We start from the raw sequence: 72,089 nt of genomic DNA, 5'->3' as shown, positions 1-72,089 counted from the left end.
GCTTTTAATACTTGCACAGCAATGTTGTGCCCATGTACACATTGTGTTCCAGGGTGAGGCCAATCACTGAATAACAACACACATGCATCAAAGCCATGTATACTGTTATTAACAAGGGCTGTCTACACTCGCACTGCATGGTCTTGAGCAACAAATTTTCTGCATGCTGACATGTGTGATATGACTGTTTGCCTTGTGATACTGTAACCCACCTTCAACCACTATTGAGTATGTTTTGGATTGCTGGTGGTGTGTGTGTGGGTATCTGCTGTAGTGAGGAGTGTATTTGTGTGCATGTGTTCATGTGTGCATGTGTTCATGTGTGCATGTGTGCATATGTTCATGTGTGCATGTGTGCATGTGTGCATGTGTGCCGACATCATGTACAGGTCGTAAAGTGTGTTTCCTGTCTTCCTCCCACAGGTGCTGTGTTAGGGCTGGTTCACTGCAGCAGGAAAATTGATGTCACTGATCCACATAGTGATAATGAAGATAGGTGTGTTGAGGCACAGACGTGTTTGCTAGGGTCTGTCGTTGGGCCACCAATCGACAGTACACAGCTGTCCACCCCATCCATGCATACAGTCATACTGCCAATACATCCATCACCATGCCCATAGCTGAGGGACAGCGGACAGTTGGCATTGGCCAGGATAGTGTGGTGTCCATGGCACATGCATCCCAACACAGCAGCCCTACCCAGATGTCTGGAAGGGTACCACATAGGCAGATGTCCAGGGGTTCTCGTAGGAGCACTGCTGCTCATCATGCCACTGGCAGACGTGCCACAGGTCTGACAACATCACGCATGTTCCAGGCTGTCATGGAGGTACAGGCACGTATGGAACGGTACACCAGACAGGGACTAAGGGCACAGAGGGCACATAACACCTCCGTCATTGACAGTATCCGTGACCTAGCAGGTGCCATCCGTCATTACACCGAAGTCACTAATAGACGTTGGGGAGAGACATTAGATATCCTCCGCAATGTCGTGTCCATGTGTCAGGACAGTGCGGGATGGTTGAGACGTTGATGTGGACATATGCCAGCAACATCAGCAGCAGGCAGTTGCAGGGGACGTCCCTCAAGCCACAGCCACTCCCGTAGTGCCAATACGAGCCCCAGAAATGTTGGGGGTGGACTGCCCATAGAATGTCCTAGAAGACCATGTGCACGTGGCTCTGGACAGTCCCAGCAGGGAACTGTGTCCAGTGTACATCCATCCACCTCTGGGGATAGTACCCAGTCTGGCTTAGTACCTGATAGTGTCAGTAGCACCCCTGCCAGGCACAGGTACCGTATCTGTGGCAGAGATGGTGATCTGTAAAGCCTCGCAGGTACAGTCTGTGGCTGTCCCACAAATACCCGTATATGGCAGCCACATGGTGGAACTGTGTGCATGCAGACACACACACATACTCCAGACACCTAGGGCTAACACATACCCATGCACATTACAACAACATTGGCCCATTCCAGTATTCTTGCCCCTCACACACACACACACACACACACACACACACACACACACACACACACACACACACACACACACACACACACACAAACATGTCAATTGGATGGCTCACTGTAGACCTCTGGCAAACCAACAACACACCCTGTGCATATGATGAAACCTGTGCCACCTCCTGTCATCTGTAACATTGATGCAGGAACAGGCTACCATGGTGCTGATGCACAAGGTGTCTATATAGCAGTATAGCAATGTTAGCAGGTTGTCAGCAGTAGAGTGTAATGATATGCTTGAAGGTGTAGCTGAGCAGGCATGATGCATTAAAGCTATGATTGTCATTGTAGTGTTGTTTACATCAGTGTTGGTACCAGTTGTGTATTGTCCGGCCACGTGCCACTTGGCTGATGTGTGTAGTATTGGCAGCATGTGTTAGAGAGTGGGCAGTATGTGTGGGATGTGTGTAGCACAGATTTGCAGGTGTACAGTTGTGAACATGGTGGAGGTGCACTGTCTGCATGTACATGCATAGTGGACACATGGCCAGGGTGACATGCTCTGTATTACACAGTAACACTCCATAGTTTCTATTGGTGGCCAGTATGCATTGTACTACACACATTCCAGAACCTGACTACACATGTGTGTATGACATGGTTTGACACTGTGCTGTGGGTAATACTGTTACTATCTGTCATTGTTTTGCATTCTGGTAGTATACATCACTTCAACAGCCTGACCATAACCAATCATTAGATGATGTCTTGACAACCGACACACAAATGTAGGACACACAGCAACATTTGGATCCTTCAGGTACTATACAATGCCAGTAACCACTGGTATTCACCTGCACCCATTACTGAGACCACTCCTGTTTGGCATATAGCTCTCTTAGGTACAAGCAATCACAGTAGGGATATGTCCGTCTACATCTGGTAATGGATACTGTGGCCTATAATGCATTCTCTAGATGACACACACATCCTCCACAAGGGTATCATACAGACAGATGCCTGTTGTTAAACCCATGCTGTAAAGCTATAAGCCAAACTAAGCATAGTCATCCACCTTTATGGAACATATTATCCCCACAGTACCACATAGGTAGTAGCCACCAACATGATGAACAGGTACCGATGTGTACATGCAACCAAGTGTTATGTCATCTCTCCTTTGTTAATCACATTTCCAAAGGTATTTTGGAATCCCTTGGTGGATCACATATGCAATAAGGGGTCTGCATGCATATCCACATAGGTTGTTCTACACCTGTTATGAATAGTCATCATTGACAGACTTTGCTGCGTTTGAACAGGTCTGACATATACCTCGGCCCTAGACCCTCACTCACACATTCCAATAGGAACCGTAATGACTTTGTGTGACACAGATGACCTAGGCCAGGGATCACTGCAGTGGCTGGGCTTGTCACAAGCATACAGATGTGACCTGAGGTCGGGGAAGCAGCAACACAGTCTGGCAAATATGACAGCTGTGTTCTTGAATAAAGCAGGCTTCCCACACATGCAATCATTGAGGTAACATGTACGTATATGTATTTGCCACACAGCTAGCTCACATGTGCAATGCATACTGATATGTTATACAGTGGTAAAAGCAAAACCCACAGCACATTGACCAACAGTGTCACACACATACAGCACACACACTCACCAAGTGCAGGATTCAAACCCTACCTAACTACTTCATGATACTAGAGGAGTACACATTAACATGACACGCTATGCACATTAGTGGGAGCTCTTTTTTCCACAGGTATATTTGTGTGCTGGTTACATCATCAGACTTGACAAAGGTTAGTTTACCGCTTTTGAGGCCTATTACTACTCTCCTAAAATATTGCTTTTTCCCAAGGAGAACACACACAAACACACACTTATTCAGTGCAGGAGTCAAACTCCGACCAAGTTACTTCATAATATTAGAGGAGCATGCATTAACACGATGCACTATACACATTACTGGGAGCTTTCTTTTCCACAGGTATATTTGTAGGATGGTGACATCATCAGACTTGACAAAGGTTAGTTTAACACTTTTGAGGTCTCTTACTACTCTCCTAAAAGGTTGCTCTTTCCCAAGGAGGCCACACACAAACACGCACAGTTACCCAGTGAAGGTTTCAAACCCCTACCTAATTACTTCATGATACTACAGGAGTACACATTAACATGACATGCTATACACATTGTTGAGACTTATACTTTCCACAGGTATATTTGTAGGATGGTGACTTCATCAGACTATACAAAGTGGGTTACATTAGGTGACATTAGATGGGTTACATTGAAGGAATGTCTAAACACTTTGGCCATGTGATCATCAATTTTTTATTTTTATTTTATTTTACATTTGTTGATCAGGCTAGTCTAACTGGATTTATGTCCATTTGCAGTAAAGGCCCGGGGAGAAAAGCTCCAGGAAATAACATACAATTTAACAAAAATTGCATAGAGACAGTCTTATGCAGCAATAATTCTAACATAAAAAAAGTTTTAAACGGCTGTACTTATAACAGAAAGCTAATGAAATTGGTAAAGAAAATTATAAAATATAGAAGAATAAAACATTTTTTTAATAAGCCCAGCAACTTGTAGTTTATTTGCCATTTTGGGTCAATTCCTGGCTCTTTTCAACCCCCTGCTATAAAGCCCGCTTTTGCGCGCTTTAGCGCATTTTAGCATGAAGTTGCTCATAGAGCAGCATAGGGCAGCGCCGGTTAATCAAGTTTAAACTATTTCTGGCTCCGTAAAGTCTGCTCTTCAATGTTTCCCTTAGAACTGTTCTACTTGCAATCTAAACTGCCTATACTCTATCTGAAAAGCTCAGCACTTGCTCCTAAAGCATTTTTTATACAGGTAAAGCACTCTTAAACAAAAGAAAGTACTTCATTCACCTAAATTTCCTTGAGTACCCATTTCCCTATAGGTCCTTTCTGACTCAGTTACACAGCAATCTTTTTCACTATTTCTAGCATGTTGAAGGGTCAGTTGCTGGCGTCCTCTCCTGTTCAGCTGGTGAATCTGGGAATCTTGAGGCAATGTTACAATTGCCTCATGTACACAGACAACCCTCTCCTCCTCCCAACAAATACAAATATATGCGAGAGATGCAACTATATAGCCAAACTGGAGGCTGAGCTCTCTCAATTCAGTACTGGCAAGACCAGTCAGGAGGAGAAGGTAACCACGCATACCACAAACCCGGTCTCACATAGAACTATCACAACTGCAAACCAAACACATAAACATACAAAAACATACTCGGAGGCACTGATTAAAAATCTACCAAAACAACAGAGGCCTCCAAAGCAGACACCCAAGCAACCGCCACCTCAAGACATAGCACATGCAATACATAGCTCACAAAGTCAGTGTGCTAAACAGTCACAGCCCTTAAGGCCAAACAACATGCCAGACACACTTGTAATAGGTGACTCCATAGTCAGATACACTGACGTCCCGCTCACCAGACTGAACAAGGAAAAGGTCACAGTAAGCTGCCTGTCGCGAGCTAGAATCCGCCACATAACACAAGCACTCAAGTCACTCCACAGCAAGTACAAATATGACTCAGTCATTGTACATGCTGGTGTGAACGACCTGAGACGTACCTCCCTGGACTACATGAAAAGAGACATAGAGGAGCTATCTGATTATGTAGCCCAGGCCGGTATGACCCTGACCCTGAGCAGCATCTTATCTTCACCAAGAATGATGCCACAGTACAAAGACAAAATGATCAGTTTTAACAATTGGCTTAATTACTGGTGTCATTCTAAGGGGATCCAATGTCTGTCTGCTTGGGATGACATGCTTGACAAGCCACGCTGCTTCGCAAGGGATGGCTTGCACCTGTCACCCTGGGCTTCGGATATTGGCCAAGGCTCTTGCCATCCCCATAGTGCCTTTTTTAGGCAAGGCTCAAATGACAAACCTACCTCCCTAGAAAGCATAAGTGGAAAAAAACTAAGGGTAATGCTGCTCAATGCCAGAAGTCTAAACCTCAAGATGCACGCCTCAAGCCCTCCTCAGTATGGAGAACATCGATGTCTGTGCAGTGACTGAAACCTGGTTCAAGGCTCCTGAGAGCACCCCAGCACTATCAGGTTTTACCTCATATCATGCTTTCCGGCCCCAAAACTTGGACTGAACCACAAAAGGAGGGGGAGTATCCATATTCATCAAAGATACCCACACCTCCAGGTTAGTGGCAATGCACGAAGCATCGGAGACCATCCAGGTGCAACTAACCATAGGCAAAACTGCCTTACAGTTTGTAGCATGCTACAGACCACCCTCTCAAACTCAGGAACCCCACACAGCCTTCCTGAAGACACTGGAGAGTATGAATGTCTCTCCAAATACCATCATATTGGGAGACTTCAACTACCCAAACATAGACTGGGAACATTACTCAAGCCCCAACACCCTAGCCCAAATGTTCCTAGAATTCATAAACTCAAATGCAATTGAACAACTAGTCACCATTCCCACGAGAGGAGACAATATACTAGACCTGATCATCACAAACATGGGGACTAAATGCTCCACACCAGAAGTATATCCCTCTTTGGTAAGATCAGACCATAAATTAATCTCACTGGAAATCCACATCCCGCCCCCACCCCCTGCACAAAAGACCACAGTGAAGAACTTCTCAAAGCAAACTTCACACTTCTTAAGACTGAAGTGGTATCCTTCAAGGCCCCTGGGCCAGTGGAAACCACAACCCACACTGCTGAATCCTTTGCAAATGCCTTCTACGGGCACCTTCAAGAATTCATGGATCATGCAATCCCAAATAAAACCAAGACCCATTCCCCCAAAGGCAGGCGCCCGGTCTGGTGGACCCCAGCCATAAACAAATTTTACAACAGGAGGAGGAAGCTACTGCATGACAGAGCAAAATCCCTAAAAGGGAAGGCATCTCTGATCAGTACTAGCAAAAAACTACGATCACTCATAAAATCATCCAAGGCCAACTTTGAGAGAAAAATCACAAAAGACACAAAAGACAATCACAGGGCCTTCTTTAGCTATGTTAGAAACCTGGGTGGAAACTCCCAGATATGCACAGAGTTAGTCCAAAATGACACAAAATACACTGAACCCACTGACATTGCCAACATTCTGGCACACAGGTTCAGTGCAAATTTCTCCTCCCTCCCCAAAAGGAGAAATAACTATCCCAGCAGAGTGTAGCCTCCCTAACATCTCAGATGCCCAGGTGAGAGCCGCCTCTAAATCTAAAACACAGCATCAATGGGACCGGATGGTGTCCCGGCTGTGTGCTACATGAACTCAAGAGGAACTAAACCCACACATAAGGCTGCTGTTTAATCTTAGCCTTACTACAGGATACATACCCAAAGAGTGGCGACGGCAACAGTGGTCCCACTTCACAAAGGCGGTGCTTCTACGGACCCTGGAAATTACCCCATAAGCTTGATGAGCCTGGTCTGCAAAGCTATGGAGAGGATCATTATGGAACTCATAAACAAAGACATTGGGGACCTACAGACATTGGATCCTACCCAATTTGGCTTTGTCAAGGGCAGATCCTGCCTTTTGAACTTGGTTGACTTTTTTGAAACAGTCACTAAGGCCATTGATGAGGGTAAGGCAGTCCACACAGCCTACCTTGACCTTGCAAAAGCCTTTGACACAATACCCCACTCGGGCATCATAGACAAACTCACCAGCTTAAATGTAAACCCATATGTCACAAGATGGGTTGCAAACTGGCTCAAGGACAGAACCCACAGGGTCAGAGTTGCTGGAGCTATGTCCGACTCTAAGCCAGTCACAAGCGGTGTCCCACAGGGCTCAGTCCTGGGACCCCTCTTGTTCGGCATTTATTTTTCCGAGGTACAGGCAAACATAGGAGGATTGTGGCTGACAAAGTTTGCAGATGACTGCAAACTGGGCCATAATTGATACTCCAGCGACACAAACATCCTTCAGAGAGGCCTCATAGAAATGGATAATTGGTGCCAGAGCCATGGCCTTAAGCTGAACGCCAAAAATGTATAGTCATACCCTTTGGGAAAAACAAGGTACCCACAAATTACCACATAGGTGGTAATCCATTACACGGAAGAGGTAATCAGGGACCTAGGGACCCAGGTTGACAGTAACCTCTCATTTGACACTCACATTGCCAAAGTGGTTAGGAAGACCTTCTATATTGCCCACCTTATCATGAAGGGTTTCACATCTAGATCAAGAGAGGTCATTGTGCCCCTGTACTCGTCTCTTATCATGCCAATGATTGAGTACAATGCCCCATTTGGGATGTATCTTACCCGACACCTGCAGCAGTTGGAAAGACCCCAAAAGTTCCTCACCAAGAGGATAAAGGGTCTTAAACATATGTCATATGCTGCCCGACTGAAAAACTCCAGCTCTATTCAGTGCATACCGCCTACTCAGAGGTGACCTGTGCCTGACATACAAGGCCATGTCCAATCCGAATTAATGGACATGCTCCACCTCAGAAAATCCAAATCCATCAGAGCCACGAGAGCAAGAGACTTAAACCTCAACACAGAAATAAATAGGACGTGCTGGAGGGACAGATTCATAACCCAGAGGCTCCCTACACTCTGGAACAGAATCCCAATCCATGTTAGGCAGAGCCCCTCACTAACTCTATTCAAGAGAAATCTTGACGAGTGGATGGGAGATCATAGGTTTACCCCGGGGGTCATCTCTGTGTCACTACTAGACAGAGGCACAGTAAACTAAACCCTAAAAGGGCGTAGTATTCTCATCCTAAGGGGTGGTGAAAGCCACACACTCTGGCTAGGCTTATAAATGCCCTAGGGCAGATAGCCTAGTATGAACCTATGAACCCATGAACCTATTAGGAACAAATCTTAGTAGGTCATAGTTTACTAGTATACATGTATAATTTATATGAGAGAAAAGGATATAGAAGTATTTTAAGAAGTTTTGTAATTGGAGAAGGTAGAAGATCAGAGACAACAAAATGTTAGTCAGGGTTACAACAGAAGCATAACCAGTGGTTTTTGAAGTAGTGTTTTAGATTTCTTTTAAAAAGTGGGAGAGAGGTCTGAGATGTAAGGTCAGGTGGTAATTCATTCCATACTTTTCCAACAGAGTTAGAGAACAAGGAATCACCTGCTAAGTTTTTAGATTTAGTAATATTCATAAGCATTTTGTTTGAGGATCGTAAATTTTTGAGATTACTATATGGTGTAATAAAGCTAGAGAGTATGGGAGTATTGTTGAGCTGATTAAGGGCCTTGTGAGTTATTGAAAGTTGATGAAATTGTATCAGATTTGGAAGTTCTAGCCAGCCTAGTTGTTTTAGATTTAGACAGTGATGAGTTCTATAAGGGGAGCTAGTAGCAAACCTGGCAATGTTATTATAGGATATAGCTAGTTTTTAAGGTTCTTTTTGAAGAGGTTAGTGTAGATGGGAGATGCATAATGAAGGGTTGAGAGTAAATGAGTTCTAGCTATAGTGGACTTAGCTAATGGTGTTAGATATGGTTTTATTCTATAGAGGGATCCTCATTTTCTGTTGACTAGTTTTACTGTGGTATTTGTGTGGATCAAAGTTGAGGTTATTGTCTATTGTGATTCCTAAGAGTTTAGTGGTCAGATCAGGGGAAATAAGGGTGCCATTATTAGATGTGAGAGTGAAGTGTAGAGGGGTAGTCTTTTGGGTAGGTGTGAAGAGTAAAAGTTTAGTTTTTCTGGCGTTTAGTAAGAGGCAGCGGTTGGAGAACCAGTTTTCTACTATATTGAAAGCTTTTTGTGTATAGGACTGAAGTTCATCCTGAGAGGAGGCTGATCAGACAATAGTAGAATCATCTGCATATTGAATACATGTGGAGAGTGGAATGGCTGAGTGGAGGTCATTGATGTAAATGGAAAACAAGAGAGGGCCTAATATGGAGCCTTGTGGGACACCTAATGAGATAGGTAGATGATTGGATAGAGTTTTTTGCCAGAGTACAGCCTGCTGTCTGTTTTCTAGGTAGGATGTGAACCAGTTCATGGATAGTGGATTTAGTGAGTGGGACTTTAGGATATGTAGAAGGATTTGGTGATTAACCATGCCAAAAGCTTTTGATAAGTCAACAAAGTCTGCAGAGGAGAGGATATTTTTATTGCGGTTTTCGTTGATACATTTTGTGAAGGAAAGCAAGGCAGTACAGGTGCTGTGAAAAGGTCTAAATCCATGTTGACAGTTTGCCAGTAGGTTGTGATGGAGAAGATGGTTCATTAGCTGTTTGTGGACACATTTTTCCATTATTTTTGCAATTGGGGAGAGCAGTGCTATGGGACAAAAGTTGGACATTTCGTTGGAGCTTCCACCTTTGTGTAATGGGATAATGTGAGAAATTTTCCAGATGGATGGGATTATACTTTCATTTATGGTTCTATTTATCAGTATGGAGATGGGGTAAGCTATGGCTTTAGATGCTATTTGCAGGAATTCTGATGGGAGTTTATCAGCTGAGGGGGTAGTTCGTTTTAGCTTTTGGAGAACTGAGCAAATGTATGATGTGGGTACTGGTTCTAACTTGAATACTGGGGGAACCTTGGAGGTGGGAGTTTGTAGTTTAGTGATATCAGGGGATAGGTGGCTGGCTAGAGTTTGGATAGTATTGATAAAGAAAGAGTTAAAGGCATTGGCTATTTCAGTTAAATTGTCAGGGTTAATGCCTAAGGGGTTAGGGGTAATAGTCTCTCCTGGATGAATAAGTTTATTAATAGTAGACCAAAACATTTGAGGTTCCTTGAGGGAGGATTGTTGTAGGTGAAGGTAGTAATTCCTTTTGTCTAGTAGGATGGCTTTTTTTGTAATATTTCTATATTTCTTTCCTGTCTAAAGGTTAGATGGTCAGTAGAGTTCTTAGTAGTTCGCCATTTAGCCCAGGATTTGTGTCTTTGGATGATTAGTTGCCTAGTTTTGTTTGAGAGCCAAGGAGCAGGTTTAGCTTTCATTCTAATACAGCGCACAGGGGCATGGTGGTCCAGGATTGTTAGGAATGTAGAGTTAAAGTATTCAACTGCTTTGTTAATTGGGAGGGATCTTAGAGATGACCAATTACATTGTTTAAGATCTGTTTGGAATTGTTCAGGGTTAAAATGCTTTTTGCTGCGAACTGTTCTAATAGTGTTAGGGAAGGTCGGGTTGGTTTTATGTCTGATTATGTATGTTAGCAGGTGGTCACTAAGGTCATCTGGGAGGGTTCCTGCAGTATAAATTTGGTGAGGGCTATTAGTTATAATCCAATCCAAGGTGCTTTCTTTTTTATTTAGTTTGTTGATTCTGGTATGTGAATTAATAGCTTGTGAGAAACCATAAAGGGTAATGTGGTTGGAGGGGTTTGTATTGTTACATGAGTTCCAATCAATGTTAATGTCTCCTAGGACTATGGTTTCTTGTGGGGGTTGAGAGGAAAGCCCATTAAGTATTTGTTCAAGTATACTAATGTTGTTACCTGGGGGAAGATAGATGCAGATAATATTTATAGCTTTATGTCTGTTGAGCTGGAGTTTTGAGATAATTATTTCACTGTTGAAGTCTAAAGGTAGGCTACGATTTATGGTAATAAGTTGTATGTGTGCTTTATAGAGAATTGCTATTCCTCCACCTTTTTTCAATGTGCAGTCAACACGAATAATACTATAGCCTGGAGGTGTGATTTTGTTATCTTTTATTGTGGGTTTTAGCCATGTTTCTGATAAGCAGAGGATATCAAATTGGTGGACATCAAGGAGGGCATGAACATGAGGGATTTTATTGCATATGCTATGTATGTTAAGATGAGCAATGGAGAGTGAATTGGGTGGGTTGATAGGAGGTAAAGTGTTATATTTGGTTTGGGAATTATTTATAGTGACAGGGATAGATGTTGGGCTGGGATTAGGATGAATGTCCCCATCTTTTAAGGTGTGGAGAAATATAAAGTATTTTGGTTGGAGAGGTTTACAGTAAAAGTTTATTGTTTGTTTAGTTTTTAGCTTGTTATATTTGATGTGTACCAGTCTATGAAATTTAGCAATTAGGTAGGTAGGTTTAGACATACTAGTTTGAAAGTTAGGTTGTTTTGTTATTGTAGGTGTTAAAGTGTGTTTGGATGGGATGTGGAGGGTGTAGCTGAGAGGTTCTTCATAGGAAGACAAGAGATAAGTAGTAGATAGAGTTGTTAGGAGTGTGATAAGTAATGGTATTTGTAGTAGGTAGGGCATGATTGGGTGGGATTTGAACTAGTGTTAGAGGTAAGTGTTTAGGTTGGAGGGAGGTATAGAGGGGTATGTTAGGAGGTGTTTTTGTAGGAGGGACTAATTCGACAGGTAGGAGAGAGGTGAGTTATTGGTGGTAGAGTTATAAGGTGTGAATGGGTGTGGAAATGAAGGGAGGAATATGATAGGAGTAATTTATGGTGTGGGTGTGTCTATTGGAGGGATAAATGTAGGAACAGTGGGGGTGGGTGGGAATTGGGGGTAGGGTAGGGGAGCGGAGTGAGCCTGCAGGGCGAACGGAGCGGGTAGAGACAAAAGAGTGGACTTTCAAGGAGAACAATCTGTTAAGTAGGTGAGTTCAACAGGTAAGTCACAAGTGAGAAAAGGTGGGAGTAAGATTGTGAGACTAGCAGGAGGTGAGAAAGGGTAGCAATAGAGCAAAAGTGTAGAAGACAGTATGAGAGGGAGAAAGAGTGAGTTAAGGAGAAGCAATGACTAAGAGAGTGGGAAGTAGAGGAATGGTACACCAGATGAGTGTAGGAATAGAATTGCAGATAGTTAGACGAGAGTCGCCAGTTAGTGTCTAGTCACTAAACAGCTTCAAAGATGCACTTGCAGGGAGTCTGGTAATGGAGAGAGGGGGTAAACTACTACCTGTGAGGGAGAGAGAGGTTGGATGTAGGAGGTGGTGGATGAAGAGGATGGAGGTGCCAGTTAGTGTCTAGTCACTAAACAGCTTCAAAGATACACTTGCAGGGAGTCTGGTAATGGAGAGAGGGGGTATACTACTACCTGTGAGGGAGAGAGAGGTTGGATGTAGGGGAATGTTTAAGAGACCATAGAATAAGTGGTTTGGTAGATTGGCTACTGGCAGTCCTGCTAGGGAAATTTGTCTAACCTAGCAATGTCATTAAACATTAGGATAAGCTCAAAGTTCTAGGATCTGTTGTAACACATACTTTCACTGTCTTGTAGTGGGCTGGTTTCTCAGGGAGCTGATAGATGAGGTTCCAGCTCGGACAAATATGTTGAGGCTTCCAGTTGGGTGAGGTCTAGTGATTTAGTACAGGGATGTACTGGGTCACAGGCTGGTAAATGAAGAAAAAGAAAGGGTAGTGAGGTAGCAGCTTAGTAATGAAGAGGAAAGCGAGACACATAAATTATACACAGTTATTTGAGTTAGCCATATTAATCAATAGAAACCCTTGGTGTATATAGAAAGATCTAGAAAGTACAAAAATGCAGGTACCTAAGGATTCAGAGGACAATATTCAAATGCAATCAGGAAGCAACAATATACAAATGCAATCAGGAAGCAAGTATGTAAAGAACTACATTCAATATATATTCAATTATATTCAACAATGGAAATTAGAATAAAATATATCAACAAGCAATCTATTTAGAAAAATACAATTATGTAGCTAGGATGGAAACAGCTTCATATACAACATCTATACAATTGTAAACCACAGCAGTTCTAAAAAAGTGTATTAACAACAGTCTATAAGGACTCAGACACAGTGTTGTTTAAGCAGTTAATATACGTTGGTATTCAGAATACGTGACATGTAGACAATCTGCTTATCATCTCAGAGCAATTTAATAAGAAAAGACCAGGCTATGTCCAGTAGCTTTACTGATAGCTTTTAATGGGTAAATAACAATCTCTGTAGAAGCAAGTAAGAATATTCAGCTATAATCTATAGCTATAATCAAAACTGAGTTTACTATCTACATATGTCCCCAGGGCCTTAATGATTTTCTCTGTACATGCTGGATTACCACCTATGTGGTAATTTGGGTGCACTTTGTTTTACCCAAAGGGGATGACTATGCATTCTTTGCCATTCAGCTTGAGGGCATTATTTTGACACCAGGTATCTGTCTCTGTAAGACACTTCTGGAGGATGTCTGTGTCAGCTGTACAGTCGATTATGGAGCACAGTTACCAATCATCTGCAAACGTGTTCAGTCATACACCTGCCATGCTTCCCTGTACCTCTGAGCGGTATCTACTGAACAGGTGGAATCCCAGGACCAAGACCTGTGTGATGCCATTTGTGACTGGCTTAGAGTTGGACATGGCACCTGCAACTATGAACATGTGTGTTTGATCTGTGAGCCACTTGGCCACCCATCCTGTGACATAGCTGTTAATGTTCAAGCTGGTACACTTGTCCATGATGATAGAGTGGGGAATGGTGTAGTAAGCCCTTAGTGAGGTCCAGGTGGGCTGTGTGGACTACTTTCACCTCCATCTATGTTCATGGTAACTGTTTTAAATAAGTCAACTAGGTTTGGGAGCCAGGCTCTGCCTTTAACAAGGTGAAGTTGTGTAGAGTCCAGTGTCTGGAGATCTCCAATGTCTCAGTGTATGGGTTGCATGACAATTGGCTCAATAACTCTGTAGACCCGGCTGAGTAGACATATTGGGCAATGGTTTCCAGGTTTTGTTTTGGCACACCCTTTGTGGAGCTGGATGACTGTTAGTGTATGCCATTCTTCGGGTACATAGCCTGTAGTACGGTTGAGTCTGGACAGTGAATGTAGGTGAGTGTGTAGTTCTTTATGGGCCTAGTGTAAGATGCAGCCTGGGACAACATACAGTCACATTGATGCTATGTTCTTAGCTTTGGTGAGAGCTGTCTTTATCTGCATGTCCATGACGTCTGGGTCTCTGCATCCTTCTGTGCTGGACACAGGCCCTTTTGGGGGTGATGGGGGGAGTTTACACTCAACTTGTCCCCCTGGATGTGGGCAATGAAAGTTGGTTTGGTGTATTTCATTCCTTCTTTCAGTAGCTGACAGCATATTTGGAAGTTGACACCTACATGTCTGGTATAACTACCGAAGGCTTTGTGGTTGCTATTCTTACATTCCTTGGCTATTTGTCTTTAGAAACCATCCTTGGATTATTTTATGAGCAATCATTGTTTCTTCCTGATAATGATCAGTGATGCCTTTCCTTTAGTGAAGTTGGATCTATCATGTGTTCATTTCCTCCTTCTCTTGTCTAGCTTATTTATGGACAACAAACACCTGCTTGTTGTCCTATTTTTGGAGGAGTGCATCTTGGTTTTATTTGTGATGTCTCATTCCATGCATCCCTGTAGATGCTCATAGGATGCACTTGTAAATGTTTCTGCAGATTTCATACCATTATCCTATAGCAAGAGGTCTTCGGAACGTTCCACTTTGGTCTTGGGAAGTGTGCAGTTTGCTTTTGCAAATGTATTCACAGTGGTTTCATTGACTGGGTGTGGGGGCGGGATGTGGATGTCCAGTGTGATTACTTCATGATCTGATATTCCCAGTGAGGGGCTTATCCCTGTTGTGGAACACTGGTACCCCATGTTGGTGATGATCATGTCCAGTATGTTGTCACCTCTAGTGGCCGTGCTGACCAGCTGTTCCAGGGTATTAGAGTTTCTTAACTGTAGGATACATTGGGCAAAGTACGTTGTATACGAGTAATTCACCCACTCAATGTTTGGGTAGTTGTAATCTCCTCATATAATGGTATTTGATAGGACCTTTATATTTGCCATTGTTCTCCGGAATACTGAGTGAGGTTCCTGAGACAAGGTACGTGATCTGTAGCAGGCTACAATCTGATGGGCAGCTTTGCCCAATGTTAGTTGCACTTGCATGGTCTCCAAGGCCTCATGCTGTGCCAGTAACCTGAAGGTGTGGATATCCATAAGGTAAATGGTTACACCCCTTCCTTTTGTATATCACTGGTAGTTTTGGGTCCAAAGGTCAGAGTGATTGCGAATGTTTTATGTGGATCATATCCAGCAGCTCTATGTTTGACATAGCTTTGTATGTTAGGCAGTGAACACCTCTGAGTAGGCGATATGCAAGGGAGTACGGATGGAGGATTTTGCAATGGTTTGTGTATGGCATGTATTTCAGGCCACTAATGCTCTTTGTGAGGTATTGCTGCTGGCTTTCCAGTTGTTGTAGTTGTCTTGTGAGGTATGTAGCAACAGTGGTGTTGTACTTTTTTATAGTTCTCGTGAGTGGTGAGTAGAGGGGAACAATGTCCTCTTCTATTCTGCATGAGACACATTTTGTGATGAGGTGTGTCACATAAGAGGGTTTCCTGACTACTGTGGGAATGTGCTTATCACAGTTGTATCCACTGTCCACCTGTGATCCAGGGTCTCTTGTCACACTTACAGTTTGAAGTATACTACCACCTATGTTTTAGTCCTTGGCTACAGAGATTTTAACAAAGGTGATGATAATGCACCTTTTGGCATTGAGCTACAGCCCATGGCTTGGACAACAGCCATCTGTCTTAGTGAGGCCCTTTTGTAGGATGTCCACATCTTTAGTGTTTACAATGATGGCTCCTTGTTTGCAGTCCTCTGGAAACTTCAGTAGCCACAGACCTTCCATGTTAATGTTTACTTCAGGGAAGTAGATACTACACAGCCTGGGAAGTTATCTAGCCCCATGGCTGCTGTGATACTGGCTTCAGAGAGTGTTTTTACCTGTGCAGCCATGATGACAGCAACTTTGCAGTCTTCCATTATAGACATGTGCTCTTTCATGGGTGAGAGGGGGGTAAAGTTAACACTGATCCTATCTGCCAGGCTGTTGGCAATATCAGTTGGCTCTGCACATTTAGTGCCATTGAGCTGTAACTCAGAACAGATCTGAGTGTAACCATGACATGGACCTGTCTGTTGAGCAGAGATCTCCTGCATAGACAGTATGCAACAGAGTACAGCTTGGGTTACTTTCATTCTTGTTGCATGGGGCAACTATTTGAGGCCAGTAATCGTCTTGTTAAGGTACTTCATTGGTCGTTCTAGCTGCTGATGGTGCCTAGTCAGATTCATCGCAAGTGTGTTGTGGTACTCTCTGACAGGTCTGATGACTGCTGAATAGTGGCAACCTCCTTTGACCTACATGCACAGACCTTGGCAGTTTGTGTGAACACATAGCAGGATTTTCAGACCACTTTGTAAATGTGTTTCTGGAAGTAGAGATGACTATACACATTTGTCCATAGATCCCTTATTATCACATCCATATTTAGCCTAAGTGTGTGAGCATGCCCAGTATGACCTTTCAGTATCTTCCTGCCTGACATTTGCTTCGTTTCTTTAAGTGTGTGAGCATGCTCAGTATGACCTTTCAGTGTGATGCTGAATGAAATCCACTACATTTGTTGGAGAGTATGAGCATGCACAGTATACACATTTATACTATATGTGTATGGTAAATCAAGTTGTATTTTTACAGCAGGGCTCACCTTTGCATCATAGATCAACAGGGATCATGCTGTGCCTGCAGGGCTTCCATGAGACACTTTGCATGGACTTATCAACATTTCTACATACAGGGGGGGACAGCTATTCTTTGTACAGTTCTACCCGTGGGCACACCGGATTGTTACTATGGGTGTACATAGGATGTGGGTTTCACCTGACAGTTATACACATTTGCTGTGCCTGCACTGCTATGTACAGGACACCATTACAGTCTGTACTGTTGCCTATCGTATTGGCTTGAGGCATACTACTGTACTACAGATCTTAGCATCCATTGTCACATATATTAGCTTGCGACTTCATAACCTACACAACCCACATCACAACGCCTGGCCTGATATTCTCTGTCTGCATAGGCTTGTGGGTGAGGTTACCCATTTGCCTCTTTAGGGGCATGATACAGCATTGCTTTGTGTTTGCATTAGTGTACAATTGTCCTGCTGTGTCTGTGTCACTGTAATGTTATCATGGCTTAGTGGTTCAGTACTGTGACTATAGTGTTCTGGGTTCAAGCCCTGCCACTGCTTTTTATTTTCATGCTGGCCAGACCAGACTGCTTAAGGAACAGTAAAGCAGATATGAGCATGTTTAACTGACTTTGCTCAACTTTCCCTGACCTTGCCCAACATTGCACGAGCAATTTTGTTTGCATATACTAGATACTGGTGAAAGCTGCTTAGCACTGCTTTATATTGTGTAAAATATGGCAATCATGCCTCAGGTGGTGGTGCTGCAGGGCTGCCTATGTCAGATGCACATACTACACTGCCTATACATGTTTGGAAACAGGTAGTGTCAAGTTAGGCATCCCTTTTATTTTATGTGCGAGTCAGAGAGAGATATTATTTCCAGGGTTCCTACTGAGCCAGTGTATGTGCTATGTGTTGCCTGTTTGCCAAGGCCAAGACATGCTGGGCACGCCTCCTTCTGCCTACTGGGGCAGGCACAGGTTGTTCCTTCTCCAAGTCACGCTGCACCTGTGCAGGCAATGGTGGGGGGCTGTTTGACCCTGCCCCATGCTGTTCCTGCTGCAGCTGTTTTCGCAGGATCATACTGTGTAGCATGGCACATACCATGACAATTTGGGTATATGTAGTTGGTGAGTACTGCAAGGCTCCACCAGATGTGTCCAGGCACCTGAACAGTGACTTGAGCATCCCAAACACATGCTCGATTACATTTTGTGTTTGTGCATGTGCCTCATTATGACGTTTGTGCCTCATTATGAAGTTCTTGTTCAGATGTGTGCGCATTTCTGATGGGTGTCATCAGCCATGGCTCCAGTGCGTATCCAGCATCCCCCACTAGGTGACCATCAGGGATGTCCCCATTTGCAAATGTCTGGTACAGCTGTGACAGATGCCAGATATGGGCACCTTGGTAGCTTCCAGGGCGGCCAGAACACACATTCAGTATCATGCCCTGGGCATCACACATGACCTGGCAGTTGGAGTGGAAGCCCTTGCTGTTGATGTAGGCCCTACCCCACTCACCAGCTGGTGCTTTGATGTGTATGTGCGTGCAGTCAATTGCACCCACTACCTCAGGGTATTCCGCTATTTGCTGGAAGAGATCCATATTGTTGGCCAATACCTCACGGGAATTGGGGAAATATCCATGATCACCGACATGTGCTGACATGGCATTCAGGAACTGGTGCAGTACCCTTGATGCTGATGCCTGTGAAATCCCCATCATATCACCAGTTGGTCTCTGGAAGCTACCTGTTGCTAATATTCTTAGGCCAACACATACCTTGGTTTCCACTGGGATGGGTTCCCCTCTGTTGGTTCTGTGTGTGAGGCGTGGCCTGCACAGCTCAACAATTTGCTGCAGGAGCGCTCTGTCCACTCTTTAGCGCTCCACTATCTCCAGCTCATGTATCTCTTGGTAGGTTACCCTGGGTCTGTACACTCTTCTCCATCTCCTCACTGTGGGTTGCTCAGCAGCATTCACAATGGCACCACCCTCAGCATCTTGCACATGTTGCCTTATAGCAGCAATGGCAGCCCCTAACATTTTTATGTCTCAATTTAAGCTTTTTAAGTTTTCACTTCTCTTTGTTGACTGCAGTGTTGCAGTTTTTCTGAGAAAAACATGGGGGAATGTTGTTTGCAGAGTTTTAAGTGCTGGTCTGGGCTGAGCTACTGTACTGCCTGTGTAATTGGCTGATTCTGATTGATTTCACCTGGCAGCTCTGCTAGTTCTCCTTGGTTAACTTCCTACTACTTCTTTTCCTTCCTTTTCCCTTTCTGTTTCCACAGGGGGCAGTGCCACGCAAACAAGCGCAAACACGTGCACATGAGCGCACACCCATGCACACAGGCTTACACAGGCTTACCCAAGCTTACACAGGCTTAGGCGGGTGAACATTCATGTATACAGGCTTAGACGGCCTTACACAGACTTACACGGGTGCACACACGTGCACACAGGCTTAGATGGGTTTACATTTACACGCGCACACACAATATAAGCAGCTTTGCAAGAAACTTTAGTGATAGCCACGGCGTACACCTTCGGTTTCTGGGTTTCAGTTTAGACAACTGTAGACACACCTCTTTTAGTCCTGAGTAACTCACAGCAAACACATGCCACTCTGCTCCAATGAGCTTACAGTCTTTTTGATACATACCCCCTCATGATGTCACCCATCTTCTACTCTTTTACTCCCCTTGTCCTACTCTTACACTCTAGGGACATGGTTCACGTAGCAGGAAAAATTGGGATTCACTATCCTTATCCTCATTTGCATGGGATTGCCTACTAATGCTTGGTTACATCTCTCAGACTGAGCTTCCCCCCTTAGCAACCACTACTCAGTAGCCATGTTGTCTTCAGCCTGCCATTCATTTGCATGACAGATGAATATTTTGAATTAAATCCATATTTGTGGCTTTTAAATTGTGATTTTCTGATTTTTAGTGCGCCGCACGTTTGCGCGGTGCTGCGCTACGCTTAAACATCGGAGATCGAGGGAAAAAAAATATTTTATATTATTTTGCAACACATAAAAATGCCAATGGTCATATATTTGACCATCGGCATGCTTCATCAACTGGATGCATCCTTTATTTGGAGCTGTCATGGCTCTATTTTGCTATTTGCAGAATGGTACTCAGTTGCCAACTGAGTACATTTCTGCAAATAATACTTCTCTTACTCGGACAGGTTAGTGTTTCCTGGATCGCAAATTTACCTCATTTGCATAGCTTTCAGCAGCAAATGAGGTAATTTGTATAAACTAACATTGTCCATGCAAGAGTCGTTTTAGGAGCTCTCTTGCACACCCCTGCTGGCTGTTCCTGGATCGGTCGGCTGACATGTTGGCTGCATGGAGTCTTACTGTACTCTTAGACTCCGTGCAAGCCGTCATGAATCCGGTCCATTATCTATCAGTTAACCAGATTCTCATGTCCTCAGGCAAAGTGCTAAGGGCTTGTTCCCTCACCAAAAGGTCTGCCAGCCCTTCAAAAATTGTGACCTGACATCCACTCACCCACCTATGAATATAAGTGCTAAGTTTAACAACATATTCACACACACATTCATCTGCCTTGTGTCTGTGCTCATGAAACTTTTTCCTATAAGCTTCAGGTGTTAACTTAAAACATTCTAGTAAACAGTTTTTTACAACATTATAATTTAAGCAGTCATTATCAGACAGTTTGGAAAGAACAGTTACTGCTTTACCATGGAGTAAGGGGGTCAGGATCCATACCCAGAGCCCTTGGTCAACATCATACTTTTTAATTACCCTCTCAAACATATGAATGAAACTATCAAAATTATCCCCCTCTGTAAATTGTGGAAGACATTTACTAACATTTGTAGCTTCTGGGGTTCAGTTACTCCCTTCTCCATTACCTCCATGACTCTGGTGAAGAGTCAGCATCTCTTTTTCATACTGCATCTGCATCTCCCTTTCCTCAGCTTCCCGGCATAGCAGATTCTCATTTACTCAGTCTCTAGATACCTCAGTCTCTCTGCTGTCTCTATTTCCAAATGTTTGGCCTCTAGCTCAAGTCTCTTTAACTCCAGACAGATTTTTAAGTCCTCTGTGGAAAAGTTGAGCTGTCCATTCTCTGAGTGTTGCACATCCCCATGGCCAGTCTGATCATCCTTCTGGTTGCTATTCTCTGATGCAGTTGAGACTAAAGCTGCAATCATGTCTGCTTTAGTCAGGCTGACATGCACCAGTCCTTTAGCTTGGCACATCTCCGCCAAATGGTTCCTTGTCAGCTTGCCATATCCCTCTGCTGACATGCTTGCCTGCTCTCCATGACTAACTAAGCTAACAAAAAAATAATAAAACAATTGTGATATGAACTCTGAATGTTCACTGCATGGCTGATTATGAGTACAAGCACCTTCAGTAATGACTGTACACAAGCTGCAGGAATTCAATATCCACACCACTACAAGCCAATTAATATGTGATGTGGCTAACTCACCACTATCACCCAATTAATATGTGATGTGGCTATCCCCCCACTGTCAAGCAATTAATATGTGATGCCCCTGCACTGGCCCAGTAATCAAGAAACCTCAATCCTCACCACTAACACCAGTGAAGAATGTGTACATTGGGGGGATGACAAGTAAACACACAGTAAAGTACAATTTCCCTAAAGAGCACACAGAGATCACAATCAGTCTGGGGGTGATTTCTCCCTCTCTCTCCAGATCCCCAATAAGACTCCCAACTGGCGCAGCCATAGCTTTAAGATCTCAGCTGAGTGGTCAAGCCAAAACCTCAAGCACCCTATCTGTCCAACTAGTGCTTCATGTCCCTGCTCAAGTAGCTCACACACACACACACACACACACACACACACACACACACACACACACACACACACACACACACACACACTTTGAGGTTTGATTTATATACAAACACACCAACACTCCTGAGGAAGGTTGGCACAGGATCACTAGCAATGCCCCCTTCTGCTCAGACTATAAGGTAGCCATCACTGCCACCAACCACCCTTATTTATCAGCCACTATAAGGCCCTTACAAAAAGTGACCAATTCTACTGTGTAATGTTACTATTATCCAAAATGGTAAGTGTGTCCAAGACTTTTAAGGCTATTTAAGAGTAGCTTATACAGTGCCACCAAATACATATGCAAGTAATCTCAAAACAAACCAGCCACAATTAAAAGTTTTAAAATATATTTAATAAGAAATAACAAAAGAACAAGACAATACTCAATAACTCAATACAGTGCCAACAAAGTTCAGAATCACAGGAAATATTTAAAACAATATTGCAGGACAGTTTCACATAAATACAGAAAGCATCTAAACTAATCTTACTAAGTTCCTATCTATCTCTAAGATAAATCACTGTAATCTAAGTCTTACTTACAGAGCCAGACAAGTGCTGATGAGAGGATGTTGTCAGATCCAAAGACAAATACAAAATGCACAGACTCACTCTCTGAGATAGTTCTTAAGTTACTATCAAACATTTCTGCTGGGTTGTCTCAGATTAAATCATTCTTTGTCACCTCTGTGTCAAAAATACTTATTTTTCAGAACTGGAAGTCGTAAAAAAGTTTAACACTTTTACCTTTGAAACCTGTAATTATTTCTGTTTCCAAACAATAGAAAGAATTTCTAGCTGCAGACATTCTGTCTCCTAGCTGAGATAAACACGATAATAAACAATTCACTTAATTTCTTAGAGTTTGCAAGATAACTCTGTTCTTTTCCAGTAGGGTACACTGTGGTTACATTCTTGAAGCTCAACACATGACATGCAGTTTAACACACACTTCTGCACCAGCAGTTTAATACACACATAACATATAGTTTTCTTACATTTGTAAGACAAGCATACAAATCATATTACTATTCACAAACAACAGAATTATTTACAAAATTCCAGCTAGCTGGGCTGGCAGCCTTCACAACTTTTTTAGAATAATTATTAATACAAACACTTGATCACCTTTGATTGACCACTCAAGACATTTGTTTAATAGACTAACATGGACACCAAATACCTCTAGTAGAAATGCATGTAGGTATCTGAGAGGCTACTATACAGGGAGAAATCTGCTATTCACTCTTGTTTTGTAAAGACATTTTCAAAGGCTTTGGAGGTTACAGTAGTCATCTTTTAAGCTTTGATGAAAAACATATGGCTACAGCAATACCAAACCAATACTCTCCCACCAAAGGATGTGGATTACACCGAATCCTGGTTGAGAGAGGGAGTCTAAATCTATTATCCACCCACATCTCCATAATAAATACCAGGTTGACTAAATGGAACAAGTAGGAAACGTTTGCTTTATTCTGAATCAACCTGGCATTCAACAACACAGCCATAGGCGGGGTTTAAGGAGATAGGTCCTGTTTAGAAACCAGAGATGACAATTCAAGTGTATATAGAGAGTAGATGGTAGAGGACTGAACTGTGGAAATGTGGAAAATAAAGAGGAGACCTTTAAAATAAATTGGTATAATTATAAATATATTTTTACATAAACACCTGCACATATATAAATATATGGACATATATATAGTTAATGAATGTGTGTGTGTGTGTGTGTGTGTGTGTGTGTGTGTGTGTGTGTGTGTGTGTGTGTGTGTGTGTGTGCGTGTGTGTGTGCATTTATGAGCATGAGCATGTGTTTGAGCATGTTTGTGGGGATGGGATGTCTGGGCTGAACTATTCAAGAGATGAGCTGGAGGGCTGAAGTGAAGTGATGAAGCTGAATAATGTCTGCTAATGGGATGGACAAAGGGTTGTAGCTCAGTTTCTGTCTGATTATCAGACTTAGATCATTTGCAGGGGAAAGGGTATGCATGTGAGGTAGACACAAATTAATTTAGGTTACATGGATACCCAAGTATAAAGGGCATTTTTCAAAGTCTTTAAGGTCTGATTTTTTTTTTTTGGAAAAGATGCTTCATGTATTTGAGCCTTGGAAGGTGAAGGTCCTTGTTCCTCTAGTAAGGTTTATTATATGTCCTCTGAAGAGAACAACAGTGTTGCACAGAGATATTATTTTCAATTGAAAGTGAAAACATATGCAAAAAAAAAAAAGTGGAATGGGTAAGCTAACTTGCAGTTAGACATAGTGCTGCAACTAGACTGACACAGTTTAGGTGACAGCTAAGGAAGTATGGTGTATGTTGTAAAACTAGGAGCTATCTATCATGCATTGTCTAAGTACAGTGACCTTCTTAAGAGGGTGTCTGAGTTGTAGAGTGGCAGGACACAGAGTAAGAACATCAATTTCACTTTCCCTTCTCTTCTCTTTTTATTGTTATTATCCATGCATGAGGTTTGATGTATTTTTGAATTCCTGAACAGATAATATGAGCAGACAGGGAGACAGTTTTGTTTTGGGGAATGGTATATATGTTTTTAATATGTGCATGTATCTTCACTGTATTTGGCCTATAACTTGGTAGCAGATCTCAGTGTTTATACAGCATCACTATTATGTATTTGTTGTGGTAGGTGAAGAGCAATGCAGGGTCAATGGAGAATACCCTAAGTAATCGAATAAGGGTACTGTAATCTGTAGCCAGATGGAGCCTTAATCATTATGTCCTGAGGGTTTTTTTGTTTTGTTTTATTGAATTCTGTTTTTGGCTCAGCAGCATGGATATTTTGTGAAATATTTTCTTGCAGATTTTTGTTGGTGAAGTACCTAAAGACACTTAAAAATCAGAGAAATTGCTTTGGGATAAGCTGGAGATTTCTTTAACTTTTCAGAATTACTAGATCATCGATATATAGAAGCTTTTTCAGATTTTACAGCTTGATTGTTTGGGTATTAATAAAGATGGAAAGAAATGATATGTTGATGGACAGCTGAAACTGGTGTCCTTTTACCTGACACAGTTTGTTCAACTAGGCTCATCTCTTTTTATAAGTCTTTCCTGCCATTTTTAAAGAAGTAGCTACAAAAACAACTACAACACTTATTTAAGATGCTGCAAGAGTTTGGTGTACTGAACAGGAGAGAGTTATTGACATTATCAAAAATAGTTCAAAACAGCACGTGAGTTATGCAGCACAATTCCTTGGTAAAGAGGGCAGTGTCTGTCCTGACTGAAGTCAAGATGCTAAAGTCATGACTGAATCCATGATGGAAGTGACGATGTGCAATACTTATAAATATACCTTATCAGTGGAATTTGAATGATGTGATCAATTCAGTGCCATGGTCAGTTTTACAAAATATCTTCAGTAAATGTATGCTTAAGAAATTTCACTGATGCTACACATTTACTTAATTTGTTTGTTAGGCAAGCATAGGGCAGCCATGGTGGTGCAGCGGTTAGCGTTGCTGTCTCACAACAAGAAGTTCTCTGGTTCACCCCTTGGCTGGGGAACCTTCTGTGCAGAGTCTGTATGTCCTCCCTGTGGTCATGTGGGTTTCCTCTGGGTGCTCCGGTTTCCTCCCACATCCCAAAGACATGCTGTAGGTGGATTGGACACTCTAAATTGGCCCTAGGTGTGAGTGTGTGCATGTGTGTGCCTTCTGTAGAAGGTTGGGTATCAGGCTGGCACCTTGACACTGAAAAACTCCACTGCCAATCATGAGCAGGCATGTGATCAGCTGTGGTGACCCCAAACCAGGAAAGAAGACAAAGTTTGTTAGGCAAGCATGCCCACTTGGCAAAATTGCATCTTTTTCTTTTCACCCATATTCACGTTCTGTTAATTGCTTTGTTCCAACACAGTCACTTTATGAGTGTAGTTTAATAAAATGAACACACACACACACACACACACACACACACACACACACACACACACACACACACACACACACACACACACACACATAGTAGTCTATACAATGAAGCTTGTTAGCAGATTGTGGATTTAACCTTCTTAGCAACACTGCCACACAACTTATTTGCACTTTACACTATAGTACACACTACAAGGATATACATTTCACTTTGCCTTTTTTTCTGTTATTATTGTTGTTATCCATATGAGATATTCAACATAAAATTTAAAAAATTCACTTGCCACTGACCTTGTTATGTTATATTCTTAGGAACTGTTAATGCTGCATACCTGGCCCAGTTTTGAAGACTATGGAAACGTAACCAAACCTACAGCAGGCTGATTCACAAAATTCAACAGAAATTCCCTGCTTGTTAACAGAAAATCATTTTCTACTGAACAGTAACTTCAGGAGGCTGTTAAATACTTTACCTTCTATTTCAGGAAAAATACAACAATTTCTTGTTCATGATGGCCAGTCAGTACAAAATTATACCATGCAACAATAGTCATCAAAACCAGCAAAAGTAATAAACAAGACTTTACAAGGATATCTAACAGGTTAACAAGATGATAAATCTGGCATCCACCGTGTGACATTATTGATACACTGTTGCAGTATGGTAGCTTAAGTAACTGTACAATACCTCAACCCAAAATAAACTTTGTAGCAATCTACATCAAGCAGAATCTAGTTTATGTTTGCTGCTGAGAGTAGCCCCACTATGAGATAGTGTCAATGATTGTCAAAGCTGTACATTTTTTTTTTTTTTGGGGGGGAGGTTCAGCTTGCTGCTGATATCAGATATAATGTCTTCCTTTATAGCATCCCAGTATCACTACCATCAGGGAATCACCACATATTCCTTTGTCGGGCAGGCCCTGTCCCTACAGATGGAAAGGACATCTATACCATATGAGCTATGCAATCCTCCTGCATGCAAAAGAGAAACAAAGAAGCTGGGATCACCATACTGCTGCCAGGCTAGGTTTTTCCATAAGTGCTAAGTCCCTTTTCATGTGCCAATGTCATGTCAGGTTGGATGAGCAAAAGGAAGTAGCTTCAGCATATGGCCCACCCGGGTCCTATGTGTAGACATGTCTACCTTGCTCCTTCCCTCCAACACAGAATCATTAGATCTAGCCTCCACCAGAATCAGCTAGAGAGCTGCCAAGCGAGGTCCTTCCTCAAGGACAGGCAGGACCATCCTATCTACTAGCACTGTCTGATGCCCAAGTTGCCAGTCAAACATTGGTCATAGTTATGCTGGCAGCAAAGCTGTGCTCTTAATATTTGTCAGCATAATATAAAGTAGCACACATTAGCACGAGTGTCTCACACATCCATATATACAAATACTAACTGGAAAATATGTAATCAATAATAGCAAGATTTCGCATTCACTCCATGACTAGCATTTTGCAAATGTAGTTATTTATAAATAACTTTGCACTGGTATATGCATGCAAATACTCAAATTAATCAGAGAATTAAAACAGTGGTTCAGCTATGAGGACAAATGGGTATCTGGTAGCAGCATTTTTACTGAGATCAAGTTAAAGAATTATAGATTTGTTAATGTACCTATGTACAAATAAAGCTAACTTTTGACTCCTGGGGTTTTATTTCTCAGTTTTGTATGAATATCTTGCACATAATTAGACATACGCACACTCACATATGAACATGCACATGCACTCACAAATGCACATATACCTCACATGCACACTCCTGCATGTTGATGTGCACACGCATGCACACACAAATGCACACACTCTCTCACACACACACACACACACACACACACACACACACACACACACACACACACACACACACACCTTTGCATGAGTCTACATTACATATTAACCAGATTGTTAGGACTCATTTCGTTATATTATACGAAATGTCTTCTGAGGAAGATCTCTGTTCCTCACCCTTATGACACCAGCAATGCTATGACATCACATAGTATGAAATTGTTAACAACTCAAACAGTAAAGTATCTAGATAGTGAAGATTAAAAATAATATTTCCATTTGTTAGCCTAACTATTTCATGCATACAGAGTGATAATAGAACTGCTGCAATCAGAAAAAAATGAAAGTGAAAATAATGTTTCATATACATATATATAAAATATCCCACATTTTCTTTTTATAATTTGCACTTCTAATACTCCAGTTTTATTTATGTATTCATTTATTTATTTATTTTAAGTTCTTTGAATCCTGGTATGGTTGTGAAGATTTAAATTAATCAGTAAATGGCATGATTTATAGTCTATCTCAAAGGAACAGAGAACTTTGTGTTCCATTAAACTATCGCTATTATGAATACCAGACAAGGGACTGCATACAAATCCATTCAGTTTTTATTAAGCCCATTCATCAATGCCAAATATGTTTGGATTTAAGCTACTGAAATCATGTACTATCTAACATATTTTATGCTCAATGAAATTTGGGGTTACGCATTTTAAACTATATTTATAAAATGCAAATAAATGATGCATTATTTTATGTACTGTCTCCAACATTGCTTTGCTTACAGCAAGAAAGGTGTGCTTCCCTCATCTGGAGATACTCATCAGGTGGTATAATGAAACGTTTTACTAGTGTGCGTGCTATTAATCTCTCATTTTTGCATGGTTGCTGTGTAGGAAAAGCCCTGCTGAAAAATGATGATCTGAAATAAAAGGAAAGAATAAATTATATCATGTTGTAATATACACAGAAATAAGAACTCCTGCCAATCACATCTCTTAATCCAGGATTGTCAATAACTACAAATACAACATAGCAGAAACAACATGTTTAAATCATGTCTGCTAATATTATAGAAATCTGAACTGGGTGAACCACAGAAACCATGTCACAACTGTTTCAGAAATGATAAAGAAATTGGACAGCCTTCAAGTTTATACGTTCAAGTTTATACTTTTACAAACCTTTCCAAAGAAGAATCTTAAGATGTTTTACCTAGGTTCATCCATATTTATTTGTTTAAATATTTAAAGTGTGGGTGGCAAATCCAAGTATTAGACTTGGACTTGTATAATTTTCAGTTTGAATTTTGGTTTATGCTTTTAAAATATTTCTGCTCCTGAAACACTCATGTTGTAACATATGGAAATGTGTACATGCATATGGTATCATTCACTGAGTTTGTCTTCTGTGATGAATTGTTCTTAGAGATTCATAAAGAAAAAACTTATATTATGAGCTCTGTGTGAAATTGGAAGCAAGCCACTCACATTTCCATACAGGGTGAGAACCATCTTATTTAACAAACTCAGAGTAAGTTTGCAAATTTCAAGAAAGTAATCCATTGCTGAGGACAGATTTGATGAATCACTAGAAAATGGCATCCTTATTCTATATCAGCATGAAAAGTAACACATTGCTTTCAGTCTACTAGAGGACAAATAACACAAAAGATTCCATGCAAAGAAACATCATGTTTCATCATCAGCGCAATACGTAATATTACATCGCTCCCATCTATATAATTTTCAGATGCATATAATACAGATGATGTTTCAAAGTGTTCGCCTTTCCTCTAACATGTGACATTCATATGTTTCAAAGGGCTGCAAAACATATTTTCATGATCTTTTCTGAGAAATGTACACACATTGGCACCATGATAGTTTATAGACATATTTTGTCTCTAGTTGTCTTGCACTGTATCCTGAACTATGAAAATCAAAAATGAGGTTTGGAAACAAACCAATTTGTCACAGGACATCTTCATTGTTGGAGGGCAGGTGAGCAAGTGGGGGGGGGTTGGCTGGGGTTGGGGAAGGGATTAGGCAGGGATTACAATCTGGGTGTGGGTTAAGGCATGGTAGGAAAGGGTTAATTCTTTGTCGGAAGAAGGGAGGACGTGAGGTAGGTCTAGTGTGGGACTTGCAGCAGTTTTATGTGTTGATAGCTGGTTAGGGAGCACATTTTGGCATGTTCTTGTTAACCACCCAGCCCTCTCTCTTGTTTTGGGAAGGCTTGTCCCTCTTCTGTTCCCCCTCTGGTGTTTGTTTTGGTGTAAGAAAGTTTGGGGATGAAATTGAGTGTTTGGATGCTGCTTCCCTATGTGGGTTTAGAGCGATGTAAGGATTTTGGGCTGAAGGTGAGCAGTTGGACACTACCTGATGTTTAAGAAAAAGTGAGTGGAGGGGAGGACACTGCTTATTTGGGTAGGGTGAGCAGAAACATGCTGCCCTGATGGATGGTTAATGGATGTTCTCTTGTGATTAGCAAACTGAAATGAAGTAATAAATAATAAAGTTATGATGCAATAAGTTTTGTTTATGAATTCAATAAAGGTGGTCAGAGGTCTGGTGACCTGGTGTGTGGAGCAAGACAAAACATTTTTTATGTAATGAAATGTGTTATCATCAATTTCCTGGCATGACCATGGGGGAGACAACGGCTCCTACCTTATCTTGACATAGTGGAGACAAGATATTTTATGAAAGATGAGTAAATATTAAAGGATTTTATTTTACACCTGTTTTATTGATATATTTTTGATATGGAGTACTCAGAAAAAATTGAGACTTGGGGATTCCAGTACAACTCGTACATAAAAAAAGCAAACCTGGGCAAATAAATAAAGACTTTTTAAACACAAATCAAATAATCCAGGTAAAAGAATAGCCACTCAACATGGCAGAATCCAATGAAGTCACAGTTCCAAAATCTAATAAAACTGCATAAAAAATGTTAAAAACAAGCAGGAAAGAGACAAGCATTTTCACACCTATCCAAGTGTTTCTTCAGATCTAATGAAACAGGCACAGAATGCTACTTAAATACACAAAGTTTCAGAACTACCTCTTAAAGTCATATGACCTAAGCAATGGTCTTAAATGAACATAGTCATTTAATCTCTTCCCTCTGTCACTTTGTAGTTCTAAGATCCATTTAGTCCAAATACAGTCTGTTTTCATTTTAACATCACCACGTCTAATGCTGATTTTAAGAAGTTGTAGCACAAGAAACTTAAACTTATGATTGCCTGCAATGGCCAGAATATGTTTTGACAGTGCATTCCTTTCATCCTTTCTAGACACATCATAAATGTGTTCACATATATGGGGCAGGATTCACGAAGCCTCCGTATAAGAGTTACAAGGCTTACACGGAGGCTGCAGTTAAACGGTGTGACGTCAGCATGTCATGCATATGCATGAGGGCATGCTGATACTCACCTAAGGCTTACACGGTCTGTGGAAGACAGTAGGGGGCGTGTCCGTAGGCCGAGCCCTGCAAACGGACACACCCCCAGAAGAGTAAAAGTCCCGAAAGTAAACCCCCACGACAGAGCCCGTGTAAATGTGAATAAACACAACACAACACATACCCCCACAGACTACGAACATAAAATGTACAAATGAACATCTTATAATTTTTTTTTTTAATTGTAAAGATGTTTGCCCGTGAGTGCACTCGTTTGCGCGGGCATGCCGTAACCCACAGTTAGCAGTCAGTGGAAAAGCATATAAGAACTAAATATGCAAAGTAAGCCAAGAAGCAATAGCGTAGCAGTAGAGACGTCGCCTGAAGAGCAGGCAGTCATGGTTCGAGCCCCCACAACATCAATTTTTTTTTGTGAAATAAGCACGAAACAAGTCCTTGACATATATGTACACATATAAAATTAGATTTTATGTAAAATGTAATGAAATGGGCCATATATTTTGAAGAAATGTGAGATAATAAAAAAACAAAAAATGTCAGATGTGCCTATAGCTGAGCTACAGTCTAACAAGTTGAGTACATCTGCCTGTAGGTGAGCAGTGGTTTAACAGGTGTAAAATGAGTGCCCGGGGTTGAGCAGCATTTTAACACGCTGAAACTGAGTGCCCGTAGCTGAGCTGAGCGTAATATGCGTGCTGACAGCCAAACCACGCATAAACCAGCATAACCCATTTGCGCGGAACTGCGCACCGTGCCAACAAGCTAACCAACGGGCAACATTGAGCAAGCTGTAACAAAACCTCCTAGCCTGTGTAGATAGTCATAAAATATAAAAAGCAGTGGCCAGGTTTGAACCCAGGATACCATGCACCATAGTCAAGGTACTGAACCACTAAGTCATGACAGTTGCACTTAAAATTGCAGTAATAGCATATATATAGGAATGAATAGAAAGAGGAGCATGACAAAGCAGGTTTTGTGAAATGATACAATTCCAAATTGGCCAATCACAGATAAGTGCGGGAAAAACGGCATATATAAACCCCATAGGCAGGAATAAACAGCATAACCGATTGTAGAACCAACTTGCAGCCAGAATGTCAGGTGTAGGTGAGGGTAGTTGCTTTCGAGCACAGAGGTGGGGCATTGAGGAGTCCAAATATATGGTTTGGCTTCTTGTCCACAATCATGAGGCCCCACTCATGCAGGGCCAGGTCCTGTGGGGAGCATATAGGGCTGAGGCGTGGGACCGGTTGGCTCATGATCTCACCAGTGCCACAGGGATACCAAAGAATGGTGAGCAGGTCCGTCACCACCATGCGGACCTGAAGAGACGGAAGCAGGACCAACTGAACCGTTGGATCCAGGAGGCCCGGCAAATGCCCAACGCCCCACTACTGAGTAAGTTACATCTAATTATTTATGTAAGAAATTAACCTAGCTGATATTATGGAGATGTGTATTCCAATATTACTTTATTTATATTACAGCTGCAGGTGTCCGTTCTGCGAACTGTAGAGCCTATGGCAATAGGCTGGCGCGGTTGCACCACCAGGCAGGTCAGTAATCCTCTCCCTGTAACTGTAAATAAATATATAAGTATGACAGTTAGCAAAAGAGTGCAGTGTAGTCACTAAGTAATAAAATGTGCAAGTAACAGTGTAAGAGGGTTTGCAAGTATTGCTTGATTACAAAAGTGTGATGCAGTCTGTAATCCAAACAGAAAAATGAAACAAGTCTGAAATAAAGTCTGAAATAAAGATGTCCCACCTGTAATATAATAGCACATAATCTGCAGCAGGCTGAAAAGTACAGCTGCAGAAGCTGAGTAAAACACATGTGTGAAATAGATCCCTGTTGAAATACAGAAACATGAAAGAAGTGAGACTGTTGGAAAGGATTGTTATAACTACAGGTAAAACATGTCAATAAAGCCTAGAATTAAGTACCATCCTGAATTGTAAAAATAAAACAAGGGAGAGAGTGTGAGAAAGAGTTATGAAGCCACCAATAAAGTAGTAATAACTTCTGAATAAAGTATACTGCAGTCAGTACAGAATGAAATGAATGTGACAAGCAGAATCAAACAGTAAAATGTCTTGAAAATGTGACTGCAGCTGGAATGTGTATCCCAAAATCTGGATATATTGCTCTCAGTCTGCAATATGCAGATAGTATGGTTGTCTGAAATACCAAACATCCACAGTTGTCTATAGCTATATAAAGCAAATGTAGCAGGATGATGTAGCTGAACAGAGCCAGATATGAATGTGTATGAATAAAAATGAAAATGTATATTGATGTAGCAGTAACATTCCTATCACCAACTTGAAGTAGTTATCACATAGGAAACTGTAGGCAGAACTGTAGTATGTATATATCTGCAGCTATTAGAAATGTACAGCATATGTATTGGTATTTGAAGTTGTTAATTACATTTTCTTCACCCTACCCTATAACCACATATAATCCATTCCACGTGAAATTGGTATGTGCAATCACAATTAACAACCCTGGACATTTGTCCTGTTGGTTCATACATATTTGCATGTATGTTGATGCATCTGCCCTGTTCATACATCCAAACCTGATGGCCTGTTGCCATCAATCAACCCTGCATGTTGTTGGACTGTGTATTGCTGTTCAAAATATGCATGTGTTATGCTTGCTGTTCAATGGTTTGAATATCTGGGTGTTTGGTTAATGGGAATACTAATGCATGCTGTTACAACTAATTGTGAATGGTATTGTACGTTACTAACCCAAACTGTCATGACATAATGCAAAACATAGGACAACAGGGATGGCGGGTTCCAGCGGACCCACCTCTCCCTCCTCAGCTGGCGAATGCACCTGGCAGTAGTGCCCAGGCCGGACCCTCCTCCGGTGGCCCTGTGCCACCTGCGGGTGGAAGCACTGCAGGGGATGGGGCTTGTCCCCCTCTACAAGTGTGGCCGGAGGAGAACAACCACTCACCCTCCATAGTGTACGGACTGTGGTGCATAGGGAGATCCAGGAAACTGTTCTTGGGCCCCTACGCCAGCTTGAGGCACAGGTGGCACAACTAATGGGCGTGCCTGCTGCCCGGCCTATACAGCCCCCAGCACAGCCCCGTCCTGGGCCGTGAAGGCACAGTGGCAACTGCCCATGGGTGGGGATATCAGTTTCACTGTTGCTATCTGTGGGCTCATGGGCTCTAGATATCCAAACATCCGTCCCCGTCAATTGTGTAACCCCCACACATGTGTCATACACTGCCCCTGTATGCATCTTGTTTTTCTTGTCTGTTAACCTACCCAACCTACCTCCCCAGCTATACTGACTTCCTGTACCTGACATACCACTCTCACCTGAAAAAAAAAAAGGGCACTCTGTACCCACAAAAAAATTACGCCCCATACATAGCTGCCCATTTTGCACACATGTCTGCTGGACATGGAAACTGTCAATTACAATTGGCTGTACAGGTATTATTGTTGTCCTCACACCTCTCTCAGGGGTGGAAGGTTTCAAATGTCACACCAAATTACAAACATATGCACAGCTGTTGCTGATGAAGAAATGGGCAGCTATGGGCCTTACCTACATCCCTCCTGCAAAACCCGAGCTTGTTTCCCTACTGTCTTACCCTCTTTGTGACCCCTTTTTCACCACTTTCCTGTCTCCCCATTTTCATTTCTTTCAAAGAAAATAGCGGTGTGCAAGAGTATGCACTTTTAAGCAGTTGTAAGCGGGTGTGCGCGGAGCTGAATGCCAGTGCACATGCGTGAGCTCCACGCAAACCAGCGCTAATCCGGTTACAACTGCTTAAAAGTGCCTTATTCACTCTGAATGACAAGTCCTGTAGTCTGCTCAAAAGCAAAATAAAATCCCACTGTCAGTCCCGAACCCAGGACCTTGGAAACAGTAGTCTGCATGACTTACCACTAAGCCATGACTGTTCTATAAGAGCATTGTGCTACAATAAATATATCATGTAATAGTAGGAATGAATGTAAAGGGAATATAGGATGTGTAGTACACAAAGCATGTCATGTATATTTACTGTCAAATGTAGTGGATTTCTAGAATAGTAGTGTGTGAACAGAAACAGCCATGCTAGTTGGTAGCTAGTAGGTAATAATGTCACTGTAGCACCTTGCAAGCCACACACATACTCACAGCAGGATAATCACTGCCCATATCCCACAACCTCTTACAGGAACACATCAGGACTAAGTAATAAAAAATGTGGAGCAAATGGCCAAAAACAGGGACACATTCCAAATAATGCTACAACAAACTTAGACAGTTGAGAGAGTAACAGGTTCTGCATTTTGTTGGATGTTTGGAAGGGTATGAAGTCTGAAACTGAAATGTTTATCACTATAGTCTGACTTGAGCCCACAGTGATTTGCCAGAAAAAGCTGTTTATGAGATATTGACCAAAATATGAGGCAAAAATGTGGACAACCTGCAAATATCTGTACACTTGAGAGGTCTGACACTGCCATATTTGAATAGTTAAGAGCTTAGACATAGCAACAGTGACTGAGTTGCAGGGATGCCCCACAGACTCCCTGTGAAATGTACAAACAGTAGGCAGAAAGGTGTTACAACACATGCAATGGTAACTATGAAGTACTGAAAGTATGCACCACTTGCACGGCAGAAATAGTGTAGTAATACATATGCTTATGCTATCCCACAGTCACAACTGCAGAATACCAGACAATTTAATGGGTGTACCCCACTGATATGTACCATTCCATGAGGCAGATAAAAGATGCACCTGAGAGTCTCTGGGGCCTGCTCAGCAGCATACTCAAATACCCTAATAGATGTCAAGGCCCACACCATGGCCAGACCACACTGCATGCAGTAACACCCTAGCAGATATAGCAAGCATTCCAAGGTGTGAATGTACATGGAAATTAGGAAAGCCACAGCAACACACTACAGTCAAGACACCTAGCAGGCATACAAGTAGTGAATGTAAAGGGCAAATATTGAAGTCATAGCAACAAAGTGCAAGAGCCACTGCTATATACCAGTTACACCACATGTCCCACAGGAAAGCACACACACCCACATTAACAGTAGTAGTAGTCTCAGGTGTCAGTGTACATACACAGTACAGGAAACTGGAGAAATGAATGGAGAAATGTTAATCTACAACACAGCCAGAAATTTGAGAGGGATACTAACCTTTACACTCACAGAACAGTGTCCACAGCATACCAGCATGGTCCCTGCCCTTAAACTCTGAAAGGGCTACGCCTACCTCACATACCTTTTTATAGCACTGTCCTGGAATCACAGTGAGAACTGCAATCAGTACACAACTGGCTGCATGCAATTAGCAAATGCTGGCTAACAATTGGTGCAGAGGCCATCACATGGACATATGCAGATACCTACAAAAGCATGCTGTACTCCCAGTCCACACATGCAATACTTTCATTGCACCCTGTGGAGGTAGGGAGAGACAGAGAGAGAGAGAGAGAGAGAGAGAGAGAGAGAGAGAAAACATACACAAACAAAACCAGTCATCAACAACCACTCGAAAGCTGACAACTGGTAACTGGAGCAGCAGGACACCAAACCAGACAGCAACGCAAGCAGCTGTGACAAACACAGGTAATGTAAAGTAATACTTTAAAAGTCTACATACTGTGAACCCTCCATATGTGTCATTGGTCTGTATCCATATGTATATGAAGATGTGCATAGGGCAGGGGACATACAGCAACTATCAGTGAAGGCTGTACATACATATGTATGTGAGGGCATCTATGTGCACATATCAATGTAGGTTGAATGTAGGGTGTAGTGCAATGTACAAAGTAGGTTTCACAGTTATGTATGTTTAGCAGTATGTTAGTGTGTGTATACAGTTTTTTAAACAAACATGTTGATATACCTATCTATCATATAGATACGTATGTATGTCAATATATGTATGTATGTATATATACATATATATATATAATATGTATATATGTATACATACATAGAGAGGGATGTAGGAATACATAGACAGATGTAGATAGATGGAATTTGTACAAACATATATATGTAATACACATATACAGATATAGATATATGTAGATACATATACATAAACAGACAGATCTATCTAAAGATATGACTGTATATGACGATCTCACACTCCCCCTGTCCCACCCCCTCTGTCACTCTCACCCCCTCTCTGTCACACACCCCCCTCTCTCCATATCTATAGCAATATATGTACATCGATATATATATGTGTATATGTATACAGGCATATATATATATATATATATATATATATATATATATATATATATATAGATATATATATATATATATATATATATATATATATATATATACATATATATATATATACATATATATATATATATATATAGAGAGAGAGAGAGATGTATATATATATTCTGAGTGAGGCACATGTGTACAGATGTATTGCAACAGGTGCCTGGTGACAAAGGCATGGAGTGAACACCAGTGTCAAAACTGGAGTACCATACCCCATTTCAAATCACCTACACCAGTAACCACCAGATATGTGATTGGCTGCCCACTACTGCATGTGTCAGGGGTGAACAGGGTCATAAATGTGTACAATAGTCCCCCCAATGATATTCACAGTGGCACACTATTCCTGGAATACCTGCACATGGTATGTGTCAGCAGACATGGTGTGTCAGCTTTGGACATGTAGGTCAGTGTACCCCTCCACACCACACAATGGCTGCCACGGTATGTACCTCACATGACAGCTACAGATATGGAGAAGGACACATTGACATGTACATGACAATGCTGTTTGGGATGCTGTTTGTGGATATTTAATAAATCGAGTGATTTTCGCATACTGGTCGGAGTGCCCCTCTTTTGCCTACTGCGCTCTTTTGGATTTTGTAGTTGCTTTCTGAGTGCATTTTTTCGCAGTGTTCTGATTACACAGTGACATGTACAACACTGTGACAATGCACTCAAACACATTACCAATGCACAGTGACTGACAACACCACAGAGTACACACATACTACCCACATAGAGGTTACCACTCCTGGATTTACATACTTAAGTCACACCCATGACAGATGTCCAACAACCATAGTAACACCTCACACCATCCACAACCTAAATGACTGCTGTGTGTCGTCCGTGACACCGCAGTAGAGAGCACATGGTGGAGGTACAGGTTCCTACCCACAGATAAGACATACCCTGCAATAAACCACACAGCATTAAGAAGCAAGACTCCCCATGAGTGCATGTCACACATACCCCTGCTGAATATTAGTCAGATAGGTAATATGCCATATGAGTCACCCTGTGTAACTGTTTGACAGGAGCAGGTACCATCACATCACATGTGTCACAATGGTCAGGGTAGCAGAACAGTATGCTGCTGTAGTCCCAGGGGCAATAGCATATTGTATTGTATTGTATTGTAATGTATTGTATTGTGTTGTATTGTATTGGTATGTAGAGGTGCCTCCTTCGTGGAGTGGAACCACTGCTTCTGTACGCCAGTGTACAGGTACATGTTCTGTAGTTAGGCTAGTGTTACAAAGCACTTCTATATGTGTGTTTAGCTCCTCTTGGAGTTCATGTAGCATGCAACCGGGGATACCATCAGGTCCCATTCATGTTGTGTTTTCTGCTTTTCTGAGGGCGGCTCTCACCTGGACATCTGTGATGACAGGGAGGTTACAGTCAGCTGGGATAAGTATGTCTTAGTTTGGGGGAGAGGGAGGGGGGAAACTTGCACTGAACCTGTCTGCCACAATGTTGCCAATATCTGTGGGTTCAGTGAATTATTTATTGTTGTGTACTAACTATGAGCATATTGGAGGGTTTCTGACCAGGTTGCTAACATAACTGAAGAAGGCCTTGTGGTTATCTGTAGTGTCCCCGTTGATTTCCCTCTCAAAGTTGCCCATGGATGTTTGTATGAGAGAAAATAGCTCTTTACTAGTGCTGATCAGACATGCCTTCCCTTTATGAAAATATGCTCTGTCTTGCAGTAGCTTCCATCTTTTGTTATACAATCTGTCTATGGCTGGGGTCCACCAGACAGGATGCTTTCCCTTTGTGGAGAGTGTCTTGGTCTTATATGGGATTGCATGATCCATGCATTCTCGGAGATGTCCTTAGAAATCATTTGTGAAGGGGTCAGCATTGTGGGTTGTGTCTTCCAATGGCCCAGTGGGCTTAAAGGATACCATGTCAGTGTTACAAAGTGTAAAGTTTGCATTTGAAATGTTATTCACTGTAGTCGTTTGTGCTGGTGGTGGAGGTGGGATATGTATATCCAGGGCAATTAGTTTGTGGTCAGCTCACAGTAGTTGAATATGTACCCCATACAGTACCTCAATACAAACTCCTAGAGGGAGGAGGTGCTTTGGATCTGAATCAGTGTTCTGACTGCTGGGGTTTGGTAGTATGTTGTATGGAGTGTGCCAGGTACTGTTGCACAGTTGTTGGCTGAGCACTGATACCTGGCCATTTACATGTGTATCCACCAATAGACAGACAGATGCTATATATGTGAGATATGTTGTATCACAACAGTCGAGTAGCATGTGTAGTATGTGTGCCAAATTCTGCTGACATATTTTGCTGATATCATGTTATTTCCTTTTTCAGGACCATGGCTCACCAGTGCAATCCAGCGCACTCTGCAGCTGAGGATGAGGAAATACACCAGAGCCTGGTGCGGGATTATGCAATACTCTTTTCCCGCACCAGCCAGAATCAGCAGGAGAGGGCTGCACTGTGGCAAGACCTGGGCCGTCGGGTAAATGACATAGGCACGCATAATAGGACATATGAGCAGGTACGACATCACTGCAGTGATTTAATCAGAAATGTCCATCAGTGTGCGTCGGATATCCACAGGCAACAGGTTGCCACAGGTGGTGGGGTGACTACACGTCCCTCACTCACCAGACTGGAGGGACTACTCATAAGTGTTGTGGCACCAGCCCGCCAACAGCAACAACAGCAGCAGACCTGCATTATGATGGAGGCTGCAGCCACACAGCAGCAAGACTACGAGTGTGCAGGTAATATGCCATATGTATAGTTGACTGTTGTGTACACTGGTAGTTAATGCATGTGTGAGGTGTGTCCTTGGTTTGTAGCTGTCATCATAGTATTTAATGTGCAAGTGTGATATTCTCAATATCAGCAGCTGACCTGTGAAAGGCGACTGTTGTACTACTGACCTGTATCATACTCAGTAGCGATGGCACAATTGTGCCCACTGACATTAATTTCCTCACTTCTGCAGGTCCCTCCGGTGTAACAGCAATGCAGCCTATCCATGCTGGTGAGTGTGTATTAACAGTACCTTTAATAGTCTTGATAGTAATAGTAATATAAGGCTCACTGAGTAATGCTCTGTGTATGCATGCAGGTGTGTCTGTGTCTGTGTGTTGATATCTCGCATACTGAGTAGTGTGTAAGTGTGCAACTGTGTGCAAGTGTGCAACTGTGTGCAACTGTGTGCAAGTGTGTGCAAGTGTGTGCAAGTGTGCATGTGTGCATGTGTGCATGTATGCACCTGTGTATGTGTGCATGTGTGCATGTGTGCATGTGTGCATGTGTGCACCTGTGCATGTGTGCACTTGTGCATGTGTGCATGTGTGCATGTGCATGTGTGCATGTGTGCATGTGTGCATGTGTGCACCTGTGCATGTGTGCATGTGTGCATGTGTGCATCACTGGTAACATTGTGTAGACATTGTAAACTGTGTTTCCTGTTTCCCTCCTACAGGTTCTGGTGCTGCTCTTGTGTCATGCAGCAGAGAACCTGAATCAGGTGCCATGGGTACTGATAATGATGACATCTGTGTAATTGCACAGGAAGGTATGCCAGGGTCCATCATTGGTCAGCCAATTTACAGTACACAGCCGTCAACCCCATCAATGCGCACAGTCATCCTGCCAATACACCCTTTGTCACCAATGTCCCTAGGTGATGGACAGGATACAGTGGGCATTGACCAGGGTAATGTGGTATCTGTGGCACATGCTTCCCTACACAGCAGCCATGGGCATGGCCCTGAGATGGTACCACACAGACAGATGTCCAGGGGTTCTCGTGGGAGCATCCGTGGGTGTACTGCCCCTGTCAGACGTGCCCACAGAGGTCTTACAACCTCAGCTATGTTTCGGGCTGTCATGCAGGCACAGTCATGTATGGAACGGTACACCAGACAGGGTCTGAGGGAGCTGACAGCATGTCGCACAGCCATGACTGACAGTATGCGTGACATTGCGGCTGCCATCCATAATTTCACCGATGTCATAGACAGACATTGTGGGGACATATTAGATCGGTTCCACAACTACATGTCCATGAGCCAGGGCAATGGTGGATGGTTGAGGTGTCGACGTGGGCGTATGCCAGCAACAGCAGCAGCTGGCAGTCGTCGCGGACAACAACAGGGCCGCGGCCGCCCTCATAGCGCCAGCAGCAGTCCCAGCAATGCTGGGTCTGTGCTGTCATCAGACCGCCCCAGGAGACCACGTGCACGTGGCTCTGGACAGGCCCGACAGGGATCTGTGTCCAGTCAATGAACACCTGCTTCTGATGACAGTACCCAGTCTGGATTGGTACCGGATACGGTCCTTAGCACCCCTGCAAGGCACAGGTACTGTGTCCGTGGCCAGAAACACTGATCTGTATGATCTGGCAGGTACAGTCTGTGGCTGTCCATAAACACCAGTATATGGCAGCCATGAGGTGGAACTGTGTGCATCTATACACACATGCGAATTGACACCTAGGGCTACCGCATACACGCACACACTGCATCAACATTTCCCCACCTTGTACTGTTGTCCCTCACCAACACACATACACATACATGTCAATTGGTGGTATCAGTGGCAGACTCAGGCATACCAAGTTCACACCCTGTGCATATGATGAAACTGTGCCACCTCCTGCAATCTGTAACATCAGTGCAGGTACAGGTTAACATGTTGCTGATGCACAGGGTGACTACATAGACGTGTAGTAATAGTATCATGTTGTTAACAGTACTGTGTGCTGATATAATTGTGGGTATATCCCAGCATGCCTGATGCAGTAAGGGTATGATTGTGTTGTACTGTTGTCTACACCCATGGTAAGTACCATAGTGTATCATCTGCACATGTTGGCATACTCGTGGTAAGGATGTCAACAGAAGGCTACATACATAGGTAGCACAGGGGATAAGGTAATGAAAGTATTGATATGCAATGATGGACATGTAAACTGCAAGTGGCATGTTGCCCACACTGGACTCTGCAATACGGATGTTTGAAGATGTTGATATGTGTGCAGTACTACACGACTGGTACAGGACACACAGGAGCACCCTAGCACTGCAAGCTCACATCTCATACCATGCTAGACAGCCCCAACACACAAAACTAACTTTCACAGGAGGGAGATTCCCCATAAATGTCAGGGATACTGTGGTGGCAGGACAGGTAGCATACATCCTACTAAGTATGGAACCACTGAGTGAAGGCTCAGTGTCTGTTATTTGACATGTGTATTACTGCAGGTATGAGCACCTGGGTTTCCATCCGGTTATTGTACATCCTGACAGTACATGGTCTGTACACTTGTGTGCGCTGAGACTGGACCCTGGCCATCTGACCTGTGTATTTCCATGTACATGTGTATATTGCCTCTATATTTGCACTGTGACCTACTGGAAGTGGTACAGCTTGTTTGTTGTACAATGGACTACATGCAGCCCTGCTTACTGTAGCTTTGTTTGCATGCATGTTTGTTGCAGTTACCCTGGAACACTGATCCCACCTGCAATGCAGATTTACAGAGCTTCTGTGGACTCCTAGTGATATCTTCATAGCTTACTATATGTATGTCCATGTCTCACTTGACAGAACGTCACTGTTTGTCCTGTTCGCATGTACGTTGCCTGTGACACATTGCATATGACTTTCCTGGCATTTGACCACGTGTGCAGTCATATATGCCAGTGCTAACTAATCACAAGCACTACAGCCTCACATACTCACTTTCTGTACCTTGTTTCCCATTGGCCCTATGTGCTGTTAATCACCATGACAATCACAATACGATGGTAGCATCTGCAAAGGTCACTTGTCAGTCATCTCTATGGTACAGTTGTGGAATATGTGAGTCATGTGGCAATGTCACAGCTGCCACATGTACACAGTCAACCCTCTCCCCTACACATGGACGTACAACACATGTATGAGATGCAACCACATAGCCAAACTGGGAACTAAGCACTCTGAACCCAGTACTGGCATAACCTGTCAGGTGGCATGAAATACTACAGTGACTGCAATACCAGTCTGATGTAGACCTACACTGACAGCAATCCAAACACATGAACACACTGGGGCATTTGTGGAGCCTCAGAATAGCATCCTGCCTGAGCAGCACACACCTCTGCAGCTGGCACACAGGCATACTTTAAGCCGGAACACAGCATGTGCAAAACATAGCACACAAATCCTGTGTGCCAAACAGTCACAGCCTGTACGGCTAGACAACACACCTGCTACAGTTGTGTTAGGTACCTTTATTGTTCGGTACAGTGAGGTCCAGTTCACCAGGCTGGACGAGGTGAAGGTCACAGTTATATGCCCGTGGGGCACTATGGTCCACCACATAACACAAGCATACAGGTCAGTCAGAGGCATGGACACATATGACTCAGTCATTGTCCATGCCACTATGGCTGACCTGTGATGTACCTCCCTGGACTACATGATAGGGAACATAGAAGGGCTCTCTGAGCATGTGGCACAGGCTGGTATGACCCTGACCTTGGTTGGCATCATACCCTCACCAAGAATGCTGAAGTATTACTGAATGCTGATGAATTACTGTAGCTACAACACCCTAGCTGAAAGGTTCCTAGCATGTAGTCAATGCATTGCTATGGAACAACTTGTTACCACTCCCAAAACATGCAGCACCTGTTCATCAACAACATGTAGACTATATGCCCCAGACCAGATGTGTATCCCTCGCTGCTAGGATGATACCATATACAACTCACACTGTATATACACATACCACATGCAGCACCCGCACAGAAGACCACAGTCATAATGTTATCCAGTGCAAATACCATGTATTCACATGTGGCAGGCATCAGACATGGGAACTATTGAAGGTCACAGGTACATATGTGTATTTGGCACATACATACATCATCTGTGTCCATTGCCATTACTGGTTTAATCGATATCATGCATTATTGTGAACAACAACCCACACACATGGGCATTCTGTGTGACAAAACACACGTGGCATGTGTGGAATTCAAAGCCATAACTAACTGTGCTATGACAGTAGTGAGAGACGCAGTAGCAGAGCGTGCTATTTGCATTACTGGGAGATTTGCCCTCTTCTGCTGTACTTGTAGGGTGCTGACATCATCTCTGTGTAGAGATTGGAATATGCAGCAGCTGGTGTGTTGTACTGGTTGCCAAAAGGGTCAGTTCTCTCACACATGTAATTGCACACACCCTACTTCCACCCCCCTCTTAATCGATGTCATGCATTATTGTGAACAACAACCCACACACATGGGCATTCTGTGTGACAAAAACACACGTGGCATGTGTGGAATTCAAAGCCATAACTAACTGTGCTATGACAGTAGTGAGAGATGCAGTAGCAGAGCGTGCTATTTGCATTACTGGGAGATTTGCCCTCTTCTGCTGTACTTGTAGGGTGCTGACATCATCTCTGTATAGAGATTGGATTATGCAGCAGCTGGTGTGTTGTACTGGTTGCCAAAAGGGTCAGTTCTCTCACACATGTAATTGCACACACCCTACTTCCACCCCCCTCCACGCACACAATTGCCATTTGCAGGATTCCAACCCCTACCAAACTATGTTATGAAACTCAAAACGAACACATTAGCAGAGCGCGCTATTCGCATTACTAGGAGGTTTCCTTTCTCCTGCTGTACTTATAGGGTGCTGACGTCATCAGTGTTTAGAAAGGGGAATGTGCATCCTGTAGTGTGTTCTCCTAGTTGCCAAAAGGGACATTTCCCTCACACAGAATTGCACACACACTAAACTCCCCTCACCCAAACACACACACTTGTCATTTGCAGGATTTAAACCCCTACCTAACTATGTTATCATAATCAAGATGGATACATTAGCAGAGCGCGCTATTTGCATTACTGGGAAGTTTTCCTTCTCCTGCTGTACTTATAGGGTGCTGACATCATCAGTGTTTAGAAAGGGGAATGTGCATCCTGTAGTGTGTTCTCCTAGTTGCCAAAAGGGACATTTCTCTCACACCGAATTGTACACACACTAACCCCCCTCACCCAAACACACACACTTGCCATTTACAGGATTCAAACACCTACCTAACTGCTATGACACTCGAAACGGACGCATCAGCGGAGCGTGTTATTCGCATTACTGGAAGGTTTCCCTTCTCCTGCTGTACTTATAGGGTGCTGACATCAACAGTGTTTAGAAAGGGGAATGTGTATCCTTTAGTGTGTTCTCCTAGTTGCCAAAAGGGCCATTTCCCTCACACAGAATTGCACACACACTAAACCTTCGCTCTTAAACACACACACTTGCAGGATTCAAACTGCTGCCTAACTACGTTATAACACTCAAGAAAGACACATTAGCGGAGCGCGCTATTCGCATTATTAGGAGGTTTTTCTTCTCCTGCTGTACTTATAGGGTGCTGACATCATCAGTGTTTAGAAAGAGGAATGTGCATCCTGTAGTGTGTTCTCCTAGTTGCCAAAAGGGACATTTCGCTGACACAGAATTGCACACACACTAACCCCCCTCCACACACACTGAGTATTTGCAGGATTCAAACCCCTACCTAAATATTTTATGACACTCGAGATGGACGCATTAGCAGAGCGCACTATTCGGAGGTTTTCCTTCTCCTGCTGTACTTATAGGATGCTGACATCATCAGTGTTTAGAAAGGGGAAGCTGCATCCTGTAGTGTGTTCTCCTAGTTGCCAAAAGGAGACATTTCTTTCATACAGAATTGCACGCACACTAACCCCCCTCCACACACACTGAGCATTTGCAGGATTCACACCCCTACCTAACTATGTTTTGACACTTGAGACGTACGCATTAGCGGAGCATGCTATTCACATTACTAGGAGGTTTTCTTCTCCTGCTGTACTTATAGGGTGCTGACATCATCAGTGTTTAGAAAGGGGAATGTGCATCCTGTAGTGTGTTGTCCTAGTTGCCAAAATGGACATTCCTCTCACACAGAATTGCACACACACCAACCCCGTTCACCCACACTGAGCATTTGCAGAATTCAAACCCCTACCTAACTATATTATGATTCTTGAGAGAGACGCATTAGCAGACCGCACTATCCAAATTACTGGGCATCTGCTCTGCACCTGCAGTATTTATAGGCTGCTGACATCATTATTTATACAGAGGTATGTACATCTATTACTACCTCTCAGGTGGGGGATAGCATATATATGCATTTGCAGCCATCTACTTCAGGGTCAGATATGCACATCAGCACTGGCAGGTTATGTTTTATACCATGCTTCGTGACCACAGGACCTGTAACACACAACACAACCAGTTCAGACCACCCCTCCCACATCCGGGACACACACTTTGCTTCCCTGGGAACAGTGCCAAGATATGAAGGTGTTCACATACACCATTCCAGATGTTAACGTCAGGTACAGGTATATTGTGTGTGGGAACTACTCAGGACTCTACAACATTACCCTACAGCCACTACAACTTGTGAGTCCATGTGCTATGGCATGACCACTCACCACAGCCACAGGGGGGAATACATATTGCACCTGACCATCTGCAACATGGGTACTCACTGTTCCACACCAGAGGTAGACCACCATTGTTGTTATCTGACCATACCCACCTTTCCCTGGACATGCATATCCCATCTCCACCCCCAGGCAAGGTTGTCACTGCAAACAAAGTGTATTTATCAAAAGCAGACTTTGTGCTTGTGAAGACTGGGGTGGAAGACTTCAAAGGACCCATACTGAGGGAGTATACAGGCCACTCTGCATAATCCTTGACAATTGCATTCTGAGCATGTGGAAGGTTTGCATTGATCATGCTATCCCAAATATACCCATGACTCCTCCAAAACAGGACACCCTGTCAGGTGTACACCAGCCATATATGAGCTGTCCAACAGATGGAGTGAGCTAATACATTGCAGAGCAGTAGCCCACAGAGGGAGGACATCTCTGAACAGTACTGGCACGACACTTCAATCCCTCTTAATCATCACGACAACGTGTTGACAGTGAAATTGTCCAGACACTGCAGATAAGGCTCCCCTCAGTCTGTTATTGATGCCCACTTACTGTTAGAGGTCCTCACCAACCCTCTTCCAGCACACACCAACAACATGGATGTGGCATAGCAAACTCAACCCCTGGGATCTCCACTGTGTCCCTGCTTGATGGAGGCACAGCACACTAGCCTCAAACGGTGCCTTATGTGACCTACTTTACAGTGGCACAGTAGCCTACTGTACTGGGGATGCAGACGCCAAGCACACTCTGGCTAAGCTTTCATTCCCTAGGACAAACAGCCTAGTATTGACCTCTACACCAATATGTTTAATTGTCAGATGCACAATATTTGTTGCTGATAGGCTGTTTGCAGGTCTTTATTGCCATAGCATTCCCTGTTTCTATGAACAACTTGTGTATCTGTGGAAGATGTTTGAATATGAGGGGAATCCACTATATCACTTATGTCTCTGTAGTCATTTAACTGTGTGCACTGGGCAGATTGCTGTAATGTGGTTGGTTCCTGGAATGACACGTACAAATACCAGATATGTGTGGCCAACTGCTAAACTGAGATATGGCCTAAGTGTGTGAGCATGCCCAGTTCAGCCTTTCCATGGCATGTTGTCTGACATATGTCTCATTTATCAAAGTGTGCGAGCATGCCCAGTGTGAGCTTTCCATATGTTGAACTCTGCAGTCCACCACATGTGTGGATGAGTGTGAACTTCAACAATATCTCACGTTTATGGTTGTGTGTTGGGTGTCATGTTGTGTACTTACTGGCCAACTGCTTTGTGTCTGAACACAACAGGGATTATACTGTGCCTGCAGGGTTTGCATGGGATACTTTGCATACAGTTGTCAACATCCTTTCATACTGACCTAACACTGTAGTACCATATAGTGTACTGGTTCAGTACTTTCACTGTGGTGAACAGTATCCTGGGCTTTAGTCCTATCACTGCTTTAAATTTTCATAGTGAGCACAACAGACTGTTTAGGGGCCAGTTGTGCACATATGACCATGTTGCATTATGTTCAGATATGGACTACTTAAACCAGGCTTGTCCAACATTGGTAGTGTATTCCACAACATAGGTGGACATTGGCAAACACTAGCGATGTGCCCTAGGCCATTTCTAATGCTAGTCAGAGAGTGTGTTTGTCCTTCGACACACATTGTAACTGGAGTTTGCCATGACATATGTCATGGTTAGTATACTGTGCCTCTGTCTACCTGTGACATAACAGTGATACCCAGGGTAAACCTACCATCTCCCATCCACTCATCAAGATTCCTCTTGAGGAGAGTCGATGGGTGACTCTCTGGCTAACCTGTACTTGGAGTTTACTCAAGAGTGGGGGTGGCTTCTGTGTTATGGATCATTCAGTACAGCTTGTCCTATGTATGTCAGTGCTGGGGTTCAGGTCTCTCATGTGCATAGCTCACTGCCATTCAGATTGTACAAGGTGCAGCATGTTCATTGATTCCAGCTTGGACATGGCTTTATACATCAGGCACAGCTTGCCTTTGGGCGGGCAGTATGGCAGTGTGCGGAGCTGCAGTTTGTTTAATCAGGCAGCACATGGCATCTGTTCAAGCTCTTTGATACTCCTGGTGAGGTACTTTTGGGGTCTTTCCAGTTGATGGAGGTGTCTGCTGAGGTACATACCACAGGGGCCATTGTAGTAAATTGTGATGCTGATGAAGGATGACTGCAGAGCCACAATGACCTCCTCTGATCTAGCTCTCACTACCTTCATGATTTGGTGGGTATATGGTATGTTTCTGTAACCACTACAGCCACATGCTTGTCCAATGCAAGATATCTATCAACTTGTGTCCCCAGGTCTCTTATTACATCTTAAGTACTTAATGGGTTAACACCTATGTGGTAATTGGTGGGAACTTACTGCATATCCAGAGGGGTTGACTATAAACTTTTCTGCAATTAGCTTGCTGACATGGCTATGGTACCAGTTGTCTGTTTCTATGTGGCCCTTTTGTGGGATGCTTGTGTCAGCTGGAGGGTCAGATATGGTGTCCAGTTTGTAGTCCTCTGCAAACTTGTTGAGACACAGTCCTTCCATGTTGGCCTGTACCTATGGGACATATATACCAAACAAGGGAGGTCCCATGACCAAGCCTTGTGGGATGCCAGTTGTATCTGGTTTGTAGTCTGACATGGCTGCAGCATTTCTGACCATGTAAGTTCTGTCCTTGGTCTGGTTTGCAACCCCTCTACTGACATAGGGGTTTATATTTAAGCTGGTGAGCTTATCTATAATGAACATGTGGGGTATTGTATGGAAGCCTTTTGCAAGGTCCAGCTAGGCTGTGTGGACCACATTCCCCTCATCAATGACCTTAATGACTGTTTCAAATGAGTCAAACATGTTTAAGGGGCAGGATCTGCACTTATGAAAGCCACACTGGGTAGGGTCCAGTGTCAGTAGGTCCCCAATGTCTTTATGTCTGAGGTACATGCTGATCCTTTCCATAGCTTTGCAGACCAAGCTTGTCAGCATTCTGGGGTGGTAGTTTGCAATATCCATTCAGGCAACACCTTTGTGGAGAAGGACCACTGTTGTTGTACACTGCTCTTTGTGTACATATCCTGTGGTAAGGCTGACATTGAGCAGTAGTGTTATTTGGCATTCCATTCTTCTTGGAGTCCATGTTGGACTCAGCCCAGGACACCATCTCATACCACTGCTGCTGTGTATTTTGCTTTGTAGATGCTGGCTGTTACCTCAGCATCTGCAATGTGAGGGGGCCAGCACTCTGCTGGGATAGATATTTTGCATTTTGGGGGGGTGGGGTTGCACTGCACCTGTCAGGCTGGATGTTGGCAATATGTGTGTGTGTTTGGTATGTTGTTTGTAATATTTGAGTGATTCAGAGCATATCTGTGAATTCCCAACAAGGTTCCTTCCATCAGTTAAGAAAGCCTTGTGATTATCCTTAGTGTCCTGTACAATTTGTATCTTCATAGGTTCATAGGTTCATACCAGGCTATCCACCCTAGGGCATTTCTAAGCCTAGCCAGAGTGTGTGTGGCTTTCGCCACCCCTTGCTATGTGAATATTATGGCCATTTATGATTTACTTTACTGTGCCTCTGTCTGGATGTGACACAGAGAAGACCCCAGGTGTACATCTACGATCATCCATCCACTTGGCAAGATTCCTGTTGAAGAGAGTCAGTGAGGGGCTCTGCCTAACATGGAGTGGGATTCCGTTCCAGGGTGTAGGGAGCCTCTGGGTTATGTATCTGTCCCTCCAGCACATCCTATTTCATTATGTGTTGAGGTTGACATCTCTTACTCTCACAGCTCCGATGGAATTGGGTTTTCTGGGATGGAGCATGTCCATTACTCCTGTGTTGGACATGGCCTTCTACAACAGGCATGCAACGCCTCTGCATAGGCAGTATGTGACTGCATACAGATGGGGTATCTACAGCCAGGCAGCATATGACAAATATTTGAGACCCTTTATCCTCTTGGTGAGGTACCTTTGAGGTCTTTCTAACTGCTGCAGGTGTCGGGTAAGGTACATCCCAAATGAAGCATTGTACTAGATTATGGGTCTGATAAGAGAACAGTATAGGGGCACAATGACCTCTGTTGGCGTAGATGTGAATCCTTTCATGATACGGTGTCCAATATAGACAGTCTTCCTAGCCACGTTGGCAATGTGAGTATCACATGACAGGTTACTGTCCACTTGTGTCCCTATGTCCCTGATTACTCCTTCCATACATAATGGATTACCACCTATGTGGTAATTTGTGAGTACCTTGTTTGGTATTTGGTGAGACATTCATACTGTCCAGTGTCTTCAGGACAGCTGAGTGGGGTTCCTGTGTGTGAAAGTGTGGTCTGTAGCATGCTACAGACTGTACAGCAGTTTTGCTTACGGTTAGTTGCACATGGGTGGTCTCCGATGCTTCGTGCAATGTCAGTTACCTGGAAGTGTGGGTGTCTGTGCTGAATATGGATACTCCCCCTGCTTTTATGTTTTGGTCCAGGTTTTGGGGCCATAATGCATGATATGAGGTATAACCTGGTAGTGCTGGTGTGCTGTCAGGAGCCTTGCTGCAGGTTTCTGTCACTGCATGGACATCGATGTTCTCCATACTGGGGAGGGCCTCGGGAGCATGCATGTTGAGGTTTGCACATCTGGCATTGGGCAGCATTACCCTTCTGTTTTTTTCCACTTATGTTTTCTAGGGAGGTGGGTTAGTCTTTTCAGCCTTGCCTACAAAAGGCTCTATGGAGGTGGCAAGAGCCTTATCCAATATCCAGACACCCAGGGGTAACAGGTGCAAGCCATCCCTGGCACAGCAGTTTGGCTTGTCAAACATGACATCCCAAGCAGACAGACATTGGATCCCCTTAGAATAACACCAGTAATTGTGCCACTTGTTAAAGCTGATCATTTTGTGTTTGTACCGTGGCATCATTCTTGGTGAGGGTAGGATGCTGCACACAGTCAGTGTCATACCAGCCTGGACTACTTAATCGGAGAGCTCATCTATGTCTCTTTTCATGTAGTCTGGCGGAGGTACATCTCAGGTCATTCACACCAGCATGGACAATGACTGCATCATATTTCTACTTGCTTTGGGATGACCTGCGTACTTGTGTTATGTGGTGTATTGTAGCAGCCTACAGGCAGCTTACTGTACCCTTTCCCTTGTTCAGTCTGGTGAGTGGGACAGCAGTGTGTCTGACTATGGACTCACCTATTACAACTGTATCAGGCATGTTGTTTCTCCTTCTGGCCTGTGACTGTTTGGCACACCAGCTTTGTGTACTATGTGTTGCATGTGCTATGTTTGGAGGTAGTGTTTGCTTGGGTGTCTGCTTTGGAGGCCTCTGTTGATGTGGTGTGTTTGTAATTAGGGCCACCATGAATGTTTTTCTGTGTTTATGTCTTTGGTTTGCAGTTGTGATAGGTCTATGTGAGACTGGGTTTGTGGTGTGTGTGGTTACCTTCTCCTCCTTTCTAGTTTTGACAGTACTGAGTTGAGAGAGCTCAGCCTCTGGTTTGGATAAATGGTTGCATCTCTCACATATATTTGTATTTCTTGGGGGGAGGTGAGGGTTGTCTGTGTACATGGGGCAGGTGTAACATTGCCTCAAGATTCACAGATTTAACTTGTTGTAGCTGGCCTTAGTGGATTGTATGAGTGGACATATTTTATTGCCATACTACTGATCAGTGATTACTTCCCTTTTTATGTTTGCTCTATAGTAGCTTCCTCATTCTCTTGCATGGTTTGGTAATGGCTGGAGTCCACCATGCCAGATGCCTGCGTGTATGGCATTGTGTCTTGGTTTTATTTGGGATTGCATAATCCATGCATTCCTGGCAGTGTTCATGGAATGCCTGTATAACAGGTTCTGAGGTGTGGCCCATATTTTGCACCTGCACAGGACCTTTAATGGATTCCACATCAGTTTGGAGGAGTGCAACTTTTGCTTTACACATGTTTTTCACTGTGGTTTTCTGGCCAGGGACTGTGGTCAGGATGTGTATATCCGGTGTGATTACTCTATGGTCTGGTCTTACCAGTGAGGGATACACTTCTCATCTTGCCATCCAGTACCCATGTTGCTGAGTATCACATCCAGAATGCTTACCCCTCTTGTGGGAGTGGTATGTTGTTCCTGGGCATTTTGGTTTATGGATTCTAGGCACTTTTGTCCTACAGTGTTGGAGCTAGAATAATGCTCCCAATCTATGTTTGGGTATTTTCAGTCACTCAATATAATGTGGTTTGGAGGGCTTGATATATTCATGTATTCCAACATAGGCCAAGTGCAGTTCCTGGTGTTAGGATGGTAGTCTGTAGCAGGCTATAAACTGAGAGGCAGTTTTAGCCACTGTTACTTGACCATGGCTAGTCCATGCTGCTTCTTGTTGTGGTACCAACATGGGGGTGTAGTTATCCTTGACAATTATTGCTAGTCACCCTCCTTTTATAGCTTGTTCCATGTTTTGAGGCTGTACAGCACAGTATGAGGTGTAACCTGGTAGTGTTAGGGTGCTGTTGTTAACCTTGACCCAGTTTTCTGTTACAGGACAGATATCAACATTCTCCATACTGGGGGAGTTTAGACTGCATGCATCTTGCTGTTTAGACTTCTGGCATTGGGTGGCATTACATCTAGGTTCTTATCCCTTGTGATACCTATGGAGGTGGGTTTGTGTTTTGAGCCTTACCTATTCAAGGCACACTGTGGGTAACAACAGCCTTTGCCGGTATCCATATGGCCAAGACTGATAGGTGCACACCACCCCTAGCAGGTGGAGCATCATGTCATGCTTAGCATGTCATCCCAGGCTGGCACACATTGGATCCCCTTTGACTAACAGCAATACTTCAGCCAATTATTGCAATTGATCATCTCATCGTCATATTGTGGCATCATGCTTGGTGAGGGTAGGATGTTAGTCAGGGTCATCAAGTTTGCATATACTACATGATGTTACATTGCTCAACACAGGGCATTCATGCCTCAGGTGGTGCTGCAGGGCTGCCTCTGTCGGATGCACATACTACACTCCCTGTACATGTTTGAGAGCAGGTTATGCCATTTTAGGCATCCCTGTTATTATATGAGTGAGTCAGAGAGGGGTATCATTCCCAGGGTTCCTACTGAGCCAGTGTATGTGCTATGCGTTGCCTCTTTGCAAGGCCAGGGCATACTGGGCACACCTCCTTCTGCCTACTGGGGCAGGCTAAGGTTGTTCCTCCTCCGAGTCATGCTCTGCCTGTGATGGCCTTGGCAATGGTGGGGGGCTGTTTGTCCCGGCCCTATGCTGGTCCTGCTGCAGCTGTTTTCGCAAGATCATATTATGTAGCATAGCACATACCATGACAATCTGGGTACATGTAGTTGGTGAGTACTGCAAGGCTTCACCAGATGTGTCCAGACACCGGAACCATGACTTGAGCAGCCCAAGCACACGCTCTATTACATTATGTGTTTGTGCATGTGCCTCATTATGGCGTTCCTGTTCAGGTGTGTGTGCATTTCTGATGGGTGTCATCAGCCACGGCTCCAGTGCATAACCTGCATCCCCCACTAGGTGTCCATGTGGGATGTCCCCATTGGCAAATGTCTGGTACAGCTGCGTCAAATGCCAGATATGGGAATCATGGTAGCTCCCAGGGCAGCCAGCACACACATTCATTATTATGACCTGGGCATCACACACAACCTGGCAGTTGATGGAGGGGAAGCCCTTGCGGTTAATGTAGGCCCTACCCCACTCACCGGCTGGTGCTTTAATGCGTATGTGCGTGCAGTCTATTGCACCCACTACCTCAGGGTATTCCGCTATTTGCTGGAAGAGATGCATATTGCTGGCCAATACCTCATGGGCATTGGGGAAATATACATGATCACCGACATGTGCTGACATGGCATCCAGGAACTGGTGCAGTACCCTGGAGGCTGATGCCTGTGATATCCCCATCATATCACCAGTTGTTCTCTGAAAGGTACCTGTTGCTAGTATTCTTAGGCCAACACATACCTTGGTTTCCACTGGGATGGGTTCCCCTCTGTTGGTTCTGTGTGTGAGGTGTGGCCTGCACAGCTCGACAATTTGCTGCAGGAGGTCTCTGTCCACTCTATAGCGCTCCACTATCTCCAGTTCATGTAACCTGTGGTAGGTGACCCTGGGCCTGTACACTCTTCTCCGTCTCCTCACTGTGGGTTGTCTGGCACCATTTGCATTGTCACCACCCTCAGCAAGTAGCCTATGTCTCCTTATGACAGCTATGGCAGCCCCTAGCATTTCTGCTCTGAGTTCAGCTTTTTCAGTTTTCACTTCTAATAGCTTACTCCTGTCTTGTAGTGTCTCTTGAGAGAAACATCCTGCACTGCTGTTTGCAGAGTTTTAAGTGCTTGGCTGGGCTACTATTCTGCCTGTGTAATTGCCTGCTTCTAATTGTTTTCACCTGCTTGCTCCAGCAGTATTCCCTGCTAGCTTCCTACTAATTCTGTTGCTTCCTGTTTCCTTTCTGTTTCCTCAGGGGGGAGCAACGCGCATACCAGCAGAAACATGCTCACAGTGGCTTACATGCGCACACACATGCTTACATGGTTTAGAATCATCTTATTCGGGTTAAAACGCGTGCACACCAGCGCAAACAGTCTTACAAGTCTGCCAACAGGCTCCCACATGCTCAGTCTGCCTTACACGCATGCACACTGCCCTACTCACGCCTCATGGTGCGCACACGTGCGCATGCATGCCCAGCAAGAAACTTTGGTGTAAGCAACAGTGTACACCTTCCATTTCTTGACTTTCCCATGCTTATCTTGTGGCACTCCTCTTTCCATGATATGTGTCTGACATCTGTCATGTAACACTGACCTCCAATGAACTGCATTTCTTTCTGCCATTCCCCCCTGTGATGTCACCTATCTCCTACTCTATTCCTCTCCCTTATGTATCTCTTACACTACTCAGAATGTGCTCATTTGCTATGTGACAGTGGAATTCAGTATCCTAACACGCATTTACATCAGATTGCCTACTAATGCTTAGTTACATGTGTTAGACTCAGCTTCCCCCCTTAGCAACCACTAAACGGTGGCCATGTTGTTTTTGGTCTGCTGGTCCCTGCATTGTAAATCCATGTATTGCATAAAACCCACATTTGTGGGTTTATAACCTTCATTTTTATGTTTTCTATAGCGCAGCCCATTTGCGCGGGGCTGCTCTGTGTTTAAACAAAAAAATATTTATTTCTCATATTTGCATCGGGGTACCTTGCCAATGGCCACATATTTGGCCATTGGCATGCTGCCTGACACATATGCACCCTTTATTTGGAGCTGACATGGCTCCATTGTGTTTTTTGCAGAAACATACTCAGTTGTCAACTGAGTACATTTCTGCAGCTAAAACGGCTCTTACACGGGCTGCTTTGGGCTTCCTGGATCACTAATCTACCTCATTTGCATGCCTTTCAGCTGCAAGTGAGGTGATTAGCATATCCATGCCCACTCCGTGTAAGAGACGTTTTAGCTGGTCTCTTACACGGAATTTCGGGCTGTTCCTGGATCGCGAGGGCTGCATGGAGTCTTACACTACTCTTAGACTCTGTGCAAGCCTTCGTGAATCCTGCCCACAGTCTTTCTGTTAGTTTTCCAGCCTAAAAACTTTTACAACCAGTGCAGCTTGCTAAATGCACAAGATCACAGCTCTTGCAGTTTGAAAGAAGTTAAATTTATAGACATGCTTGGTCTCAGGATGCTCAAATGTATCAGTAGTTTCAATAAACTGACGCAAATTACAGTCTCTGCAAGGACACAAGTTTTCATAAGTTCATGGAAATTTTTAGAAGCGTGGAAAATAACTTGTTCACATTTAAACACCTGGAGTAGCAAAGGCTGCATTTAGAAGCTTGTTTGTTTCACAGTCATACCGTGAGGTATGAATGTTTTAAGGATGCCCATGTATGAGAACCAGTATCTGGATCTGCTGAGGAACTGGCAAGCCCTGAACATCAAACTGGTATTTAATTATATAAGGCTGCTAATTCAACATTTTAAACCCATAGAGTCAGCTGTTTTACAGGAGCCTGACTCAGACTTTGGTAAGATTGACAGCTTTACCGCCTCATTGCCTTGTAAGTGTAAATTAGATGATCTCTTCTTGGATGTAGTTGCTTTTGATAAGTATTTGCAGGATGTCAATGCAAGATTAGCAAGGGATTTTGATAATTTCCAAAATTGTCATATATTTGCATGGCCAAAGACTGAACCATCTAAATGACCTGTTTTGAATGAAAGGAGAGATAATTTTAGCTATGCAGCTGCTGTTTCTGAGACTATGCACTCTGAAGCCACAGTAACTGTTCCACATCATGCCTCTCCCCCTTCCTACATTTTAATTGAAGGGAGTTTACCACCAGCAGGGACTTTGGTAAGTGACTAAATATCTAACATCACTCAAGCAGACAAAATTGATAAATTAGATGCATGGACACTTTTTTACACATGCATTTACCAGAACATCTACCTGCCAAAGAGAAGAGAGATCACTCACAGAGCAGAGGCAGGCAGGTTCAAAAAGGGCATTGATGGCCGGACAGCTGGACTTTGGACCAGCTGTACAGAACAAGATTCCATGGACTTAATTGTGAACATATCCACAGTCATTCTAACAAATAAACAATGAGAAATGTTAAGTAAGGGCCTTTCTTTTGTTCTTTCCAAAGGCTCTACTTTGTGTGATGTACTTACAGACTTGAGACTATTTGTCTGGAATATTTTGTTGAAATCAATGTATGGTTTTAACTCTAGTGTTCGGAATAATGTCTATAGGAGTCACAGTCAGTTTGTTCCAGTGAATCCACCATCAGTTGAGACTTTTCTGAAACATTGTGAACAAGATATATGTGAGTTGTTGCAAAGTAAACATTGTAGAGATTTCTTTAGCCTTACTGAAGCACATTTTAAGGATCTTATTTACTTAACTGTGATGGAACATTTGTATATTAGACCTGCTGACAAAGGTGGTGCCACTGTTGTTATGGACACCTCTGTGTATATTGAGAGTATGTGTAGTATGTTATTTGATGGTTTCACTTATGCTGTTTGCTCTAAATCTGACGTGGATAAATTGTTATCAGAAATATGTTCAACTTTACATGATTTGTTGATGAAAGGTGACATCACTAAGGAATTGTTTCAATATTTCTTGGTAGAGTATCCTACTATCCCTACATTATATGGCCTCCATAGGATACATAAATCCTTGGAGAACCCCACTGATGAGGCCTATTGTTTCTGGCCATGGTTGGGCAACTGAGCCCCTATCTATATTTGTTGAAAAGCAACTGTGACTAGTACTAGATAAAGTCAACACTGTCCTTAGAGACACCAAACATTTCTTAACATCTTTATTTGAGTGGTCCAATACCAACAGTAGTGACATTTTTCTGTTGGTTACAATGGATGTGGTATCACTTTTTACAGTGATACCCAATGATATAGGGATTAAATTGCTGTCTAAATATTCTGACTATAGTGTAGGATATATTCATTTGATTAGCTCACTTCTTAATTTGATTTAGAGTAATAATGTTTTCACCTTCAATGATGAGCTTTATATACAGAGGGAGGGCGTAGCTATGGGTACATCTTATGCCAATAGCTATGCAAACCTAGTGCTTGTTTATTGGGTAACACATTATATCCTTAATGAGATCATGTCCTTAATGAGAGTAATCTTTTCAAGCAATATATTCCTTACTTTCATAGGTTTGTGGATGATGTCTTTTTTGCACGGACAGGGTCCATTTCTATGATACATGATTTTGTTGAAAACCTGCAACAGACCATTCAGTTTTTACATTTTACTCCTATGTTCTCTGCTGAGAGTGTTCAGTTTTTGGATGTTAAAGTCATGAAGAAACTGAGTTGTATTGATACTCAAGTTAATAAAAAAATGGAAAAATGCAATATCTTACATAGGCAGAGCATGAACCCACAGCACACTCTTAGGAATGTTTTGAAAGGATAGTTTCTTAGATATGCCAGGCTCAATGCAAATGATGTATGTATGGTATCTGCATTTGATGAGCTAGTAAAAGATTTTAGCAGCAGAGGCTATAAACAGCATAAGACAGATGTAGCATGACAAGGAGCTCTATCTAGGAATGCTCAGGCCAGACCATATTTTTCTCATCAAGACCCAGAGGGTAAGAGATCTGGGGTGTCACAATGAGACAAGTTAAGAATGAGCATTACTTTCTCCAATGATCACTGATATTATTAAAAACACTGGCATGTTACATGCCAGTATTTTTAATAATATCAGTGATCACTGGAGAAAGTAATGCCAGTGTTCTAAATAATATCAGTGATCACTGGAGAAAGTAATGCTCATTCTTAACTTGTCTCATTGTGACTCCCCAGATCTCTTAGTCTCTGGGTCTTGATGAGAAAAATATGGTCTGGCCTGAGCATTCCTCTCCCCCATCCTCTTTAGAAACCCTCTTTTTGACTAAGCACCCACCTTTCCCTTGTCCCTCTTAAATCAGCCTGCATTTTTAGGCCTGTCCACTAGGTGGCACCCTTTACCCAGCCACATCTCCTTCTCATCCTCTCTATTACATAGCTACTTGCCCTATTTCTCCTATAGTACCTGCAATGCTATCCTGTTCCCTCACCTTACTCTTTACTATTACTGTCTACTACTACCTTTCCTAGGCTCACTTCTCACTGGCCTTTACCACATCTGACTTTTCAAACTTACCTTCACATATCAGTCCTGCTGATTGTTTCCCCTACAACTGCTCCAGTCTTTGTGTCTGCCTGCTCCGTTCGCCCTGCGGGCTCACTCCGCTCCCCTCCCTACCAACAATTCCCACCCACCCCCAGGGGTCCTACTCTTATACTTTCTAACCACACCTCTTCCTCTACCCATATCCCTCTACACATTTCCCATTGGCCATCTTCTCTTTCATCTTCCATCTCTTACCACTCCCCTCCATACTCACCACACCCTCCTATCTTTACACACTCTCACCTTAAATACTTCCATTTCTACATACATACATCCAATAGCTAATCCTTCCCAATGGCGAAGCCACTCATCCCTTTTCAAGTTCTACTCTGCTTCACTTTTTTACCACTACCACTTCTAACCTTTGCCTATTTACTTTCCTCGTATGAGCACTCAATATATCCACACATTGACTACCCCAATCAACAAACCAACTCTCAACCCTTACCAGACCTGCATAACCATGCAAACATAACATGCTCACCCAGCTACCTACTTGCAAAGTATCATAGAATACTACACATTAAATATAATACACTACATCTCAGGAGAGTGTTATTTCTGTACAGCAAGTTCCCTAATCCAAGATATCAAGGACAACTCCTCACATTAAAGGATGGTGATATTCATCCTAACCCTGGCCCAACAGCAACCCCTATCTCTCCCCATAAACATAATCAATCAACCAATTATCCCCTTGCTGAACCATCTAACTCCCTCCTACTAGCTCATCTTAATATATGTAGTATTAACAACAAAATAACTCAACTCCAAGCTCTCTTAGAAGTTTACTCCTTTGACATTATCTGCCTAACAGAAACATGGCTAAAACCTGTCATCAAAGACAGTGACATTATCCCACCTGGATATAATATCCTAAGAATTGATAGAGTAGCTAAGAAAGGCGGTGGGGTTGCTATTCTATTTAAATCTGGCTTACAGTTAACCACATATGACTGTAATCTACCTCTGGATTCCAATGCAGAGATTCTCATCTCTAAACTTGAACTTAACAATGCTAAATCAATCTATATTATCTGTATGTATCTGCCCCCTGGAAATAACGTAGCCACCATGGAAAATATCCTTTGCTGGCTATTACAACACCTGCCTCAAGAAACCATAATTCTAGGTGATATAAATATAGATTGGAACTCTTATTGTAGCAGCCTTCCTACCACCCACATTAACCTATATGGTTTTTCTCAAACCATTACCTCCCCCACCAGAATAAATAAAGCTAACAAAAAAACACACATATTAGACTGGATTCTTACAAACAATCATACTCACTACTATACTTCTGGAACCCTCCCTGATGATATAAGTGACCACTCACTTACATACATCATCAGGCATAAAGCCAACACTCCCATTCCAACCTCTATCAGAAGTATCAGACCCAAAAAGAAATTTAACCCTGATCTATTCCAAATGGAACTAAGAGCATGCAATTGGGTTCCCTTAAAACACCTACCTTTAGATGAAGCCATTAATTTCTTTAATTCTGCCTTCCTTGCCATTCTTAACCACCACACTCCAACCAGATCTATTAGAATTAAGGCCAATTCTGCCCCATGGCTTTCTAACAAAACCAAACACAAAATTCATCTCAGAAATAAATATTGGGCCAAATGGAGAATGACTAAAAACCCTGTAGACCAACAAACCTTTAGACAGCTAAGAAATGACACTAAGAAGACTATACTTTCTGATTAAAAAAACTACTACTTACAGTTTCAACAACCTAATCACAACAACCCACAGAAATTCTGGGCTAGCATTAAGCAGTTACTCCACCCAGGTCAATCCACTACACCAACCCTCAAAATACAGACCAGAAAAATCCCATCCATACAGCTAATACCTTCAATACCTTCTTTACAGATGCTATCCAAACACTAGCTAGTCAACTATCACCTAATACCGTCACACTATCTTTCTATACCTCAACCCCACCCCCTTCTTTTCATTTCAAACCTGTCCCAACCACATTTATTCTAACCCTTTTGAATAAACTGAAACCATGCTCTCCCTCTACAGACCTACTGCCTTCTGAATATCTACAGTTATCAGCCAAGGCTATTGCCTACCCTATTTCCATACTGATCAATAGAACTATTAGCGAAGGACACATCTCTACCTTATGGAAAGTCTCCCATATTATCCTCCTGCATAAAGGTGGACACTCCGCTGAGCTATCAAACTATCGCCCCATTGCCCTACTTTCTCCTTTAGCTAAGAGTATGGAAAAATGTATCCATAGGCAATTACTCAATCACTTAATTGAAACCAATTTACTTTCCAACTGTCAACATGGTTTCAGACCCTCACACAGCACTACCACTGCCCTCCTTTCATTTATGATTACATTAGCAGGCACTGCAAACTGAATAATCTTTCTTCTGATCTATTTATCGATCTGTCTTAAGCATTTGACATGGTAAACCACCAGATTCTCATAAACATACTAAAATCTCTGTCATTAGTCTCACTTTCCATAAAATGGTTCCAATCCTACCTTGACAAATGACAGCAAGCAGTATTATGGCATGACACTCTATCCACCCATCTACCCATTACCCTAGGTGTCCCTCAGGGGTCCATACTAGGACCTCTCATCTTCTCCATATTTATTAATGACCTTCATCTAGCTATCCACCAAGCCACTTGCATACAATATGTTGACGACTCCACACTATTATGCTCAGCTACATCCTCCCATGACCTTCACTCTTTTACCCAGAAGGTATTTAACATAGTTGAACAATGGTTCACTCAACGTTGTCTTCTTTTGAACCCGAAAAAAAACCAAACTCCTCCTCTTCACTCCTACTCAAAAATCCTCTCCTCTTCATTTCTCTGTGACATCCACCAATGGTACTATAATATCTCCAGACCCTACCACCAAACTATTAGGTGTCACCATCGACAATAATCTGAACTTCAACATCCACATGAACAATGCTATAAAGACTATCAACAAAAAAATGGCACTCTCTATAGGATTAAACCCTTCCTTTCTCCTACAGCCAAAATTATTATAGCTCACACTCATTTGATCTCTGCACTTCTCTATGCCTCACCCATTTTTACTAATCTATCATAGAATAACCTCAGCAAATTGGAAATGTCCTATAATAACATTGTGAGATTTGCAACAGGCAACCCATTTAGAACCCACCATTGTATACATTTAAATCAGCTAGGATGGATAGAACTACAACACCTGATTAAATTCCACCAACTAACCATTGCCCATAACATTCTTTATAAACCTTCTAATACTCCAATGTTGTCTAGCCTCATCACCCCCCTATAAAAATATAAAGTCCTTACGCTCATCACACAAACTTCTTGTACACACCTCTAAACCTAATAATAGGGCTGGGGATTCTCTCTTCTATAATACTGTAGGTAAATCCTAGAATCTTCTCCCTAATGACCTCTCCTCACTCACCTCTTTATTACTCTTCAAAAACAGACTTAAACTTTACCTCAAATCATACTGGCTATGCCCCTGTACCAAACCAGACTAGTCATCTATCTCTTCAAACTTGACTTTGCCTATCCATTACTTATCATCCACTGTTATATCTTCCTTCTTACTATATTTTTCTCATCTCTCCCTTTTTTACATTATTTATATCCTCTGTAGATACATATTTTTAAGTAAAAACTTAGTAACATCACTACACAACTAACTTCCTTTTTCTACTATTGACCTTACCTGTATGATGTTTCTGTACCTGCAGTTTGCACTGTTTATGACTCTTGCCCTCATTTTACATCCTGTGCTAACCTCTATGCTGTACTGCACATGTTACCGTTGTTGATGATTTTTATTATGATATTTGCTATTTTTATTGTAATATTTGCTTTTTGTTGTTTGTACTTGTATTTGTATTTGATTGATCGTCTCTTGGAGCTTATCTCCCTGGGCCTCTACTTAAAATGGACATATAGCCAGATAGACTAGCCCAGTCAACAAATGTAAAATAAATGTGATGATAGAAATACAATTATCTTAGGTGATTTTCCTAAATTTCATTTTAAGAACAATGTTTCTTTGAGGAAAATGTGTTATAAACTGCTTCATAAGAAACCAAGGCTTACTAACAGGATAGGAACTCATCCTTGCAGAAACTATAATTTGTGTCAGTTTATTGAAACTACTAGTAGATTTGAGCATCCTGAGACCAAGCATGTCTATAAATGTAACTTTTTTGCAAACTGCAAGAGCTGTAATCTTGTATATTTAGCAAGCTGCACTGTTTGTAAAAGTTTCTATGTTGAGAAAAGTAACAGAGCACTGAAAGACCATATATGTGAATATAGTTATGACGTGTCTAGCAATGATAAAAAGAATGCAATGTGAAAACATAATCTGGACACTGGAGATACTCATAAGTTCCTTGTGCTACAATTTCTTAATATCAGCATTAGACGTGATGATGTTAAAACAAAAACAGAATGCATTGAGAATAGATGGATGTTAGAACTACAAAGTGACAGAGGGAAGGGATTAAATGACTATGTTCCTTTAAGACCCCTGCTTAGGTCATGTGATCTTAAGAGGTAGTTCTGAAACTTTGTGTATAAGTAGCTTTTTGCATAGCCAGCTTTAGGCACCAGCAAACCCTGCAGTCGCTTTTGGCCCCCCAACCACAGCAAGTTATCTTATCTTGATATTTTGTAATATGTCTGTTAAACCAACAAAACTAATACAGCAGTGTTATATGCTTAATAAATGGAATGGGGTAATAATAACTCATATTTATATCTCCTTCAAAAGTCAAAGATCTTTAGCTATAGTAACAGGTTTCACAATTCCATTAAATGTTTTACTACTGACATAATGCCACTGGCTTAGTTAAACCCTGCCAGTGGACATTCTTTCCACTAAAACTAACAACATAGCTAGCTGTAGGTACCTACAATATCTGTGGCTGCAGCAGGGGGAAGGGGGGGCTTAATCATCCCTGACTGTGTGGGGGCCCCACAAAAGCTGCTATTGGTTGGGGAAAAATTAGGAGAAAAAATGTAATTAATTTTTGCTTGTACTGTTTAATCTCAACAGGGCTGTGATATGCCCCTGTTCAGATAAAGCTGATAATAAATATGAATAAGGTTAGAACTAGAGAGATCAGCAGCCCAGAGTGACTGATCTCAGTGCATACCATAGAGTTTCGGAAGAGCTAATGCTTCAGATCTTCAGGGATGGTTTCTCTTTCAGGGAGTTTAATAAATGCTGCCAGAACACAAGATACTGTAACTCTCAATGTCTTTGCTGAAGAATTCTGCTCAGTGTCAAAAATAATAGCAGAATAAAGACTCAAAATGAGGATCACATTTTAAATATTGCTCTAATACACTTAAAAGTTACTAGAATAACACATTTTGTATCAACATGCATTTTTGGACAACAAGTATAAAGCTATGATGTCTGGATTTACTGACTATCTGTAATCTTAAATGATTTGCTTGCAAATAAAACTTTATTTTTTTATGAAGGACAGAGCAAAATTATGAGGCAAAATCAAGGAATATCTGTGAAATTAGAGACAGTGACAGGTATTCATTTACTCCTCAATGAGATAAAGTGGCTTACTCCTGCTGTTTGATGAGTGCTAAACAGCAGTCACTGATCTGGTGTGGCAGTACCAGTGTTGCACAATGTATTGTTATTTGGTGAAATAAGTACAAAACTAGTATTGCTGTGACTTATGCATGAATGTGTGTGTGTATAAAAATATCACTGATTTGTATCAGTGCACACATCCAATAATGCCGGGACACACATATTTGTCTGCTGGGTATCAGTAAAAAATGCAGCTAACAAGTAATTATATTTTAAAAATAAGGCATAAAATATATCACAGAACATGAAGACACTTAGATCTTCTAGGAATCTGGTGGACCCCCACTCCCCAGACTGTATAAATGGATACAGAGGGGGGGGTCCCTTATTCATCCTTGACTGTGTGGGGGCCCCACAAAAGCTGTTTCTGGTTGGGCAAAAATGAGGAGATAAAAATGATTTAATTTTCTGATTATGGTCTTTAGCCTGAACAGGGCTGTGATATGACCTTGTTAAAATAAAACTGATTATGGCCTCTGCTATCAACCTTATCCACTTTCCTCACAATCACACGTCAGGCATGTATACAGGTGGCTGCCTTTGGGGGCTAGGAGTGAGGAGGCATGCTATGTATATGTATTGTAGCAATCACTTGAAATATATGACTGTGGCCATTTGAACCTTTGCTTTCATCCCAATCTAACACTAGAGGAATGCATAGGCAGTGACTGTCTTTTTTGGGAGATTAGGGAGGCAGGCAGTATTCCAAGACAGGATTTGTATATCCTCACAAAACAACTGGCTTGCTAGTTAATTGTGAGCTATGATTTTGTCAGCTTTGAACATTAAGGCTTGGGCATAACTTAGTCTTCAATGAAAGAAAAAAGTTAGACTGCAATTCTTTTTCTTCCTCATGAATTTTGTTTAGGTTACTGTTGGATTAAAAGGTTGCGAAATGCTTTAAAATGCATTCTGGAGCATCTATAACCTGTATGGCTTCTGGGGCAGTGGCTTAATTGAGTTATTTCCTAAATGGTTATTACTGTGCTGTCTTGGTCAGGAAAGGTATGTTGAAAGGATGCAAAGAAAACTAAAACTGAACAGCAACACTGAATTTCTTTCTTTAATCATAATTTTTGTTCAAGCCATCATTGGATGAAAAAGTTGTGCAAAAAGAAAAAAAAAAAGACCTAAAAGCACTTCAGAGCATATATAAAGTCATGGCTTCTTGAAAAAGCTGAATACAAAAGGAAAATATGAGAAATGGAAGAAAAAAGTAACTTGCATGGTGTGGGGAACCCAAGATGGGGAGAAACAAAGGGGAGCACTGGAGGATGTATGCGTGTTTTGGGGGGGTGGGGCTGAAATAGTAGGCAATGACATTGGGCACCATTTCACCTAAGTCCAGCAGTGTACAAAGTTGTAATGTATCCTTGTTACATATAAATGACAGTAACTGTGAATGTCCCTTTGTGAGAAGGGCCAACATACTGCAGTACATAAGCTTGTTGTAATGTAAGAGCATTGTAGCTCCAGGCCAGTTTGTGTGTACTACTCCTAAAAGTTTGCAGCATGAGCTAAAAGGGTGGCTAGGAAGTCTGGCAGTGACAGGGTGATACTTAGACAGGAAGTGCTCAGGGGGCCTCTAATTTGATATTTGCTGGGGGCCCCCAAAATGCTAACACCGGCCTTTTTCTGTGCCTGTTTCATTAGATCTGAAGAAGTACCTGGATAAGTGTGAAAGCACTTGTCTCTTTCCTGTTTATTTTTAACATTTTTAAGCTGTTTTATTAAATCGTGTAACTGTGACTTCACTGGACTCTGCCTTGTTGACTGGTTAGTTTTTTTACTTGGACAACACTTACATAGCCTATCTTTTTACATCACTAGCAGGCAAGCAATCAGTGTTCAGAACTGTCATAGAAGTTTCATTATATATTTAGCCACAAGACATAACATTCCAGAGCTGCATGTAGAGATCTGCAAGTATGGGGGATGCAAAGAAACATTCTTGGTCAACTGCAATCATCCCTCTTAAATCAACAATCACAGTGTCAGTGGTGCAACAGGTAGCACACTCAGTTTTTGTGCAAATGGCTGTGGATTCTATTCCCACACCCTTTAGACTGATTTCTGACACAGCAGTGTGACATAAGGGGGTGCTGCATTTTTGAGTGCGTCATTCTTTGGATGAGACATTAAACTGAAGCCCCATTTGCTTGAGGTGGTGGTAGCTCAGGTGGATGTAAAAGATCCCATGACATCTATCAAAAAGAGTAGGAGTCTTTTATTTATATACAAAAAGAACTCTTACAACATATTTGCAAATGTACAAATATATAGATATACAAATCTATACATATTCATGGTTTTCTTTACAATCATACTAAATTTTCATCCTTATTAGATCCCCACTCATTTTTCCACAACTCCTATCTGATTTTACTTAATGCTGTTGCTAAAATCCATTACCATTAAACATAATTTCATTTATTCTTTCATTTCATATAACCCATATCACATAAAATTGCTTTTTATCTATTATGTTAACATATTTTTTACTTCTATTTTTATAATATCCATATTTAATCATATCCATGTTTATTTTATATACTTCTTTTATATCTTTGAAAAAAATCTTCTTTACAAACCCCATAACTTTTTTACTTTTTTATATTTCAAAAACATATGTTCCTTAGTTTCTTCTTGTCAATGTAAACATATTCTATCACTTGTCTTTTTATATGACCTATTTCCCTTTACTAGCAATTTATCTATTACTAGTCTCCACAAAAAAATCTTGACATTCTACTTTCTGATTATACAATTTACTTCTTATTTTTATACCTTTAACTTTTTCATTTGTTAGATTTCCCATGGTTTCATAAAGTAATGTTTTATCATTACATTCTAATACCATACTTTTCTTTTTCTATATCATCAACTTTTATTTTCCACAAAATATTTTTCTTATTAACACTTTATTTCTTCATTTATACATTCTTTTTCTTTTTTAACATGTTAACCATACACCAGAATGCATTATACTTATATTTATACAGTTTTGCTACTAATCTCTCATGTTTTTTCATTTATCTAGTTTAGCAGTTTGTACAACTTTAATGAAGCAGCATAAATATCACTGGATTAATTATTCCAAGCCTCCTTCCTGTTTATTTATATACAAAACTCTTCTTTTTACAGAGTTTAATCTAGAATCCCATACAAATGAAAAAAAATCTGCAATACTTCCTTTTCAAAGTCTATTGGCAAAATAAATACATGCACCAAGTATGCTATTTTTCCCATCAGTACTGAATTTATCAAATACACTTTTTTTGAATGATAATTTACATGTTCACCAGAAAAGACAGGTTTGTTTTATTTTTCTATTCTTTTCCTCATTGAATTCTGCATACATCTTTATTCACAAATTTTATACCTAACACTGAAATTTCATTTACTGTAAAATATACACCCTCATCTTTATTACATCAGCTAAACCTTTACTTTTTTTCTTTACTTAAAGAGATCCCTATAATCTTGAAACTTATTTGTGAAAATTATTACTTCTTTTATCCAAATTTTGCAATTATTATAATGTCATCTACATATGTTATAAGAACTGGAATTCTTAACCCTTCAGGTGTTATATACCCCATATTCTTCATTGTGTAATTTATTTTACATTTTATCATATTCTAACTAATGCAAAGAGTATACAACTCATTGGACATCCCTGTCTTACACCAATTTTCATACGTACCTCTTGGCTTAACCAGCAATTTACAAGTATTTTTACTTTAATATTATTATACGCTGACATACATACAATAGTTTCCTAACTTTCTCACTTATTTTCTTTCATTATTACAAATAAGATTCCATGTTCAATCACATCAAATGCATTATTCAGGTCTGCTATCATGATTTTCACTTCTTCTTTTCTATTCATAATATCATCCACAATTTGTCTATCATTAAAAATTCTTGACAACCCTTCCTCTTTATACTGTATATATCATCTTCCATAATATTTTCCATTTTAATTTCAAATCTCTTTTAGATTATTTTCAGAAAGCGCTTTTAATCCTTGTAATTCAATACTATCAGTCTCCAGCTTTTTAATTGTCTTCTTTTTTCTTCCTTATGAATTTAAGCATTCCACTACATAAATATCTATACATAAAACCTTTATTTAAGCATTCATTCAAAATGTTTAAAAAATATTTTTTTGCCAGTTCCTTACATTTTTATACATTTCATCCCCTATTCATCTGATCCTACAACCAAATCTATATTTAAATGACCTGATAATTTTATCTAACTCATCTAAAGAAATCTCCTTTTCCAACTCTTTATTCTGTTTTCTTTTAACTTTTTCAGTTTCTCTGTATTTTCACTACATTTTTTTTCTTTAAATATTTGTTGTACTTGTTGTGCTACCCAGTTCATAATGTTTTCTTGAGTTCTTTCTATTTCTCTTTCTACACTTTTTATTTCTCTCATTACACTACCATGTTCTTTTGCTAATCTGCTTAAATAACTCAATGCTCCTTCTCTTTTTCCATGTAAAAATATATGTTTATATAACAATTCTTGTATTTTTTCTTGATTTCTTAAATATAATTGTTTTTCTTTGTCAAAGTTCTTTCTATCATTATGTTCTACATCCTCCAATGCATCCTTATACATTCTTTTATAGTTCTCTTTCTCTATTTTTCAGCCACCATTCAGATCATTTTTTATAAACTGTTCTCATAGTAATATGATCTTTCAGTAACTGGATTACCAGTTTATTTAATTCTTCATTCTATGCATTCTCATTTATCTTTTTTATTCCTTTGCCTATTTTTATATATTGCTTGTTTTCCTTTATTTCTAGCAAGATGATCAGAAAATCCTGTTTCAACTACTGCCCCTTCTCATATTACTAAACCTTCCAATACTATAAAATAATCTGTTTCAATTCTTTACATACCCCTTTTGTAAGTCCATGAACTTTTGTCCCAAAGTTTTAACTTACCACATCTAATAACTTCTAAAATTGTTCTTATATCATTTCTTTTCTTTTTATGCTTGCCTCTTAAAACACAATTAAAGTCTTATGTTATTATAATATTCATATTTATCACTACAAAGTCTAAAATCTGATGAAATAAGCTTTCTATTTCTTTACAATTAGTATAATCATATAATGTTAATAATTATTTATACTTATTCTTTCCACTTTAAAGTTGCAATGGTTAATCTTCCCAGTTTTGCTAAAGTAACATCTAACATCTTACCATATTTCTAGAAAATTCATCTATTCCTGAACATTTTTCATTTCCCAAATTCCGCATTATCTTTCCTTCCCATAGTTTCTCTGTTTGTAATCTTTCTTCATTTGTTAAAAATCTTGTGTCTTCTAATATAATTACATCTACATTACATGTATTACACAATATCTCCTTTATTTTCTGGCTCACACACACACACACACACACACACACACACACACACACACACACACACACACACACACACACACACACACACACACACACACACACACGCACGTGCACACATACACACACACAATTGCACACACACACACACTCAAACACACACACACACACACACACACACACACACACACACATGCACACACACACACACACACACACACACACACACACACACACACACACACACACACACACACACACACACACACATTTTCCCATATTTTCCAGGTGGGCCTATTGATATATGTCTTGTTCCATCTTTCCTGTGCTTGCATTTATGATAATTCCATCACCAACTTAACAACTAGCATATCAAAACATGACCACAACTTTTAAAAGGCAATAGCAAGCATTTATTGGTGTACCATTCAAATGTTTGTACCTTCATGTAAAAAAATGGCAGTCACATCATTCAGACTTGAAAAAGAAACTATTTCTGTTTGTTTTGCATATCCATAAAACAAGGAGTCCCAGAATTACCCATTAAGAAGAATTAAACCTTGCCTATGATGTGACCAGGACCTGCTGGAGGATAGGTATTTATCCCAAAGACTACAACTTTTCTGGAACCATCTCCCTAACTCAATTCAAGTGTGACTTGTGCAGCTAGATGGTGAACTGGAAATCCACCCCTGGTTTGGCAATTGTGTCTCTAATGGACACAGGCAGCCTGTAAATATTTCATCTCCAAGGCCCTTGATTGTAAATGTTTCAACTCCCAAGCCACTTCTTTCACTACTAAGGGTACCAGGATTTGTAAGAGATTTAGAATACATAGCCAGGCTTTAAAATGTCACAATCTTTGTAAGTCTAATACTCACCTATGAGCTTATGAACTTATAAGTATTGCACTTGGTAAAATTAAAAAACAAGCAGCTTTAAACCTTCAAAATGAAAATATAAAATTCATGTGTTTAAGCAGACTGATTGCATAAAGAAAAAATATAAATGACAACATATATAGACCAGTCTTCATCATTACCTAAAAAGATATACTGAAATTTCTTCTGCATCTGAGTAGGAAATACAAAACTTTTGGCATAATTTTCACATACAAAACTGAATCCAAGTTGAGCTCTGTACAGAAAGGCAATCCACCTCCAAAGTCCAGAGGTAAGGCAGTCTGTCTCTCTCTCTCTCTCAATAGTTGTTTTCTGTCTCTGCTTAAGAAAGCTCAAAGCAGCCATTTATACTTTGAAAGGTACTTTTTTGTTTCTACAATGTTTAGCCATGACAAGAAGTTGAGCTCAACAAGATAGTGTGCAAGTAATGTAATGCAGTTTTGTTCTAAAGACACTGTGAAATATATGCACTTTTGTGAAGCTAGAATAGTTTGTCAGTTTTTGCTACATTCT

Source organism: Protopterus annectens, chromosome 1.part0 (genome assembly GCF_019279795.1).
Source record: "Protopterus annectens isolate FY-2018-M chromosome 1.part0, PAN1.0, whole genome shotgun sequence".
In the NCBI taxonomy this organism is placed as follows: Eukaryota; Metazoa; Chordata; order Ceratodontiformes; family Protopteridae; genus Protopterus; species Protopterus annectens.
This window is presented reverse-complemented; position numbering follows the sequence as displayed.